The sequence below is a fragment of the Equus caballus genome, chromosome 19 (assembly GCF_041296265.1).
Source record: "Equus caballus isolate H_3958 breed thoroughbred chromosome 19, TB-T2T, whole genome shotgun sequence".
Classification (NCBI taxonomy): domain Eukaryota; kingdom Metazoa; phylum Chordata; class Mammalia; order Perissodactyla; family Equidae; genus Equus; species Equus caballus.
In genome coordinates this window covers 3,579,740-3,651,828 of record NC_091702.1, presented here as the reverse complement: position 1 = coordinate 3,651,828, position 72,089 = coordinate 3,579,740, and the positions used below count along the sequence as shown (strand labels likewise).

At 42.4% G+C, this 72,089-nt stretch overlaps 2 pseudogenes; one reads left to right on the top strand and one right to left on the bottom strand.

Moving 5' to 3' along the window:
• OR4C336P (olfactory receptor family 4 subfamily C member 336, pseudogene) lies at positions 35,679-36,523 on the top strand (annotated as a pseudogene).
• On the bottom strand, positions 44,657-45,555 carry OR4C249P (olfactory receptor family 4 subfamily C member 249, pseudogene; annotated as a pseudogene).

Genomic DNA, 72,089 nt, shown 5'->3' with positions numbered 1-72,089 from the left:
GTCTGGTAGGTAGTTCCAGCATATCCGGCACTTGGTTACGGCGAGTTGAGCAGGTGGTTCAGGCGTGTCCAGCACATGGTCCTGGCTCATTTGAGAGGTGGTTCCGGCATGCCCGTCAGGTGATTCCGGAGTGACCGACAAGTGGTTCTGGTGTAGCCGGCAGCTGAATTTGGTGCATCCGGCAGACGGTTCAGGTGAGTCGAGCAGGAGTTCCGGCGTGCTCGGAGGTGGTTCAGGCATGTTCGGCAGTTCGTTCTGCTCTGTCTGGGTGGTGGTTCCGGCATTTCCGGCACGTGGATCTGGCATGTTTGAAGGTGGTTCCGGCACGCCGCACAGGTGATTCTGGACTGTCTGCCACGTGCTTCTGGCGTAGCCAGCAGGTGATTTTCACATGTCAGCTAGGTGATTCCGGCGAGTCGAGCAGGTGGTGCCGGTGTGCTTGGCAGGTGGTTCAGGCGTTTCCGGCAGGTGGTTCCGGTGTGTCTGGGAGGTCGTTCCGGCATGTCCAGCACGTGGTTACGGCGAGTTGAGCACGTGGTTCCGGCGTTCTCAACAGGTGGTTCAGGCGTGTCGTGCAGGTGGTTCTGGTCTGTCCTGTAGGTGGTTTAGGCGTGTCCGTCACGTGGTTCTGTCACGTCTTAGAGGTGGTTCCGGGATGCCCGGCAGGTGATTCCGGAGTGTTCGCCACGTGCTTCTGGCGTACCTAGCAGGTGATTTTGGCATGTCCGGCAGGTGGTTCCGGCAAGTGGAGCAGGTTGTTCTGGCATGCTCGGATAATGGTTCAGGTCTTTCCAGGGAGTGGTACCGGTGTGTCCAGCACGTGGTTCTGGCACGTATGAGAGTTAGTTCCTGCATGGCCGGCAGGTTATTCTGCAGTGTCCAGCAAGTGGTTCTGGCGTAGCCGGCAGGTTATTTTGGAGTGTCCAGCAGGTGGTTCCGGCAAGTCGAGCCGGTGGTTCCGGCATGCTCGGCAGGTGGTTCAGGCGTGTCCGGCAGGTGGTTCCTGCCTGTCCGGCATGTGGTTCTGGCATGTCTGCGACATGGTTCCGGCATGACCGGCAGGTGATTCTGGTGTGTCCGCCTAGTGGTTCTTGCGTAGCCAGCACGTGATTTTGGTGTGTACTGCCCGTGGTTCCGGCAAGTCGAGCAGGTGGTTCCGGCATGCTCGGCATGTAGTTCTGGTCTGTAGGTGAGGTGGATTCGGTGTGTCTGGCACGTGGTTCTGGCACGTCTGAGAGCTGGTTCCGGCATGCCCGGCTCGTGATTCCGGAGTATCTGCCACATGTTTCTGGCATAACCGAGGGAGGATTTTGGCGTGTCTGGCAGGTCGTTCCGGCGTGCTCGGCAGGTGGTTACGGCATGTCCGGCAGGTTGTTCGGGGATGTCCAGGAGGTGGTTCCGGCGAGTCCGGCACGTGGCTCTGGCACGTCTGAGTGGTGGTTCTGGCATGCACGGAAGGTGATTCTGGAGTGTCTGCAAAGTGGTTCTGGCATAGCTCGCAGGTGATTTTGGCGTGTCAGGCAGGTGATTCCAGCGAGTTGAGCAGGTGGTTCGGGCGTGCTCAGCAGGTGGATCAGGCGTTTCTGGAAGGTGGTTCTGATCTGTCCGGGCGTTGGTTCCGGCATGTCCAGCACGTGGTTCTGGCTTGTCTGAAGGTGTTTCCGAAACAACGGGCAGGTCATTCCGGACTGTCCGCCACATGCTTCTGGCGTAGCTGGCAGGTGGTTTTGGCGTGTCTGGCAGGTGGTTCTGGCGAGTGGATCAGGTGGTTCCGGCGTGCTCAGCAGGTGGTTCAGGCGCGTGTGGCAGGTGGTTCCCATCTATAGGTGAGGTGGATCCGGCGTGTCCGGCCCGTGGTTCTGGCACGTCTGAGAGGTGATTCCGGCATGCCTGGCTGGTGATTCTGGAGTGTCCGTCACGTGTTTCTGGCGTAACCGTGGAGGATTTTGGCGTGTCCGGCAGGTGGTTCTGGCGTGCTCGGCAGGTGGTTCAGGCATGTCCGGATGGTGGTTCTGGTCTGTCCGGGAGGTCATTCCGGTGTGTCCTGCAGGTGGTTCTGGCACGTCTGAGAGGTGGTTTCGGCATGCCTGGCAGCTGATTCTGGAGTGTCTGCCAAGTGGTTTTGGTGTAGATGCCCATTGATTTTTTCGTTTCTGACAGGTGGTTCCGGCGTGCTCAGCAGGTGGTTCCGGCGAGTCGAGCAGGTGGTTACGGCGTTCTCGACAGGTGGTTCAGGCGTGTGGTGCAGGTGTTTCTGGTCTGTCCTGTAGGTGGTTTAGGTGTGTCTGGCATGTGGTTCTGTCACGTCTTAGGGGTGTTCCGGGATGCTCGACAGGTGATTCCGGGATGTCCGCCAAGTGGTTCTGGCATAGCCGGCAGGTGCTTTTGGCATTTCCGGCAGGTGGTTCTGACAATTCGAGCAGGTGGTTCCGGCGTCCTCAGCAGGAGGTTCCGGTCTGTAGGCGAGGTGGATCCGGCGTGTCCGGCACATGGTTCTGGCACGTCTGACAGCTGGTTCCGGCATGCCCAGCAGATGATTCTGGACTGTCCTCCTCGTGGTTTTGGCATGCCCGGCAGGTGATTCTGGCATCTCCAGCAGGTGGTTCCAGTGAGTCGAGCAGGTGCTTCCGCCGTGTTTGGCAGGCGGTTCAGGTGTGTCCCGCAGGTGGTTCCGCCCATGCTCGGCTGGTGGTTCAGGCGTGTACGGCAGGTGGTTCCGGTCTGTCCGTGATGTGGTTCCGGCGTGTCCGGCACGTTTTTCTGGAACATATGAGAGGTGGTTCCGGCACGTCTGAGAGGTGGTTCCGACATGCCTGGCAGGTGATTCCAGAGTGTCTGTCAAGTGATTCTGCCACAGCTGGCAGGTGGTTCAGGCGTGTCCGGCAGGTGATTCCGGTCTTTCCGGGAGGTGGTTCCAGCGTGTGTGGCACGTGTTTCTGGCACGTCTCAGAGGTGGTTCCAGCATGCCCGGCAGGTGATTCCATAGTGTCCGCCAAGTGGGTCTGGCATAGCTGGCCGGTGATTTCGTGGTGTCTGGCATGTGGTTCCGGTGAGTCGATCAGGTGGTTCCAGGCTGCTCAGCAGGTGGTTCCGGTTTGTGCAGGAGGTGGTGCAGGGGTGTCCGGCACGTGTTTCTGTTACGTCTGAGAGGTGGTTCCGGCAAGGCCAGAACGTGATTCTGGAGTGTCCTGAAAGTGGTTCTGGCATAGCTGGCAGGTGATTTTGTCATGCCCGGCAGGTGGTTCCGGCGAGTCGGTCAGGTGGTTCCAGTGTGCTCGGCAGGTGGTTCAGGCATGGTCGGCAGGTGGCTCCGGACTGTGCAGGAGGTGGTTCCGGCGTCTCCGGCACGTGGTTCTGCCATGTCTGAAACGTGGTTCCAGCATGCCTGGCAGGTGATTCTGGCGTCTCCGACAGGTGGTTCCAGTGAATCGAGCAGGTGCTTCCACCGTGCTCGGCAGGCAGTTCAGGCATATCCCGCAGGTGGTTCCGCCATGCTCGGCTGGTGGTTCAGGCGTGTATGGCAGGTGGTTCCAGTCTGTCCATGAAGTGGTTCCGGCGTGTCCGGCACGTTTTTCTGGAACATATGAGAGGTGGTTCTGGCACGTCTGAGAGGTGGTTCCGGCATGCCCGGCAGGTGATCCTGGAGTGTCCGGCAAGTGGTTCTGGCGTAGCCGGTAGGTGATTTTGGCGTGTCCGGAAGGTGGTTCTGGCAAGTGGAGCAGGTTGTTCTGGCATGCTCGGAAAGTTGTATCGGTCTGTCCGGCATGTGGTTCCAGCGAGACGAGCAGGTGGTTGCAGCGTGCTAGGCAGGTTGTTCAGGCGTGTCCGGTACGTGGTTCTGGCACGTCTGAGAGGTGGTGCCGGCATGACCAGCAGGTGATTCCGGAGAGTTCACCACGTGGTTCTTGCTTAGCCAGCAGGTGATTTTGGCATGTTCGGCAGGTGGTTCCGGCGAGTGGAGCAGGGGTTTCCGGTGTGCTCTGCAGGTGGTTCAGGCGTCTCCGGCAGGTGGTTCCGGTCTGTCCGGGAGGTGGTTCCGACGTGTCCGGCAGGTGATACCGGAGTGTCTGGCAAGTGGTTCTGAAGTAGCCGGCAGGTGATTTTGGCGAGTCCGGGAGGTGGTTCCGGCAAGTCGAGCAGGTGGTTCCGGCATTCTCGGCAGGTGGTTCAGGCGTCTCCTGCAGGTGGTTCCGGTCTGTCCGGGATGTGGTTCCGGCATGTCCGGCACGTGGTTACTGCGAGTCAAGCTGGTGGTTCCGGCGTTCTCGACAGGTGGTTCAGGCGTGTCATGCAGGTGGTTCTGCTCTGTCCTTTAGGTGGTTTAGGCGTGTCCGGCATGTGGTTCTGTCACGTCTTAGAGGTGGTTCTGGTATGCCCGGCAGGTGACTCCGGAGTGTTCACCACATGGTTCTGGCGTAGCCAGCAGGTGATTTTGGCGTGTCCAGCAGGTGGTTCCGGCAAGTGGAGCAGGTTGTTCTGGCATGCTTGGAAAGTGGTTCCGGTCTGTCCAGGGGGTGGTACTGGCATGTCCGGCACATGGTTCTGGCACATATGAGAGGTGGTTCCTGCATGCCCGGCAGGTGATTCAGCACTGTCAGCCAAGTGGTTCTGGTGTAGCTGGCAGTGATTTTGGCGTAGCCGGCACGTGGTTCCGGCGAGTCAAGCAGGTGGTTCCAGCGTGCTCAGCAGGTGGTTCAGGGGTTTCCAGAGGGTTGTTCTGGCACGTCTGAGAGCTGGTTCCGGCAAGCCCAGCAGATGATTCTGGATTGTCCTTGTGGTTCTGGCATAACCAGCAGGTGATTTTGGCGTGTCCAGCAGGTGTTTCTGGCGAGTGGAGCAGGGGTTTCCGGTGTGCTCAGCAGGTGGTTCAGGCGTGTCCAGCAGTTGGTTCCCATGAGTCCGGGAGGTGGTTCCGGCGTGTCGGGCAGGTGATACCGGAGTGTCCGGCAAGTGGTTCTGAAGAAGCCGGCAGGTGATTTTGGCGTGTCCAGCAGGTGGTTCTGGCGAGTCGAGCAGGTGGTTCTGGCGTTCTTGGCAGGTGGTTCAGGTGTGTCTGGCAGGTGGTTCTGGTCTGTCCGGGAGGTGGTTCCAGCGTGTTCAGCACATGGTTCTGGCACGTCTGAGACGTGGTTTCTGCATGCCTGGAAGGTGATTCCAGAGTGTCCAGCAAGTGTTTCTGGTGTAGCCGGTAGGTGATTTTGGCATGTCCGGCAGGTGGTTCCGGCGAGTCGAGAGGTGGTTAAGGTGCGCTCAGCAGGTGGTTCAGGCGTGTCCAGCAGGTGGTTCCGGTGTGCTCGGCAGGTGGTTACGGCGTGTCCGGCAGGTGGTTCGGGGATGTCCAGGAGGTGGTTCCGGTGAGTCCGGCACGTGGTCTGGCACGTCTGAGTGGTGGTTCCGGCATGCCCAGCATGTGATTCCGGATGTCCGCCAAGTGGTTTTTGTGGACCCGGCAGGTGATATTGGCGTGTCCGGCAGGTGGTTCAGGCGAGTCGTGCAGGTGGTTCCGGCGTGCTTGGTAGGTTCTTCAGGCGTGTCCGGCATGTGGTTCCACCATGCTCGGCTGGTGGTTCAGGCGTGTACGGCAGGTGGTTCCGGTCTGTCCGTGATGTGGTTCCGTCGTGTCTGGCCCACGTTTTTCTGGAACGTATGAGAGGTGGTTCCGTCACGTCTGAGATGTGGTGCCGGAATGCCCGGCATGTGATTCCGGAGTGTCCGCCAAGTTGTTCTGGCATAGCCAGCAGGTGATTTTGGCGTGTCCGGCAGGTGGTTCCGGTGAATTGAGCAGGTGGTTCCAGGGTGCTCGGCAGGTGGTTCCGGCGTGTCAAGCACGTGGTTCTGGCAGGTCTGAGAGGTGGTTCCGGCATGCCCAGCATATGATTCCAGACTGTCCGCCAAGTGGTTCTTGTGTACCCAGCAGGTGATATTGGCGTGTCTGGCAGGTGGTTCTGGCGTGGTTGGCAGGTGGTTGTGGCTTGCTCGGCAATTGGTTCCGGTCTGTACGGGAGGTGGTTCCGGCGTGTCCGGCCCATGGTAGTGCCATGTCTGAGAAGTGGTTCCGGCATGCCCAGCTGGTGATTCCGGAGTGTCCGCCATGTGTTTCTGGTGTAACCGGGAGAGGATTTTGGCATGTCATTCAGGTGATTCCGGCGAGTCGAGCAAGTGGTTCTGGCGTGCTTGGAAGGTGGTTCAGGCATGTCCGGAAGGTGGTTCCGGTCTGTCCGGGAGGTGGTTCTGGCGAGTCCGGCACGTGGTTCTGGCACGTCTGACTGTTGGTTCTGGCATGCCCGGCAGGTCTTTCTGGACTCTCCACAAAGTGGTCCTGGCATAGCCAGCAGGTGATTCTGGCGTGTCAGGCAGGTGATTTTTTCGAGTGGAGCAGGTGGTTCCGGCGTGGTCGGCAGGTGGTTCTGGCGTGCTCGGCAGTTGGTTCCGGTCTGTCCGGGAGGTGGTTCCAGTGTGTCCAGCACGTGGTAGTGCCATGTCTGAGAAGTGGTTTCGGCATGCCTGGCTGGTGATTCCGGAGTGTCCGCCACGTGTTTCTGGTGTAACCGGGAGAGGATTTTGGCATGTCATTCATGTGATTCCGGCGAGTCAAGCAAGTGGTTCCGGCGTGCTTGGAAGGTGGTTCAGGCATGTCCGGAAGGTGGTTCCGGTCTGTCCAGGAGGTGGTTCTGGCGTGTCTGGCACGTGGTTCTGGCACGTCTGAGAGGTGGTGCCGGCATGACCAGCAGGTGATTCTGGAGAGTTCGCCACGTGGTTCTTGCTTAGCCGGCACGTGATTTTGGCGTGTTTGGCAGGTGGTTCCGGCGAGTGGAGCAGGGGTTTCCGGCGTGCTCTGCAGGTGGTCAGGCGTCTCCGGCAGGTGGTTCTGGTCTGTCCAGAAGGTGGTTCCGACGTGTCTGGCAGGTGATACCGGAGTGTCCTGCAAGTGGCTCTGATTAGCCGGCAGGTGATTTTGGCGAGTCCGGGAGGTGGTTCCGGCAAGTCGAGCAGGTGGTTCCGGCGTTCTCGGCAGGTGGTTCAGGCGTCTCCTGCAGGTGGTTCCAGTCTGTCCGGGATGTGGTTTTGGCGTGTCTGGCACGTGGTTACTGCGAGTCAAGCTGGTGGTTCCGGCGTTCTCGACAGGTGGTTCAGGCGTGTCATGCAGGTGGTTCTGCTCTGTCCTTTAGGTGGTTTAGGCGTGTCCGGCATGTGGTTCTGTCACGTCTTAGAGGTGGTTCTGGAATGCCCGGCAGGTGATTCCAGAGTGTTCGCCACATGGTTCTGGCGTAGCCAGCAGGTGATTTTGGCGTGTCCGGCAGGTGGTTCCGGCAAGTGGAGCAGGTTGTTCTGGCATGCTTGGAAAGTGGTTCCGGTCTGTCCAGGGGGTGGTACTGGCATGTCCGGCACGTGGTTCTGGCACATATGAGAGGTGGTTCCTGCATGCCCGGCAGGTGATTCAGCACTGTCTGCCAAGTGGTTCTGGCGTAGCCGGCAGGTGATTTTGGCGTAGCCAGCAGGTGGTTGTGGCGAGTCAAGCAGGTGGTTCTGGTGTACTCAGCAGGTGGTTCAGGCATTTCCGGAGGGTGGTTCTGGCCTGTCTGAAAGCTGGTTCCGGCATGCCCAGCAGATGATTCTGGATTGTCCTCGTGGTTCTGGCATAGCCGGCAGGTGATTTTGGCGTGTCCAGCAGGTGGTTCCGGCGAGTGAGGCAGGTGGTTCTGGCGTGCTCAGCAGGTGGTTCCAGTCTGTCTGGCAGGTGAATCCGGACTATCCGCCACGTGGTTCTGGCATAGCCGGCAGCTGATTTTGGCTTGTCCTTCAGGTGGTTCCGGCGATTTGACCAGGTGGTTCTGACGTGCTTGGCAGGTGGTTCAGGTGTCTCCGGCAGGTGGTTCCGGTCTGTCTGGGAGGTGCTTCCTGAGTGTCCGGCACGTGGTTGTGGCACGTCTGAGAGGTGGTTCCGGCAAGCCCGGCAGGTGATTCTGGACTGTCTACCACGTGGTTCTGGCATAGCCGGCAGGTGATTTTAGTGTGTCCAGAAGGTGGTTCCAGCGAGTCGAGCAGGTGGTTCCGGCGTGCTCAGCCGGTGGTTCAGGTGTGTCCGGCGGGTGGTTCCGGCGTGTCAGGCAGGTGGTTCTGGTCTGTCCGGGAGGTGGTTCCAGCAAGTCGAGCAGGTGGTTCCGGCGTTCTCGGCAGGTGGTTCAGGCGTCTCCTGCAGGTGGTTCCGGTCTGTCCGGGATGTGGTTTCGGCGTGTCTGGCACATGGTTACTGCGAGTCAAGCTGGTGGTTCCGGCGTTCTCGACAGGTGGTTCAGGCGTGTCATGCAGGTGGTTCTGCTCTGTCCTTTAGGTGGTTTAGGCGTGTCCGGCACGTGGTTCTGTCACGTCTTAGAGGTGGTTCTGGTATGCCCGGCAGGTGATTCCAGAGTGATCGCCACATGGTTCTGGCGTAGCCAGCAGGTGATTTTGGCGTGTCCGGAAGGTGGTTCCGGCGAGTCGACCAGGTGGTTCTGACGTGCTCGGCAGGTGGTTCAGGCGTCTCCGGCAGGTGGTTCCGGTCTGTCCGGGAGGTGCTTCCTGAGTGTCCGGCACGTGGTTCGGCATGTCTGAGAAGTGGTTCCGGCAAGCCTGGCAGGTGATTCCGGTCTATCATGTGGTTCTGACGTAGCCTGCAGGTGATTTTAGCGTGTCCGGAAGGTGGTTCCGGCGAGTGGAGCAGGTGGTTCCGGTGTGCTCTGCAGGTTGTTCAGGTGTGTCTGGCAGGTGGTTCCGCTCTGTCTGAGAGGTGGTTCCCACACTCCCGGCTGTTGATTCCAGAGAGTCCGCCACGTGTTTCTGGCATAACTGGGAGAGGATTTTGGTGTGTCCGGCAGGCGGTCCTGGCGTGTTCGGCAGGTGGTTCCTGGGAGTCTGGCATGTGGTTCTGGCACGTCTGAGTGGTGGTTCTGGCATGCCCGGGAGCTGATTCGGGACTGTCCGCCAAGTGGTTCTGGCATACCTGGCAGGTGATTTTGTCGTGTCAGGCAGGTGATTCCGGTGAGTCGAGCAGGTGGTTCGGGCGTGCTCGGCAGGTGGTTCAGGCGTTTCTGGAAGGTGGTTCCGGTCTGTCCGGGAGGTGGTTCTGGCGTGTCCGGCATGTGGTTCTGGCATGTCTCAAGGTGTTTCCGGAACGACGGGCAGGTCATTCTGGACTGTCCGCCATGTGCTTCTGGCGTAGCTGGCAGGTGATTTTGGTGTGTCCGGCAGGTGGTTCTGGCGAGTGGATCAGGTGGTTCCAGTGTGCTCGGCAGGTGGTTCAGGCGTGCGCGGCAGGTGATTCCGGTCTGTCTGGAGGTGGTTCCAGCGTGTCCGGCACGTGGTTCTGGCACGTCTGTGAGGTGGTTCCTTCATGTCCGGCAGGTGATTCCAGAGTGTCCGAAAAGTGGTTCTGACACAGCCGGTAGGTAAACTTGGCATGTCCATCAGGTGGTTCCGGCGAGTCAAGAAGGTGGTTTCGGCATTTTTGGCAGGTGGTTCTGGTCTCTCCAGGATGTGGTTCCGGCGTGTCTGGCATGTGGTCCTGGGTCATTTGAGACGTGGTTCTGGCATGCCCGGCAGATGATTCCAGAGTGACCGCCAAGTGGTTCTCGCATAGCCGGCAGGTGAGTTTGGCATGTCAGGTAGGTGATTCCGACGAGTCGAGCAGGTGGTTTCGGTGTGCTTGGCAGGAGGTTCAGGCGTGTCCGCATGGTGGTTCCAGTCTGTCCGGGAGGTAGTTCTGGCGTGTTCGGCACGTGGTTCTGTCACGTCTGAGAGGTGGTTCCGGCCTGCCAGGCAGGTGATCCTGGAGTGTGTGACAAGTGACTCTAGTGTAACTGGGAGATGATTTTGGTGTGTCCGGCAGGTGGTTCTTGCATGTTCGGCAGGTGGTTCCGGCGAGTCGAGCTGGTGGTTCCGGCATGCTCGGCAGGTGGTTCCGGTGTGTCCGGCACGTGGTCCTGGCTCATTTGAGAGGTGGTTCTGGCATGCCTGGCAGGTGATTCCGGAGTGACCGCCAAGTGGTTCTGGCGTAGCTGGCAGCTGATTTTGGCGCATCCGGCAGACGGTTCAGGTGAGTCGAGCAGGAGTTCCGGCGTACTTGGCAGGTGGTTCAGGCATGTTCAGCAGTTCGTTCTGCTCTGTCTCGGAGGTGGTTCCGGCATGTCTGGCACGTGGATCTGGCATGTCTGAAGGTGGTTCCGGCATGCCGGGCAGGTGATTCTGGACTGTCCCCCACGTGCTTCTGGTGTAGCCGGCAGGTGACTTTGGCGAGTCCAGCTGGTGGTTCCAGCGAGTGGAGCAGGTGGTTCCGGCATGCTGGACAGATGGTTCAGGCATGAGCTGCAGGTGGTTCTGGTGTGTCTGGAGGTGGTTCCGGCCTGTCCGGCACGTGGTTCTGGCACGTCTGAGAGTTGGTTCCTTCATGCCCGGCAAGTGATACCAGAGTGTCCGAAAAGTGGTTCTGGCATAGCAGGCAGGTGATGTTGGCATGTCTGGCAGGTGGTTCCGGCGATTTGAGCGGGTGGTTTCGGCATTTTCGGCAGGAGTTTCCGGTCTGTCCAGGAGGTGGTTCCAGCGTGTCCGGCACGTGGTTCTGGCACATCTGAGACGTGGCTCCGGCATGACCGGCAGGTGATTCCATTGTGTCCGCCTAGTGGTTCTTGCCTAGCCAGCAGGTGATTTTGGTGTGTCCGGCCCTTGGTTCCGACGAGTCGAGCAGGTGGTTCCGGTGTGCTGGGCATCAGGTTCTGGTCTGTTGGCAAGGTAGTTCCGGCGTGTCTGGCACGTGGTTCTGGCACGTCTGAGAGGTGGTTCCGGCATGCCCGGCTGGTGATTCCAGAGTGTCTGCCACATGTTTCTGGCATAACCGCGAGAGGATTTTGGCGTGTCCGGCAGGTGGTTCGGGCATGCTCAGCAGGTGGTTCAGGCATTTCTGGAAGGTGGTTCCGATCTGTCCGGGAGTTGGTTCCGGCATGTCCAGCACATGGCTCTGGCATGTCTGAAGGTGTTTCTGGAACAATGGGCAGGTCATTCTGGACTGTCCGCCACGTGCTTCTGGCATAGCTGGCAGGTTATTTTGGCGTGTCCGGCAGGTGGTTCTGGCGAGTGGATCAGGTGGTTCTGGCGTGCTCGGCAGGTGGTTCAGGCATGTGCGGCAGGTGATTCCGGTCTGTCTGGAGGTGGTTCCGCCGTGTCCGGCACGTGGTTCTGGCACGTCTGAGAGGTGGTTACAGCATGCCCAGCTGGTGATTTCAGAGTGTCCGCCAAGTGGTTCTGGCGTACTGGCAGGTGATTTTGGTGTGTCTAGAAGGTGGTTCCGGTGTTTCCGGGAGGTGGTTCCGGCGTGTCTGGCACGTGGTTCTCGCACATCTGAGAGGTGGTTCCGGCATGCCCAGCAGGTGGTTCTGGATTTTCAGCCAAGTGTTTCTGGCGTAGTCAGCATGAGATTTTGGTGTGTCCGGCAGGTGGTTGTGGTGAGTGAAGCAGGAGGTTCCAGCGTGTTCGGCAGGTGGTTCCGGATTTTCCGCCAAGTGTTTCTGGCGTAGTCAGCATGAGATTTTGGCGTGTCCGGCATGTGGTTACGGTGAGTTGAGCAGCTGGTTCCGGCGTTCTCGACAGGTGGTTCCGGCGTGTCATGCAGGTGGTTCTGGTCCTTCCTGTAGGTGGTTTAGGCGTGTCCTGCACGTGGTTCTGTCACGGCTTAGATGTGGTCCCGGGATGCCCGACAGGTGATTCCGGACTGTCCGCCACTTGGTTCTGGCGTTGCCGGCAGGTCACTTTGGCGTGTCCGGCAGGTGGTTCCGGCAAGTGGAGCAGGTTGTTCTGGCATGCTCGGAAAGTGGTACCAGTCTGTCCTGGAGGTGGTACCAGTGTGTCCGGCACGTGGTTTTGGCACGTCTGAGAGGTGATTCCTGCATGACCAGCAGGTGATTCCACAGTGTCCGCCAAGTGGTTCTGGCATAGCTGGCAGGTGATTTTGGCATGTCTGGCAGGTTGTTCTGGCGAGTCGAGCAGGTGGTTCCGGCGTGTCCGGCATGTCGTTCCAGCATACCCAGCAGGTGATTCCAGAGTGTCCGGCAAGTGGTTCTTAAGTAGCTGGCAGGTGATTTTGGTGTGTCCGGAAGGTGGTTCCGGCGAGTCATGCAGGTGGCTCCAGCATGCTCGGCAGGTGCTTCAGGTGTGACCGGCAGGTGGTTCCGGTCTGTCCGGGAGGTGGTAACCGCGTGCTCGGCAGGTGGTTACGGCATGCCCGGCACGTGGTTATGGCACGGCTGAGAGGTGGTTCCGGCATACCCAGCAGGTGATTCCGGAGTTTCCGCCAAGTGTTTCTGGTGTAGTCGGCAGGATATTTTGGCTTGTCTGGCAGGTGGTTCCAGCAAGTGAAGCAGGAGATTCCAGCATGCTCAGCAGGTGGTTCAGGTGTGTCTGGCATGTGGTTCCGGTGAGTCGAGAAGGATGTTCCAGTGTGCTCGTCAGATGGTTCAGGAATGTCCTGCAGGTGGTTCCGGACTGTCTGGGAGGTGGTTCCGGCGTGTCCGGCACTGGGTTCTGGCACCTCTGAGAGGTGGTTCTGGCATGCCCGGCAGGTGATTGCGGAGTTTCCGCCAAGTGGTTCTGGCATAGCCGGCAGGTGATTTTGGAGTGTCCTGCAGGTGGTTCCGGCAAGTCAAGCAGGTGGTTCCGGCGTGCTCAGCAGGTGCTTCAGGCGTGTCTGGCAGGTGGTTCTGGACGATCCGGGAGGTGGTAACGGCGTGCTTGGCAGGTGGTTATGGCATGTCGGGCACGTGGTTATGGCATGGCTGAGAGGTGGTTATGGCATGCCCTGCATGTGATTCCGGACTGTGCGCCACGTGGTTCTGGCACAGCCGGCAGGTGATTTTGGTGTGTCCGGCAGGTGTTCTGGCATCTCGAGCAGGTGGTTCCGGCGTTCCCAGCAGGTGGTTCAGGCATGTCCGGCAGATGGCTCCGGTCTGTCCAGGAGGTGGTTCCGGCGCGTCCGGCACGTGGTTCTGGCACATTGAGATGTGGTTCTGGCATCACTGGCAGGTGATTCCGGAGTGTCCACCAAGTGGTTCTGGTGTAGCCGGCAGGTGATTTTGGCGTGTCCGGCAGGTGGTTCCGGTGAGTGAATTAGGCAGTTCTGGCATGCTCGGCAGGTGGTTCAGGCGTGTCGTGCAGGTGGTTCTCGTCTGTCCTGTAGGTGGTTTAGGCATGTCTGGCACATGGTTCTGTCACGCCTTAGATGTCATTATGGGATGCCTGGCAGGTGATTCCGGACTTTCTGCCACGTGGTTCTGGTGTTGGCGGCAGGTCACTTTGGCGTGTCCGGCAGGTGGTTCTGGCAAGTGGAGCAGGTTGTCCTGGCCTGCTTGGAAAGTGGTTCCGGTCTGTCCGGGAGGTGGCTCTGGCGTGTCTGGCATGTGGTTCTCGTACGTCTGAGAGGTGGTTCCAGCATGGCCGGCAGGTGATTCTGGAGTGTCTGGCTAGTGGTTCTGAAGTAGCCGGCCGGTGATTTTGGCGTGTCCTGCATGTGGTTCCGGTCTGTCCGGGAGGTGGTTCTGGCGTGTCCAGCATGTGGTTCTGGCACGTCTCAGAAGTGGTGCAGGCATGCCAAGCAGGTCATTCCAGAGTGTTCGCCACGTGGTTCTGGCGTAGTCGGCAGGTGATTTTGGCATGTCTAGAAGGTGGTTCCGGACTTTCCGGAAGGTGGTTCCGGCGTGTCAGGCACGTGGTCCTGGCACGTCTGAGAGGTGGTTCCGGAATGCCCGGCAGGTGATTACGGAGTTTCCGCCAAGTGGTTTTGGCGTAGCCGGCAGGAGATTTTGGCATGTCTGGCAGGTGGTTCCGGCGAGTCTAGCTGGATGTTCCAGCATGCTCATCAGTTCGTTCAGGCGACCCCGGCAGGTGGTACTGGTCTGTCCGGGTGGTGCTTCCTGAGTGTCCGGCACGTGGGTCTGGCACGTCTGAGAGGTGATTCCAGAAAGCCCGGCATGTGATTCCGGACTGTCTACCATGTGGTTCTGGCGTAGCTGGCAGTTGATTTAAGCATGTCCAGCAGGTGGTTCCGGCGAGTGGAGCAGGTGGTTCCGGCGTGCTTGGCAGGTGGTTCAAGAGTGTCCGGTAGGTGGTTCCGCTCTGTCTGAGAGGTGGCTCCCGCACTCCCGGCTGGTGATTCCAGAGAGTCCGCCACGTGTTTCTGGCATAACCGGGAGAGGATTTTGGCATGTCCGGCAGGTTGTTCTGGCATGCTCGGCATGTGGTTCAGGCGTTTCCGGAAGGTGGTTACGGTCTGGCCGGGAGGTGGTTCTGGCATGTCTGGCATGTGGTTCTGTCATCTCTGAGAGGTGGTTCCGACCTGCCAGGCAGGTGATTCTGGAGTGTCCACCAAGTGGTTCTGGCGTAACTGGGAGATGATTTTGGCATGTCCGGCAGGTGGTTCCGGCGAGTCGAGCAGGTGGATCCAGCATGCTCAGCAGGTGGTTCTGGCGTTTCTGGAAGGTGGTTCCTGGCTGTCTGGGAGGTTGTCCCAGCGTGTCCAGAATGTGGTTCTGTCACTTTTGAGAGGTGGTTCTGGCATGCCCAGCAGGTGATTCATGAGTGTCCGCCTAGTGGTTCCGGTGTAACTGGCAGCTTATTTTGGCGTGTCTGGCAGGTCTTTCCGGCATTTTGGTTTCGTGGCTCTGGCTTGTAAAACAGGTGTTTGTGGCATTTCTGGCCCCTGGTTGTGACGTACTCCACAGGTGGTTTCAGTGTTTCTGGCACCTGTTTGTGGGATATCCAACAGGTGTTTCCAATGTGTCTGGCATGTGGTTGTGCTTTGTTTGGAAGCTGGTTCCGTCGTGTCTGTTGTGTGCAGCTGGCATGTTGAAGAGATGGTTCTGCAGTGTCGGAATCGTTGTTCCACTGTGTCCAGCAGGTGGTTACAGGTGGTTCTGGCATGCAACGTGGGTGCTTCTGGTGTGCCTGTTTGGTTGTTCTGGCACGAATGTGTGGTGGTTTGAGAGTGTGCGGAGGGTGTATTTGGCATGTCTCCTGGGGTTTTCTGGCATCTAAGGGGCATGATTCCTTTTTATACGTCAGGTGAGTTTGTTCTCAGCTTCCTAAAGAGATGGAAGAAAGATGGTTTGTGGCTTGTCGCCCCTTGAGGGGTGGAGCCAGTGCATTGTGCCTTCGACGTCTAGAGCAATGGAGGGAAAGGCTGAGAGGAAAGGGGCCTTTCTGACATAGGTGCTTTCCGACACTCTCTCCACCAGTGCTCAACTGTGGTTGGTGACAAGCGTATTGTCTATCTCCTGCTAAGCACATGGTAGCACAATCATTTGGGACTCAGCCCAGAGGCTTAAGGGGAAGATGTAGGCATTTCATCTGAGCCGGGTTGGTAAGGTGGAATTGCGGCAGAAGCAGAAGTTCTAAAGCTGTGAGTTAAGGGCTGGGAAGAAATGCCATTTGAGCTGCCTTTGTATGAGAAGTTCCTGGTATGCTGTAACAGGACTGTGGAAGCGAGTTGTTTGTCAGCTTCCTAAAGAGCTGTAGGCAAGAGAGTTTATGGCTTGTCTCCCATTGAACAATGGAGGCAGTGCTTTGTGAAGGTTTGTGGTTCCTCTGCCATTGAGGGGTGGAGCCAGAGCCAGTGCATTGTGCCTTCCTCCTCTAGAGAAATTCAGGGCACAGCTGAGATCAAAGGAACATTTCTGACATAGATGTTTTCTGACAGTCTTTCCACAAGTGCACAATGGTGATGTGTAAAAAGCCTATTGTCTGTCTCCTCCTAAGCATGTGGAAGCACAGTCATACAGGCCTCGTCCCCATTGCTGAAGGGGAAGATGTAGGCATTTCGTCTGAGCCAGTTTTTCAAGGTGGAAATCTGGCAGAAGCAGAAGTTCCAAATCGGCGAGTTAAGGGCTGAAAAGAAAAGGTGTTTCAGCTGCCTTTGTATGAGATATTCCCTGGACGCTGTAAGGGAACTGTTGAAAGCGAGTTCTTTCTCAGCTTCCTAAAGAGATGGAAGGAAGATGGTCTGTGGCTTGTCACCCCTTGAGGGGTGGAGGAAGTGCATTGTACATTCCACATCTAGAGCAATGGAGGGCACGGCTGAGAGCAAAGGGGTCTTTCTGATTGGTGCTTTCTGACACTCTCTCCACCAGTGCACAATGGTGGCTGGAAAAAGGCGTACAGTGTATCACCTCCTAATCACATTGACGCTCAATCATTTGGGACTCAGCCCAGTTGCGTAAGGGGAAGATGTAGGCATTTCGTCTGAGCTGGGTAGGCAAGGTGGAATTGCGGCAGAAGCAGAAGTCCAAAAGTGGCGAGTTAAGGGCTGGGAAGAAATGGCGTTTGAGCTGCCTTGGTATGAGAGTTTCCCCGTATGCTGTGACAGGACTGTGGAAAGCAAGTTCTGTCTCAGCTTCCTAAAGAGCTGGAAGCAAGACAATATGTGGTTTGTCTCCCATTGAGGGGTGGATCCAGAGCCAGTGCCTTCTGCCTTCTACCTCTAGAGCAATGGAGGGCACAGATGAGAGCAAAGGGGCCTTTCTGACATAGGTGCGTTCTGACACTCTCTACACCAGTGCACAATGGCGGTTTGTAAAAAGCCTATTTTCTGCTCCTCCTAAACATGTGGAAGCACAATCATCTGGGCCTTGTCCGCGTTGCTGAATGGGAAGATGTAGGCATTTCATCTGAGCCGGGTTGTCAAGGTGGAATTGCGTCATAAGCAGATGTTCTAAAGCTGCAAGTTAAGGGCTGGGAAAAAATACCGTTTGAGCTTCCTTTGTATGAGAGGTTCCTGGTATGCTCTAACTGCACTGTGGAAATCGAGTTCTTTCTCAGCTTCCTAAAGAGATGGAAGCAAGACAGTTCTTGGCTTGTTTCCAATTGAAGGATGGAGGCAGTGCTTTGTGCCTTCCACCTCTAGAGCAATGGAGGGCACGGCTGAGAGTAAAGCGGCCTTTCTGCATTTGGTGCTTTCTGACACTCCACCAACCATTGCTCAAGGGCACTTGGTTAAAAGCCTATTGTCTGTCTCCTCCTCAGCATGTGGAACCACAATCATCCGGGCTTGTCCCTGTTGCTCAGGGGGAAGATGTAGGCATTTCGTCTGACCCGGCTTGGCAAGGTGGAAATGTGGCAGATGCATATGTTGCACATTGGAGAGTTAAGGGCTGAAAAGAAACGGCATTCAGCTGCCTTTGGTTGAGATGTTCCCAGGACGCTGTAAGAGCACTGTGGAATGCGAGTGCTTTCCCAGCTTCCTAAAGAGCTGGAAGCAGGACAGTTTATGGCTTGTCTCCCATTGAAGGATGGAGGCAGTGCTTTGTGCCTTCCACTTCTAGAGCAATGGAGGGCACGGCTGAGAGCAAAGAGCCCTTTCTGACATAGGTGCATTCGGACACTCTCTGCACCAATGCACAACAGCGGTTGGTTAAAAGCCTATTGTCTCTCTCCTCCTCAGCATGTGGAACCACAATCATTCGGGCCTTGTCCCCATTGCTGAAGAGGAAGATGTAGGTATTTCGTCTGAGCCGGGTTGACAAGGTGGAAATGTGGAGGATGCAGATGTTCCAGACCGGAGAGTGAAGTGCTGAAAAGAAATGGCGTTCAGCTGTCTTTGTATGAGATGTTCCCAGGACGCTGTAGGGGCACTGTGGAAAGCAAGTTCTTTCTCAGCTTCCTCAAGAGCTGGAAGCAAGACAATATGTGGTTTGTCTCCCATTGAGGGGTGGATCCAGAGCCAGTGCCTTCTGCCTTCCACCTCTAGAGCAATGGAGGGCACAGATGAGAGTAAAGGGGCCTTTCTGACATAGGTGCATTCTGACACTCTCTGCACCAGTGCACAATGGCGGTTTGTAAAATGCCTATTGTCTGCTCCTCCTAAGAATGTGGAAGCACAATCATTTGGGACTCAGCCCAGTTGATTAAGGGGAAGATGTAGGCATTTCATCTGAGCCGGGTTGGAAATGTGGAGGATGCACCTATGTCAGAAAGACCCCTTTGCTCTCAGCCGTGCCCTCCATTGCTCTAGAGGTGGAAGGCACAAAGCACTGCCTCCATCCTTCAATGGGAGACAAGCCATAAACTGTCCTGCTTCCAGCTCTTTAGGAAGCTGGGAAAGCACTCGCATTCCACAGTGCTCTTATAGTCCTGGGAACATCTCATCCAAAGGCAGCTGAATGCCGTTTCTTTTCAGCCCTTTACTCGCCAACCTGCAACATCTGCATATGCAGCATTTCCACCTTGCCTACGCGGCTCAGACGAAATGCCTACATCTTCGCTTTCAGCAACGGGGACGAGGCCCAGATGATTGTGCTTCCACATGCTGAGGAGGAGACAGACAATAGACTTTTAACCAAGCGCCCTTGAGCAATGGTTGGGAGAGTGTCAGAAAGCACCAATGTCAGAAAGGCCCTTTACTCTCGGCCGTGCCCTCCATTCCTCTACAGGAAGGAGGTAGAAGGCACTGGCACCACCCCTGAAGCGTATCAGAAAGCACCTATGGCAGAAAGCTCCCTTTGCTCTCAGCCGTGCCCTCCATTGCTCTAGAGGTGGAAGGCACAAAGCACTGCCTCCATCCTTCAATGGGAGACAAGCCATAAACTGTCTTACCTCCAGCTCTTTAGGAAGCTGAGAAAGAACTTGCTTTCCACAGTGCTGTTACAGCATACGGGGAAACTCTAATACAAAGGCAGCTCAAACGCCATTTCTTCCCAGCCCTTAACTCGCCGCTTTCGGACTTCTGCTTCTGCCGCAATTCCACCTTGCCAACCCGGCTCCGACGAAATGCCTACATCTTCCCCTTACGCAACTGGGCTGAGTCCCAAATGATTGAGCGTCCACGTGATTAGGAGGCGATAGACTGTACGCCTTTCTCCAACCACCATTGTGCACTGGTGGAGAGAGTGTTGGAAAGCACCTATGTCAGACAGACCCCTTTGCTCTCAGCCGTGCCCTCCATTGCTCTAGACGTGGAATGCACAATGCACTTGCTCCACCCCTCAAGGGGCGACAAGCCACAGACCATCTTCCTTCCATCTCTTTAGGAAGCTGAGAAAGAACTTGCTTTCAACAGTGCTCTTTCTGTGTCCTGGCAACATATAATACAAAGACAGCTGATATACCGTTTCTTTTCAGTGCTTAACTCGCTGATTTTGAACTTCTGCTTCTGCAAGATTTCCACCTTGAAAAATCGGCTCCGACGAAATGCCTACATCTTCCCCTTCAGCAACGGGGACGAGGCCCAGATGATTGTGCTTCCACATGCTTAGGAGAAGCAGACAATAGGCTTTTTTTTCTATTTATTAATAGATTTATTTGGGGAACATTTTTAGATTTACAGAATAATTGAGCAAATAGTACAGAGTTCTCATATACCCTCCTGCACAATTTCTCCTATTATTAATATCTTTCCATAGTATGGTACATTTGCTACAATTAATGAACCAATATTGATACATTATTAGTAACAAAGTACATAGTTAATTCAGATTTCCTTAGATTTTACCTTATATCCTTTTTTCTATTCCAGGATCCCATCCTGGATACCACATTATATATAATTTTACATTTTGTAAAACAAATTACATTTTATCTCCTTTGTTTCTCCTGGTTGTGACAGTTGCTCATATGTTCCATGTTTTTGTATGACATTGACAGTTTTGAGCAGTACTGGTCAGGTATAATATAGGATGCCCCTCAACTGAAATGTGTCTGTTTTTTTTCATGATAAGATTGGAGTTATGGATTTGGGGGCCTAGAAAGGTTTTAATTAACTCTTTCTCAATATAAGATATTAATTACTCCTTCTCTGATATTTTCAGAGATCAATATTTCCAGTATAGTAATACCCCCTCATCCACACTTTCACATTCCATAGTCTCACTTGCCTGTGGTCAACTGTGGTTTGAAAACATTAGATAGAAAATTCCAGAAATAAACAATTTATAAGTCTTAAATTGTATGCTGTTCTGAGTAGCATGATGAAATCTTGCCCTGCCCGGCTCTGACCCACCCACACCATGAATCATCCTTTTGTCGAGGGTGTCCACATGGCATACACTATCCTTCCCTTAGTCACTTAGTAGCCTTTTCCATTATCAGACCAACTATTGTGGAGTCACAGTATTTATGTTCAAGTAACCCTTATTTTACTTGATAATGGCCCCAAAGCACAAGAGCAGTGATGTTGGCAATTTGGATATGCCAAAGAGAAGCCATAAAGGGCTTCCTTTAAGTGAACAGGTGAAAGTTCTTGACTTAATAAGGAAAGAAAAAAATCTTATGCTGAAGTTGCTGAGATCTATGGTAATTTTTATTACAGTATATTGTTATAATTGTTCTATTTTATTATCAGTTATTGTTGTTAACCTCTTACAGTGCCTAATTTATAAATTAAACTTTATCAAAGGTATGTGTGTATAGGAAAAAACATATTATGTATAGGGTTGAGTACTATCTGTGGTTTCAGGCATCCACTGGGGGTCTTGGAATGTATCTCTCGTGGATAAGAGGGTTCTGCTGTAGTTTTCTACTTTTTTAAAAATTAATATTATGATAGATTACAACCTTGTGAGATTTCAGTTGTACATTTTTGTTAGTCATGTTGTGGGTACACCACTTCCCCCTTTGTGCCCTCCCCCCATCCCCCCTTTTCCCTGGTAACCACTGATCAGATCTCCTTGTCAATATACTAACTTCCATCTATGAGTGGAGTCATATAGAGTTCATCTTTCTCTGACTGGCTTATTTCGCTTAACATAATACTCTCAAGGTCCATCCACATTGCTGTGAATGGGCCAATTTTGTCTTTTCTTATGGCTGAGTAGTATTCCATTGTGTATATATACCACATCTTCTTTATCCAATCATCAGTTTCTGGGCATGTAGGTTGGTTCCACGTCTTAGCTATTGTAAATAATGCTGCGATGAACATAGGGGTGCAAGGGACTCGGGATTTCTGATTTCAGGTTCTTAGGATAGATACCTAGTAATGGGATGGCTGGGTCATAGGGTATTTCAATTTTTAACTTTTTGAGAAATCTCCATACTGTTTTCCATATTTGCTGTACCAGTTTGCATTCCTACCAACAGTGTATGAGGGTTCCTTTTTCTCCACAACCTCTCCAACATTTGTCGCTCTTGGTTTTGGATATTTTTGCCAATCTAACGGGTGTAAGGTGATATCTGAGTATAGTTTTGATTTGCATTTCCCTGATGATTAGCGATGATGAACATCTTTTCATGTGTCTATTGGCCATATTCATATCTTGTTTTGAGAAATGTCTGTTCATGTCCTCTGCCCATTTTTTGATCGGGTTGTTTGTTTTTTTGTTGTTGAGCCATGTGAGTTCTTTGCATATTATGGAGATTAACCCTTTGTCGGATAAGTGGCTTGTAAATATTTTTTCCCAATTAGTGGGCTGTTTTCTTGGTTCAATCCTGTTTTCCCTTGACTTGAAGAAGCTCTTTAGTCTGATGAAGTCCCATTTGTTTATTCTTTCTATTGTTTCATCAACTGAGGAGATGTAGTGTCTGAAAAGATTCTTTTGAAACTGATGTCAAAGAGTATACTGCCTATATTCTCTTCCAGAAGACTTATTGTTTCAGGCCTAATCTTTAGGTCTTTGATCCATTTTGAGTTTATTTTGGTGTGTGGTGAAAAAGAATGGTCAATTTTCAATCTTTTACATGTGGCTGTCCAGTTTTCACAACACCATATGTTAAAGAGACTTTATTTTCTCCATTGTAGGCCCTCTGCTCCTTTGTTGAAGATTAGCTGTCCATAGATGTCTGACAATAGGCTGTTTACAAATCGCCATTGTGCACTGCTGCAGAGAGTGTCAGAATGCACCTATGTCAGAAAGGGCTCTTTGCTCTCAGCCGTGCCCTCCATTGCTCTAGAGGTGGAAGGCACAAAACACTGCCTCCATCCTTCAATTGGAGACAAGCCATAAACTGTCCTGCTTCCAGCTCTTTAGGAAGCTGGGAAAGCACTCGCATTCCACAGTGCTCTTACAGCGTCCTGGGAACATCTCATCCAAAGGCAGATGAACGCCTTTTCTTTTCAGCCCTTAACTCGCCAATCTGCAACATCTGCATCAGCCGCATTTCCACCTTGCCAACCCGGCTCAGACGAAATGCCTACATCTACCCCTTGAGCAATGGGGACGAGGCCCGGGTGATTGTGGTTCCACATGCAGAGGAGGAGACAGACAATAGGCTTTTAACCAAGTGCCCTTGAGCAATGGTTGGTGGAGTGTCAGAAAGCACCAATGTCAGAAAGGCCCTTTACTCTCGGCCGTGCCCTCCATTCCTCTAGAGGTAGGAGGCACAAGGCACTTGGTTCAGGCCTGGCTGGCACGTGACTTGGCGTGACTGAGCCTTGACACAGGCGTGGTTCACACGTTGTTCAGTCATGGCTGACACATGACTCAGGTGAGGTGGAAACGTGACACAGGCATGCCTGACACGTCACACATGTGTGGTTCACACATGGGTCATGCATGGCCTTCCTGTGGTTCAGGGATGGCTGGTGCATGGTGCATGCATGGGTGGCAGGTGGTTCAGGCGTGGCTGAAATGTGACTCCAGCATGTGTGAAAAAGGACTCCGGTGAGGCTGACACGTGATTCAGGCATTCATCACCCAGGATCCGTGTGTGATGGAAATGTGATCATGGTGGAGTCGCATGCCGTACATGGGTGTCTCTCACGTGACTACAGATTGCTGAAACGTGGCTCCCACATACTCAGTCATGGCTGCCATGTGGCTCACGCATGGCTCAGCTGTGTCTCATGGGTGGCTCCCCTGTGGTTCATGCGTGGTTCAAGCATGGAACATGTGTGTTCCACAGGTTCTTCAGATGTGGTTCAAGGGTGTCTCCCATGTGGTTCCTGCATGGCTCACACATGGTTCGGGTGTAATTCCTGATTGGATCTCACACAACTCGTCTGGGTCACATATGGTTGAGGACACTCTCACACGTGGTTCACGCATAGCTCAGCCATGGCTCACATGTGATGCAGGCGTGCCACAAAACTGGCTCCCATGTGGCTGATACATGATACAGGCTTTGGTCATGCACGGCTCACACATGGTTCAGGTGTGGCTCATGCATGTCTGTGGTGTTGCTCAAGCATGTCTCACATGTGTTTTTGGCATGGGTACCACGTGTTCACTCATGTCAGGCAAGTTGTGTCAGTGTGGCTGACACGTCCTTCAAGTCAGGCTGACCTTGGTTCAAGTGTCACTGGCACTTGGTTTAGGCCTGACTGGCACGTGACTTTGGCATGGCTGAGACATAACTCAGTCGTGGATCACACGTTTTCAGGTGAGGCGGCCACATGACACAGGCTTGCCTGACACATCACGCAGGTGTGCTTCACACATGGTTCATGCATGGCCTTCCTGTGGTTCAGGGGTTGCTGGTAGAGGGTTCCCGCATGGGTGGCAGGTGGTTCAGGCATGGCTCACATATGACTCAGGTGTGTGTGAAACATGACTCTGGTGTGGCTCACACATGTCTCAGGCATGGCTGACACGTGACTCAGGCATTCATCGCCCAGTATCCATGTGTGACAGAAATGTGATCACGCAGGAGTCACATGCCGTACATGGGTGGCTCCCACGTGACTACAGGTTGCTGAAACGTGGCTCCCACAAACTCAGTCATGGCTGCCACGTGGCTCACGCATGGCTCAGCTGTGTCTCATGGGTGGCTCCACTGTGATTCATGCGTGGTTCAAGCATGGAACATGTGTGTTTCACAGGTTCTTCAGATGTGGTTCTAGGGTGTCTCGCATGTGGTTGCTGCATGGCTAACAAATGGCTCGGGTGTAATTCGGGCGTGGATCTCACATGACTTGTCTGGGTCACATATGGTTGAGGACACTCTCACACGTGGTTCAGGCATAGCTCAGCCATGGCTCACACGTGACACAGGCATGCCACAGAACTGGTTCCCATGTGGCTGACACATGATACAGGCTTTGGTCATGCACGGCTCACACATGGTTCAGGTGTGGCTCATGCATGTCTGTGGTGTTGGTCAGGCATGGCTCACATGTGTTTGTGGCATGGGTGGCACGTGGTTCAGGCATGGCAGGCAAGTTGTGCCAGTGTGGCTGACACGTGCTTCAAGGGAGGCTGACCTGTGTTTCAAGAGTGACTGGCACTTGGTTCAGGCCTGGCTGGCACATGACTTGGCGCGGCTGAGCCTTGACACAGGCGTGGTTCACACGTTGTTCAGGCGTGGCTGACACATGACTCAGGTGAGGTGGAAACGTGACACAGGCGTGCCTGACACATCACGCAGGTGTGCTTCACACATGGTTCATTCATGGCCTTCATGTGGTTCAGGGGTGGCTGGTGCATGGTGCACACATGGGTGGCAGGTGGTTCAGGTGTGGCTGAAATGTGACTCTGGCATGTGTGAAACAGATCTCTGGTGTGGCTGACACATGTGTCAGGCATGGCTGACACGTGACTCAGGTATTCATCTCCCAGTATCCATGTGTGACGGAAATGTGATCACGCAGAAGTCACATGCCGTACATGGGTGGCTCCCACGTGACTACAGGTTGCTGAAACCTGGCTCCCACATACTCAGTCATGGCTGCCACGTGGCTCACGCATGGCTCAGCTGTGTCTCATGGGTGGCTCCCCTGTGGTCCATGCGTGGTTCAAGCATGGAACATGTGTGTTTGACAGTTCTTCAGATGTGGTTCAAGGGTGTCTCCCATGTGGTTCCTGCATGGCTCACACATGGTTCGGGTGTAATTCAGGCGTGGATCTCACACGACTCGTCTGGGTCACATATGGTTGAGGACACTCTCACATGTGGTTCAGGCATAGCTCAGCCATGGCTCACACGTGACGCAGGCGTCTGCATTAAGAATTCTAGGATTGAGCATTTGTAATACTGATGTTTATGAAGTATCAGCCTGATGTTGTGGTATGTATGAAATAATAATTCTTACAATGAAACCTCACATTTGTATCTCATTCCAAGTGTTATTATTAATTTAAAAATTACTTTATTGTTGACATATTGGCTTAAAATATTGTATAAATTTCAGGTGCATATTATTACTGATCAGTTTCTGTTTAGCGTGCCTCGTTTTCACACCAATAGTCTAGTTTTTATCTGTCACCATATGTATGTGTCCATTTACTCCTTATGCCCACTTCTCAATCCTCTTTACCTCTGGTAATCACTAATTTGTTCTCCTTATCCATGGGTTTATCTTCCACATATGAGTGAAATCATATGGGATTTGTCTTTTTCTGTCTGGCTTATTTTACTTAGCATATTACCCTCAAGTTCCATCCATGTTGTTGCAAACAACGCATTTTTTTCTTTTTTATGGCTGAGTAGTATTTCATGGTATAGATATACATGTCTTCTTTATCCATTCATGAGTTGGTGGACATTTGCTTTGCTTCCACATCTTGGCTATTGTGAATAATGCTGCAATGAACAAAGGGGTGCATAACCTCTTTGAATTGTTCATTTCATGTTCTTTGGACAAATATCCAGCAGTGATATGATACGTCATATGATATTTCTAATTTTATGAGGAATCTCCAAATTGTTTTCCATAGTGGCTGTACCAGTTTGCATTCCCACCAGCAGTGTATGAGGGTTCCCTTTTATCTACATCCTCTCCAACATTTGTTATTTTTGTCTTGTTAATTATAGCCATTTTGATGGGTGTAAGGTGATATCTCATTGTAGTTTTGATTTGGATTTCCCTAGTAATTAATGACGTTGAACATCTTGTCATGTGCCTGTTGGCCATCTGTATATCTGTATATCTAAATATCTGGAAAAATGTCTATTGATATCCTCTGTCCAGGTTTTAATTGGATTGGCTGTTTTTCTGCTGTTGAGTTGTATGAATTATTTATACTTGTCGGATATATGATTTGCAAATATTTTCTCCCACTTGCTGGGTTATCTTTTTGTTTTCTTCATGGTTTCATTTGCCTTGCAGAAGCTTTTTAGTGTGATGTAGGCCCTTTTGTCTGCTTTTGTTTCCCTTGCCTGAGTAGACATTGTATTTGTAAAGATGCTGCTAAGATCAACGTCAAAGAGCATACTGCCCATATTTTATTCTAGGAGTTTTATGGTTTCAGCTCTTACATCCAAGTCTTTAATCAATTTTGAGTTAATTTTTGTGTGTGGTGTAAGATAATGGTCTATTTTCATTCTTTTGTATGTGGCTATCCTGTTGTGTAGTTAGCTGTCCATTGATGTGTGATTTTACTTCTGGGCTTTCAATTGTATTCCTTTGATCTGCATGTGTGGTTTTTTGTGAGTGCCATGCTGTTTGGATTACTATAGCTTTGAGGTATATTTTGAAGTGAGGGATTGTCATAACTCCAGCATTATTCTTTTTTCTCAGGACATCTTTTGTTATTCAGGGTCTTTTGTCATTCCATACAGATTTTAGGATTCTTTGTTGTATGTCCATGAAGAATGTCATTGTAAATCTGATTGGGATTGCATTGAATCTGTAGATTGTTTTAGTTAATAAGAATATTTTAACTATGTTTATTCTTCTAATCTGTGAGTGTAGAATATCATTCCATTTCTTTGCATCTTCTTTGATTTTTTTCAGTAATGCCTTATAGTTTTCAGTGTGTAGGTATTTCACCTTCTTGGTTAAATTTATTCCTAGGTGTTCTATTTTTGTGTGTGTGTGATTACAAATGACATTGCATTCTTGACGTCTCTTCCTGCTAGTTCATTATTTGTGTATGGAAATACAACTGATTTTTGTATGTTGATTTTGTACCCTGCAACTTTGCTGTACTTGTTGATGATTTCTCATAGTTTTCTGGTGGCTTTAACAGAATTTTCTATGTATAGAATCATGTCACCTGCAACAGTGTTAATTTTACTTCTTTCTTTCCAGTTTGGATCCCTTTTATTTCATTTCTTGCCTAAGAGCTCTGGCCAAACTTCCAGTGCTATTTTGAATAAGAGTGGCAAGAGAGGACACACTTGTCTTATTCCCGTGCTCAGAGGAATGGCTTTCGGTTTTTCACAGTTAACTATGATGTTGTCTGTGGGTTTGTCATATATGGGCTTTATTGTGTTGAGATAATTTCCTTCTATACCCATTTTGTTTAGAGTTTTGTCAAAAATTCACGTTGGATCTTGTCAAATGCATCTATTTCTGCATCTGCATCTATTAAGACAGTCATGTGATTTTTGTTACACATTTTGTTAATGTGGTCCATCACATTGATTGGTTTGTGAATGTAAACCCATCCCTGCATCCCTGGAATATTCCCTCCTTGATCATGCTGTAGGATCCTTTTAATGTATTGTTGTATTCAGTTTGCTAACATTTTGTTGAGAATTTTGGAACCTATGTTCAACAGTGATATTGTCCTGCAATTTTTTCTTTTTTGTGTTGTCCTTCTCTGGCTTTGGTATCAGGGTAATTTTGGCTTCATGGTATGAGTTACAAAGCAGCTCGTCTTCTTCAACATTTCAGAATATTCCAAGAAGGATAGGTATTAAATCATCTTTGAATCTTTGGTAGAATTCACCAGAAAAGCCATCTGGTCCTGGACTTCTGTTTTTTGGGAGGTTTTTTAAATTACTGTTTCAATTTCTTGTGATTCATTTATTCAGATTCTCTACTTTTTGTTTATTCAGTTTGGGGAGGTTGTATGATTCTAAGAATTTATCCATTTCCTCTAGGTTATCTAATTTGTTGGCATATAGCTTCTCATTGTATTCTCCTATAATCCCATGCCTTTCTCTGGTATTCAGTGTAATTTCCCATCTTTCACTTCTAATTTTATTTGAGTCTTCTCTCTTTTTTCTTAGTGCATCTGGCTGACAGTTGGTCAATTTGTTTATCTTCTCAAAGAAGCAGCTCTTAGTTTCATTGATCATTTCTGCTGTTTTTTTAGTCTTTATTTCTTTTATATCTGCTCTGATTTTTACTATTTTCCTCTTTCTACTGACTTTTGGCTTTGTCCTTTTCGTAGTTCTCTTAAGTCTAGTTTAAGATTACTTATTTGGGATTTTTAATTTGGTTGAAGTAAGTATTGTTATACATTTCCCTCTTAGTACTACTATTGCTACATGCCATAATACTTGGTATGTTTCCAGGTAGTTTTTCATTTCTCCTTTGATTTCTTCATTGATCCAATTGTTGTTCAGTAGCATGTTGTTTGATCTCCACATGTTTGTGAATTTCTTAGCTTTTTTCTTGTGGTGGATTTCCAGTTTCAAAGCATGTGGTCAGTCTGAAAACATGCTTGAAATGATTTGTCTTCTTAAATTTACTGGAGCTTGCCTTGTTTCCAAACATATGATATATCTTTGAGAATGTTCTATGTGCACTTGAGAAGAATGTTTGTTCTGCTGGTCTGAGATAGAATATTGTGTATATACCTATTAAGTCCACCTGGTCCACTGTTTCACTTAAGGTCACTGTTTCCTTGTCTCAAAGAGATATTCTGTCTCAAAGACTTATCCATTGATGTAAGTGAGATGTTGAAGTCCACTACTATTATTGTGTTGCTGCCAATTTCTCCCTTTATTTCTTTACTAGTTAATAGTTGCTTTATATAATTTTGTGCTCCTGTGTTAGGTGCACATATATTCATAAGCATTATGTCATTTTAGGTGAATGTCCCTTTTATCATTATATAATGTCCATTCTTATCTCTCATTAACTTTTTTATCTCAAAGACTACTCTGTCTGATATAAGCATGGGTACATCTGCTTTTTAGCTTGCCTATTTCTTGGAGTATTCTCTTTCATCCCTTCACTCTGAGCCTATGTTTGTCTTTAGAGCGGAGATAAGTTTCCTGGAGGCAGCATATTGTTGAATATTAGTTCTAAGCCATCCAGCCATTCATGTATTTTGATTGGTGAATTCGGTTCATTTATATTTACATTGATTAGTGATATATGAAGGCTTATACTGCCATTTTTCCTCTTGTTTTCTTTTTTTTCTATAATTACATTCTATCTTTTCCCTTGTATTTCTGACTGCCATTTCAGTTTAGTGGTTTTCTGTGATGGTTTTCTCAATTTTCTCTTTATTTATGATTTGTGACTCTGCTCTCATATTTTGTTTTATGTTTACCATGAAGTAACCACATGAGATCATTTGTACAAATGATCTCATAGATGAGATAGTACTTTTTACTGATAGCCTCTTACCTCCTTTAGCCTAAGTGGGTTACATCCCTCTCCTCTTTCCTTTCTATGATTTTGTTGTCACATGTTATCCTTTGTTGTGTTGTGAGTTTGTAACTAAATTAAAGCATCTGTAGTTATTTTTGGTGCTTTCATTACCTTTATCTTTTTTGCTATAATTCAATGTTCACTAGCCTATTCTGATAGAGAGCTTCCATTTTCTGATTTTGTCTATTTATTTCCTTGCTGAAAGTTTTGTAAACCTTTGATTTTTTCTCTCAGGTAGAAGGACTTTCTTTGTCATTTCTTTTATAAGGCCAGTCTAGGGGTGATGAAATCCCTGAGCTTTTGTTTACCTAGTAAAGCTTTTATTTCTCAATCATATCTGAAGGATGATTTCGCTGGATAGAGTATTCTTGCCTGATGGGTTTCATCTTTCAATATTTCAAATATTTCATTCCATTATTTCCCAGCCTGTAATGTTTTTGTTGAGAAAGTCTGAAAGTCTGATGGTGATTCCTTTGTAGATTTTCTTCTTCTCTCTTGCTGCCTTTAATATTTTTTTATTTGCCATTGACTTCTGATGGTTTTAATATTATATGGCTTGGAGATCTTTTTGCCTTGAGGTAAATTGGAGTTTTATTACCTTTATGCTGTTGTACGTCCAATTGTTTCCCTAGGTTTTGGAATTTCTCAGCTATTATTTCTTTGAACAAGCTCTCTGTGCCTCTCCCCCCCTTCTCACTCTGTGATACCTATAATCCTTATATTGCTTTTCCTAATAGAGTTGGATATTTCTCAAAGAATTTCTTCATTTTAAAAAAATCTTAGCTCTCCCTGGGGCTGGCCCCATGGCCGAATGGTTAAGTTCTTGCGCTCCGCTGCAGGAAGCCCAGTGTTTCATTGGTTCAAATCCTGGGTGCGGACATGACATTGCTCATCAAACCACACTGAGGCAGCGTCCCACATGCCACAACTAGAAGGACCCACAAAGAAGAATATGCAACTATGTACTGGGGGGCTTTGGGGAGAAAAAGGAAAAAAATAAAATCTTAAAAAAAAATCTTAGCTCTCTCTCCTCCACCTGAAGCATTTCTAGGTTTCTCTCTTTGGGACCACTAATTCTCTGCTCCATAAGATCTACTATATGTTTTATTCCTTTAACATTATTTTTTATCTCATTAATTGTATTCTTCATATCCAGAATTTCTGTTTGGATTGTTTTAAGGAGCTTCAACCTCTGGTGAAATATTCCTTCTGGTCATTAATTTTATTCTTGAGCTCATTGAACTGTCTTTCTATGTTTTCTTTATAGCTCATTGAGTTTCTTTATGACAGCTATTTTGAGTTCTCTGTCAGCTAGATTGTACTCCTCTGTGACATCAGGTTTGGTTTATGGAGAGTTTTCGTTACCCTTCTGTTCCACAGTGTTACTGTAATTCTTCATGGTGTTTGATGAATTGATCCTCTGCTGGTGCATTTTGGTAGTAATCACATTTTCTTACTTGGGTACAGCTTTTGTTACTTTGGTTCTGGTCGCCTGGGTCTCATGTTACTCCACTGGCTCTCCATGGGCTCAGATGCTGCTGTAACGTGCAGCACCTGCACTACTGTTCTTGGGTTGTCTTGGGGTGCTGGTTGCACTGATACCAGTAATGCCAGCTTCATGGGTGTCACTGTCACTAGTGGGGGGTTTGGAGCCTGGGGACTTGTATAAAGTCCTGCTGCTGGTGGAGCTGGTATCAGAGGTGCCACTACTGGGTGCTGAGTCACTGGTTCTTCTGTAGTTCCTGTTTCTTCTGGTCACAAATTCCTCCTGCCACTGTTGGGAGGTGCAGGAGTTGTTTTTCTGTTCCCACACAACTCCTCATAGTTTTTCTGGTCATCACTCTGTGTTCATGTGGGCTGGGCCACCATGCTCAGCAAGTGAGCTGCACTTGGATGAGCAGGGCTTCTGCCCCGGCAGGGCGCCTTCATGTGAGCTGAGCTGCCACCACTTGATATGGAGCTATGCACAGGTGGGGCCACTGTTGCATGTTGGGTGCTCCTGCAGGCCTAGCTACCTTCACTCTTCAAGCATTCATATGGGCCAGGCTGTCCCTGCCTCCACTAACAGTCATGCTGGCCACACTGTGAGGATCCATGGCCTGGACTGCTGCCTCTGGAGAGAGGGAGGATGTCACTCCCCTAGTTCCACAGCTTGCCCAGAGTCCAGTCCACTCTTTCAGATGTATAGATTCATAGATCTCTCAGGTGTCCTGTTGTGATGTGTAGGGAATCCTCTGCTGGTTAATGGATGTCCGTTTAGCTGTAACTTAGATGGGAGAGACAAAGGAAATAACTCACTCTGCCATTATGCTGATGTCACTCCAAAGTCTTATTTTTCTTCCACTAAATTGTGTGAGACATTCTATTTACAATTTAATGAGCATTAAATACTGTGTAAACGAAATTATTACATTGTATATTTTGGTTATATAAAAATGATCCCGTTCTTAGGACAGTGAAAATACTCTGATATTATAATGATAGATATGTGTCATTACACATTTATCCCAACCAATAGAATCTACATCACCAAGAGTGAACCCTCAGGTAAGCTGAGGACTTTGGGTGATTCTGATGTGTCAATATAGGTTAATCAGTTATAACAAATGCAGCACATTGGGGTGGGGTTAATGTTGATAATGGGAGTGTTTATGCATGTGTAAGCGTAGGAATATATGGGAAATCTCTGCACCTGTCTCTTAATTTTGCTACAAATCTAAAACTGCCCTAAAAAAAAAGTTTTAAAAACAACCGCAATAACAAATGATCCTGTTAAAGCTGAGGAGAGTTACTTAATTTTGCTATTTTTCACAGAGTCTAATTGAGAGTGAACAATTACAATCTTCTCTAATAAAGGAAATAACAACTCTGAAGTCATCAATGAGTCATATCTGGGATGCCTGCCAGCCCAGTCTTCATTTGATTGGGGCCACAGTGAATCCACTTGTATGCTTCCCACTGTGTTTCTATGTGTAGAGAATAGAAGGACAGTGTCTTTAGTGGAATTCTGACACTTTGAAGGTGGTAGGTAGGCTCTTCATTACAGACATCCTCAAAGTTCAATTAAAATAAACTTAGTAAAAAAAAAAGACTACATTTTGTTAAACTGTTTTGAGTGATTTTTGTTCTAAGGTACTGAAGAAATATTCATAAAAGTTATTCTCATGGTTTTTATGCCTCCAAATTTTATATTTCACCAATAACATTATATTAAAACTTCATAACCTAGCTATCATGGTCGTCAGCCAGGAGGACAATGTACTTGTACAAGCTTTTCTATTATGAGTTTCAGTCTGTCTGAATTAGAAGTTTCCTATTGATCTTCTTTTTATTAGCCTGATAAAGCATTTGCCCCATCTTCTCCATTAAATCTTTGATTTTATTTCTCACATCCAAAATGTCCTCACTCCTCTGGTTTTAATATATCTGGGTACTACACTTTTTCACAGCCATGGACCTATTTTATTTCTACTTTCCTCTCATCATGAGCTCCATATTTTGAAGCTGTTATACACTTTTTATTTACTTTTAAATATTATTAAAGATATTTGGAATTGTCATTCCTAGCTTCTGATCACCATGAGAAAACTAATATGATCCACAGTGCTCGTAAAATTTCAGCCACTCAGCAGAGGAACCTAAGGTGTTAAAACAGCTGTGCCACCTTATTACAGATAAACGAACAATTTAAATTAATATTTTTCAAAAATAAAAAATACTTCTGGAAAAGCCAATGCTAATAATCGTAATGAAAGTAACCACTCCAAGTGCAGGTGCTGCACATCTGCATCTTCTAGATGCTTTGTACGTAATGAATTCTATAACATTCAAAGCAACTCTAAAAGGTACATTCTTTTACTATTTGTGTTTACAAGTGAAGAAAATGACACACAAAGATGTCAAACGACTTGTTGAATATCACACCCTGATGGGCAGTTGGGTGTGTGTGAATCTATTCAGTGTGGCTTCGAATTTTATGCACTAATCTCTGTGCCAACCCACCTCTCAGCTCTGCTGTGAATATTTGCATCTCAAAGAACCTTGTTTAAAACCTGCCTCTTCAGTTACCTTTATATTTCATCTGTTAATATAATTCTGAATTTTTCACCACTACTTATCTTTTAGGAATTTTTATTCCTCTCTGCAGACAGTTTCTACTCTTCTACTACCAATCACATCGTGACATATAATTAATGATCTTATCTGCATTCATCTAAAAACTCACATTAAATTGTTAACAACAGGAAGTGTTTCCCTCATTCCTCACAATAACTCCAGATAACTTTGATTCGATATTTAAAATGAAAGGTAATTATGGAATTATGGAGGAGAGATAAATAAATACCATGACTTTAAAATATTTTCAGACTAAAGTAAAATGGGGAAATTCATAATTTGGAATATGTAAAATTGAAAAAGTTTTTGGAAATAACAAAGGCTGAAGCTTATATAGTTCTTACTTATTATGAGCCAAATCTTTGCTAATTTTATCTGAGTAGTAACCATGATTATGTCTAAAGTGGTTTTCCCAAGACATTGCAGCTAGTAACTACTGGAACTGGGACTTGAGCTCAGGCCATCTGACTCCCAGAACTGTATTCTTTTTTTTGTGAGGAAGATTGGCCCTGAGCTAACATCTGCTGCCAATCTTCCTCCTCTTGCTTGAGGAAGATTGGTCCTCAGCTAACATCTGTGCCAACCTATTTTGTATTTGGGACGCCACCACAGCATGGTTTAATGAGCAGGGTGTAGGACCATGCCTGGGATCCAAAGCTGTGAAATCCAGGCCTCTGAAGCAGGGCACACAAATTTAACCACTATGACACCAGGCTGGCCCCGACAACTTTATTCTTAGCCAAGAGATGTAATTATCTTGCTAGATTAAAATCCATCTTGGATAAAATACCAACATTCCAAAATATGAGCTGATAAAAGATAAAAGATTCTCAGAAGGGAAATATTTTAATGAAAAATGTAGTAAAAATGTGAAACTTGCTTGGTAATAAAAACTTATATGCATATAATAAAAATACAATTTTTCCTATTAACAAAATGAGATAATAAGATAATGTCTTAAGATAATCGTTGCTTGTTTGTTTGAATGTTTATCGGGCTTTTCTACAAAATCATCAACCATGATATAGTGGCCAAAAAATAGATACAGAGATAGATACATATGCAAACATACTTAAGGAACATTTCTGGAAGGACATGCAAGAAACTAAAAGTAGGGGGCCAGCTCCATGACCAAGTGGTTATGTTCGTGTGCTCTGCTTCGGCAGCCCAAGTTTTCACCAGTTCAGCAGTTCGGATCCTGGGTGCAACCATGGCACCACTCATCAAGGCACACTGAGGTGGCATACCACATACCACAACTAGAAGGACCCACAAGTAAAAATATACAACTATGTACTGGGGAGCTTTGGGGAGAAAAATAAAAAATAAAATCTTAAAAAAAGAAACTAAAAGTAGTTATTTCTAGAGAGTAGAATTATAGATTCAAAGAATTGGGACAGATATTTTAATTTTACTTGTCACAACCTTCTGTTTACTTTGAATATTGGATGATGATCATGATGCATTCTATAATAAAAATATAGTTAATAAAAGGGTACAAATATTGAAAAAACTTTTAATACCTATCACTTACAATGGTAATTTGGCATTACATTACAATGGCATTTGGCTCAGCAATATTGCACTTTAGAAATTATTCCAAAGTTATATGTAGAATTATTATTTATGAGAATGAAAATTGGAAGAGTATATCTCAATGGTCAAATGGCTAAATAAATACCTTTTATAAAAATGTATACATTATTAGACCATTAAATTGATAATTAAACTATTGAAAGCATAACAGGAGAACTATTACAAAAATTCTAAGTCAAAATCAGAACACAAAATGATATCACATGATGATTTCAGTCGCATAAACTATGTATGCTATGAACAAGGATGTGAAATAGAAAATTGATAAAAGTATACATTGGAATTATTGGATGTTTTAGAAGAAGTATCTTGGGGAATTTAGGGTAAAGAAGGATATATATGAGAAAAGACACTACTTACATTATAGACATGGAAATTTTATACCAGGTCCAATCATAGGTGAGAGGTTCAATCTTCTAATGGGATAAGCTCAAGAGTACAGTAGAGACATAAAAAGTAGTTTCTCAAATTATGACAAACTCTAAATATTGTCCAGATATTTATTATATCATGACCATCAGTGAAGCTGGCATCTCAAACACAAGAGGCATAGGTAAAGCATTGTCAAATCAAACCATTTTTCATCCAAGGGATAATGGACACAAAAATAAATCAACTGAACTGAGAATATTTTCTTCAGGTCAGATTCTCCAACAATATTAGTGCTTAATTATATTGCAATAGTGTAGTTCAGATCTCAAAGCACACAGATAAGATGCATAATACATGAAATATCTGTGTGTTTGTGCGTGTGACTCTGTTGGGGAACTTTCTCATTGTAGTGACTATTAGAACAAGCAGGGCCCTTCGGAGTCTCATGTGCTTCTTCCTATCTCTCTGTCCTTTGGTGACGCCTCCTTCTCTACAACCACAGCTCCCAGATTGATTGTGGATGCCCTTTCCCAGAATACCATTTCCTACAAGGAATGCATGACTCAGTTCTTTGGAGCCCATTTCTTTGGTTACATGGGAATCTTTGTGCTCAGCCTCATGGCCTTAGGTCTCATGGCAATTTGTAAGCCCTTGTCAGATGGAACCATCACCAGCTGGCGAGTCTATGGTGTGCTGGTGATCTGGCCTGCGCAGGATCTTGTATCCACTGTTCAGCACAGATTTTACTGGCTTTGAGATTGCCCTTCTGTGACCCTAATGTGATGGACCACTATTTCTGTGTCTTGCAGCCCTTTTTGAAACTTGCCTGCATGGACACTTATGTGATAAGTTTACTAGTTTCTAATAGCAGAACCATATGCATGACCAGTTTCACAATTCTGCTTATCTCTTATGTTGTCATCTTATACTTTCTGAGAAATCATAGTGCAGAGGGAAAGTGAAAGCCCTTTCCACATGCACCTCCCATTTTTTTGTTGTTGTTCTCATATTTTTGCTCCATGTATGTTCAGATACATATGACCACCAACCACATTTCCAATAGACAAGATGGTGGCTGTGTTTTATAAAATTGGGACACCCTTGCTCAACCCTCGGATCCATTCACTGAGGACTGCAGAAGTAAATGCCATGAAAAAGTTATGATGTAGCACAGTACTTCTTCAGCTCATAAATAGGGATTCTAATGTACACTTTCTTAACACCTTAATTTTGTTTCATGGGCAGAAAAGATAAAATATTCTTGTTGGGAGTCAAATAATTAATAAATCTGGGTGTATAGAAATACATATTATAAATATATGTATAATATATAATATATATTATCCTTATTCTGAGGTGATTGCATTCGAATGTGATTACTTAAAGTCCATGATCATTTTGAACAACCTATGAAGATCATTACTTGATTTCTATCATTTGGCCATATTCACATGGTAATATACCTTGCTGTACATATTTTTCTTCAGAAAGAAATGCAATAACAAATGACAGAATGTGAGTGTGTCTGCACCCACACCAATTATTTTCTTAGATTTTATTCTAGTCCTTATGAATGTAGTCATAAGAGCTAACCCATATGGCTCTGGACACTTACAGAATCAAGGTTGCTGTCTTCACAACCTGAGCAAGAGAGAAGGTGCTCTGAGAAAATGCTGCTCTGTTATTGTGTGCCCAAGCCTGCCTCACTGGGGGATCTAGATTGATGGACACTCAAACTCCAATAAAAGCTGGAAATATTAGTGAAAACCCAGACTTTCCCTGGAAAACCTGTCCAAAATTCTCTGAATAGTGAGGGAGGAAAGAGTCTCATGTTTGGTTGTAATCGGCAATGTCACCAAACAGTTGGGATCTTTCACAGCGCTCTTCACAAAGGAGAGGGTAGAGGCTGTAAGAGATTTTGGCAGCAGATGTACACAGCAGAAGGGATAAAGGGAAGAAAGGAGAATATATAGCAATGCATGATGAAGAGAGAGAAAAGATGGAAGAAAAGTGGTAATTTTACTCAGTTGGGATGGAAGGAGCTTTATCTTCATTATATTTTGAGATTCACTTTTGGGTATATGAATATTTTCAGAAAAAAATGAAGTTTCAATGATATTCCTATACCATTGAAATAGTATGGCTTAGCTTCCTTGGCTGTTATGTTTATTTGGGTATTAGGAAAGAAGCATACATTTTTTTTGTTGCTCCTAATAGTATCTCAAAGCTCAAAATTCATTTATCTTGGGAGAAAAGTCAGCTCTAGTGCTTCTCAAGTTTGGTCTTTTAGTTTTATATGGTAATATTTTAAAATGTAGATTTCCATTTTGAAGATAATTTAATCTATACGTGTAATGCACACCCACTGCTACCACCACCACTTCAAAATATCACAATCAAGTACTATAATGCTGTTTCAGTATCTAAGCTTATAATTCCCATCAAACTGGCAGCAAGAAGCATTACTTTAAGTCTTGTAGGCTACTGAGAAAAGAACACAACAAGCTTCATAAATATGTGAAGCATTTCCATTAACTGAAGACAAAATGTTATTATGTCACATCAAAGATTCCCAATAGTTCCAATGTAATCAAGTGGTGGCAGAATAAATGTTTAAATCCCAAAGAAGACATTTTCCAGAGCTCTCAGTACCCTATTCACAAGTGGTAGTTTTGTTTTACACTCCCTCCAAATAAACACTCCTAATTTTATACCTTACAGTTCTATTTTTAAAGCATTTGAATCTAGTCCCATGAAGATTACAAAATAAAGTATAATTGGCTCTTAAGTTCCCAAAACATAATCAAAATAAAACTTTAATTCTTATCTCTTGTTTCTCCAAATTTAATACAGTGGGAGAAAAATCTGTTTTGTACTGAATGAAAACTCCGAAAGTTTCATGAATTTTCTTTTGATTTTTAGATAGTACAGAGCCCACATTCCCTTAGATTTTAGATAAGAGCTCAATTAGAGAAGATCAGAGAAGCTGTCAGGGAACAGAAAGGTCTTAGTTGACCTGATGTCTTAACAAGCTGGTTTAGTGTCTCACAGCTTGGCAGGGTTTTTATTTCGCTTCCTTTAGAGGGTCTTTGTAGGCCCTCTAATTCTAGCATCTTTGACATAGGAGGAAATGTCTATGCCTTGTGCTCAGTTGTAACTGCTTACAGAGACCTCAGAAAGCCGGTGGTTACCTTAAAAATTGTGTACCCTTCCGACTGACCTTATTGGAATGACCCCTAGAAAATCATCTTACATCTCTTCTTTGGCTGTCCATGGAGAAACATGAATCTCTGCCCCTCAGAAATGTTGTTAATGTAGAAACACTGTTAATGTGGGCTGATCTTGACCAGGCACCCTTGCCTGACTCCACCAGTAAGTCAGCTAGTCTCTCTTCTTGCCTAGACTTTCTGATCTCAGTCCCTTGAGCCCACCCATATAGATGGTCTCATTCCAAGTTCTCAGAATAATGCTCTGAAGTCCCCCTCCATTATGGACACACACACATGCACACACATGCACACACACACACAGACACATTAAGTTTGGGGTGAGGGTCAGGCATATCTCTACGGTAATTTCCACAAAACTGTTCTCACAAAACACTCTCCCACTTTATACTCTGACCAGGTTTATATCTTTTATCTAGTTGTGGGAGACTTACCTTTATCTTTTCCTTTGGTTTAGAGTTAGGTATAGGTGATTCAGACACACTTTGTCATCTCACATCTATTGTGCCAGGTCAAAATTCAGTTTTAACAACTTGTTACATAAGAAATGTTAATTCATAATTAATGTGTATTAACACTGGAGTTCAACAGAATCCATTTTCATTTAGAAAGTGATGGTACATTATTCCAATTGAGAAACATTTTCCTGTACTCACATAAGAGAGAAATTTTATGGAGAAAAGTTTATACCATTAAACTCAATCTGTAAACAGAGCAAATTTCAAAGGGAATTGGGCAGAGACTGACTTTAGGAAGGAGTGGTGACAAAAAGGGAAAGGAAGAGGAAGGAAAGGAAGTGTGAAAATTAATCTTTGGTTCAGGTAATAAAAATTGAAAAGTAACTTCATAAAAGATCTAAGAAAGCCTTCTAAAATAGTTTTGTGATTTCTGCAGTGAAGGGAGTCATTTTCAGTTCTTCTATCTTTGTATTGAGGTGTGAGGCTTCTTATACAGGAGAACCTCTAGGATCCTAAAGAAAATCATCACTAGGGTGTCAACAGACAATGGGGTTATTGTTGAAGTAATTTTGGCACCAGTCACTTCAAATAGCTGGCTGACTAAGAGGCTGTGTAGGACCCTAGCAGATGAAGCCAATAATAGATTCTGTGGGATCCTGCAGAGATCTCTCTCCCTCCTCCTTTCTGCATGCCACCCTAATCACAGAAACTAGAATGATGGTGTTCATGTAAGTACAGCCTAGCTAAGGAATAATAGTAGTGTCTTGTGTCCTAAGTGTACCCTGGTCCTCTAGCCTGACATGCAGTATTAAAACGGCATTTCCTTGTCTTTGCATTCATTATTATTGAGGTTGATTTTTAAATGTATAAACATGATTTTTAAAATGTTTATTGACCATTTATATATCTCTCAATTGATTTTGTGTCCTTTGCCCATTTTTCTATTGGAGTGTTCTTTTTATTGATTTGTAAAAACTCTTTATATATTATCACTGTCACATTATAAATAACTCTTTAATTTAAAAAGATAAAAAATAAAAACGCCTACTTAATAACTCCATCAGGAAAGAAAGGACGTTTTACCCAGCAATTCCAACAAAAGTACATATGGGATTCCATTCTATTTGGATAAAGTTCCCCTCTCTGAAACCATTGCTGTTGTCAAATAATGAATTCTTTGATTTCCGTACTCTTTCTTGTGGAGTTGCACTCCCTCCACCACATCTTAGTATTCTTAGTATTGAACTACTGGCAAAGATTGCACAGGGCTCTTTGAAGACTGCTGGATTTTTTTCTCTGCATAGCTCCTTCTGCTCCAGTGCTCTCCTTCACAGATAACAGCCTTTTAAGTCACCCTGAACTCTGATCTTCATCTTCATCTCAGTGAGAACTGTGGGTGCCTTGCTGGGAGTCTCCTTTCCTGCTCCTTGGTCCAGAATGATATCTAGCAGAAGACTGTGTTTACCCTAGAGCCCACTGGATTTGTTTCCTTTCCCTAAGGGATCCCAGTACTATATTGCCTGTTGGCCAATATTGAAAAGCATTGTTTCACATATTTTGTCAAGATTTTAGTTACTTACAGCAATAGGAAAATCCAGTTACTCCATTATGTCCAGAAATGTTAAGCACTATGTTTTCTTCAAATACATATATATCCTCTATTTTATATTACTTAGAAATGTTAGTTAATTACAGGAATGAAAATTAATGCACTTTCCTTACTTAAAAAGTGAAAACATTACAAGTGAGTACATAATCAACTTTAAACGTCACTTCTACTTGCATCACCATCTCCTGTGTCCCCACTCTCATTGTAATCGGATTTTAGAGATATTTTTAGCTTATTCTGCATCCTTTCTCTCTTTGTTTTTCATGTATCCCAGACGCATAAAATTCTGTCACAAAATGTTTCTCTATCAACTTTGTGATATAGCTTCCAAGATTTTTTTCAAATTGATTGTCATATATCATAATAAATTTTATTTGCATATTGATAAAATTTCCAGCTTCACCATATATTAAATTGCCAAATATACGTGGCTGAATTTCTATGCTCAATACTCTGTTGGATTAACATATTTGCCTATTCTGTGGGTATATCCTGTTTTAAAATTACTATGGCTTTATGATGTATTTGTTCTTGCTTCTTCTTCCTCTTCCTCCACAAATGAAAAAAGATGCTTTGATTATTCACATATACTTATTCAACTATGTGGAGTTTAGAATCATTTTCTCAGTTTCCATGAAAAAAAATCTTGTTGAAATTTTCATTGTGATTTCACTCAATTTGTTTATTAACTGGGAAAGTTAACGACTTTAAAATATGGTATCTTTCCATGATGAATTCTATAGTATTAAGTTGTCTTTTGTGAAGTTGTTTAGTATTCCTCATAAAGACTGTACACATTTTTCTTCTGTTCTTTATACTTATATTGTTAATTTGGAGCAGATATTTTATTTCATAATTATTTATTGTAATTATATTTGAAAGTGTTATTATGCCAATTTTTGATTAAACTTTTTAAATAAACATTAAAATTCATCAATTGATTGTCTTGGTTTTTCTAAGTATATGAACATGTCAGCCAATACTGCATTGTTATTTCATTTTCAGTTTTGATTATTATTTCTTTTTACCATTATTTCATTGGATGACAAAGAATTTCCAAAGAGACAACCCCTTGACCAAACTGAGCTGGAAACTTGTAAGTTTGTTTGATCCAAAACTTGTACTTAACACAGTGTTTTAAAAACATAATTAGATATCAATGTATTAAAATCATTAAATTTCATATAAAATATGGGTGCTGATTTCTCTTCAAATCTGAGTTAAATTTGGACACACTCCCAACAAAGCAAGAAGAGACTAGGCCTACGTCATGGCACAGCCTTTTGGGAGCAGGGTTTGCTTCTTTTCCCGAGTTTGAAAATCTCTTAAATCTTTTGCACAATTTGGCTTTTATCATTTGTTTTGTATTTCTTGCCACAGTAGTTACATGAGATTGAGAACTCTGCATTACGACCTTCAGTGAAATATATAATAATAGCAGTATAAAAAGTGGCCTTGTCTTATTGCTGAATTTAATGGAAATTAATACAGAAATTTCCAAGTCAGTTAATTTAATTCAGTTAATTTACAAGTAGGTTTCTGGAACATATCCTTTGAACAAGTTAAAAAATTAAATAATTTCATTTTACTTTGCTGCATTTTAATCATAGTTAAAACTAAATTTTATCAAATCCCATTTTAGTGTCTTAGGATATATCTTTTTAAAAAAACAATGTAATTTTATTAAGAGAAAGTCCTAGTAACATAAATCAGTGGACCAAAGGTTGTTTTAGAGAACAGTATGTAAAAAATTGCCAGGCCTTTCTTGACAAAATTCATTTAATGAGAAATAAAGGCACCCTATTTTATGAGAACTAATTTTAGTCATCTATGAAAGAAAAGATGCAAAGAAACTAACAAGTGACTCTAAATTACAGGATGATATACTCACAAAATAATCTCATCAATATGATACAAAACATAAAACTAAAGATAGAATTATGCTCTTTCTTTGATCGACATTCATCAAATTATTAAACCTCGTATATCACGTAAATACAAAATGAAGAACCTTGCTTCAAGGTCCTTCCCAGTATTTGCTCTACATGATATAAAGATCATCCGGGGCCGGGTCCATGTCTGAGTGGTTCATTTTGGGCCCTCCACTTATGTGGCCCAGGATTTTGCCAGTTCAGATCCTTGGCACAGACCTACCACTGCAAGCCATGCTGAAGCAGCTCCCCACATAGCAGGACCAGAAGTACCTACAACTACAATATACACGGCTATTTACAGGGGGACTTTGGGGAGAAGAAGGAAAAAAGAAAAGATTGGTAACAGATGTTAGCTCAGGGCCAAACTTTAAATAAAAATTGTTTAAAAAGTCATCCAAAAGTTTTTCCAAAGACATGACTAATCACAGTTTTATGGATTTTTTCTTATATGTTGATATGTGCAAGAAATAGAGAAATATAGAGTTAAAAGGAGTATTTTACTGTAGAATATTTAAAAAGAGTATTGTGAAGTTTCTCCTCAATTTAAAATTAAAGGACTAATAGAAGCTAGTTAGAAAAGCATTCCCCACCATGTTTCCCAAGTCCTCTATAGCAGAGAAGTTAGAGTCCATCTGTATTCTGAAAAAATTGTGACTTTGGCTCATTTTTAAGATATAAAAACAAACTTCGTTCTCTTTGGGGATTTAGGAGTACTAGCTACATCAGCACTATGGGATCTAATACTGTGTACATTTCTGAATCTGCTTCTTACCACTTTCTACATGGACCACTGTGTTCCGATCACTCTGATGTTTTATGGTTCCTTAAAAATACCATGGTACTTCCTGCATTCGTTTTCTTTCTGTAGAATCTTCATCCCTCTAATCCTGATATGGCTCTTTCCTTCTGATCATTCTTGTCAATAATTGGTGCTTATCATTATTAAACATATTGATTAATATATTACATCACTTTTCCTGAGGACATCTCAACAGAATTCAAAATCAGCTGAAATTTTACCTGCTAATAGAATCCTTCTCTGACCACCCAATATGATGGAGCCTCCATGAAATAATCATAGTCTTCTGTTTCCATTAACTCTGTTGTAATGATCACTCTCTGACTTTTGTTTTGTTTTGTTTATTTTTAGTTAGTATTTATTGTCTCTTTTTCTTCCCTAACCATCTGAATTTGGCTATTTGGAAAACAAGACTCTTAAGTTCTATAGTCACTCAACAAATACTTTTTGAAAACTTAATAGGTGCCAAGCATATACAACACAAAAACCCTTCCCACACAAATGTCAAGTCTAGAGACAGATGGAAAGTAACAAAAATCATATTATAATTATACAAAATAATTACACTTTTTATCATTGTTGCTAATAAAATTTATACACTGACATGCAGAATAATGGCAGGAGTGGAAGAGTCATTGAATAGGGTCATGATGGAAACTCTCTGAGGAAATGACAATCTCCCAATATAAGGCCAGAAGTTAGAGAGAAACAGCCACATGCACAGGAGGAGGGCTTGTTTTCAGAGAGAGACAAGCCAAAGCACTGATGTGAGAAAAGGCTTGCATAGCTATAAGGGTAAGTGAAAAAGCCCAGCATGGCTAATGCATAGTGAGGGAAGAGGTAAGGCCCTCAAGATGTGGTTGGAGAGTTAGAGGTGTTAGAAAGATTTATTAGGGAATTTTAGGGCAAGACAATGAGTTTGTAAAGGCAATGGGAAGCCAAGGAAAGATATAAAGCCTTAGAGTATCACAATCTCTAAATTTTAAATACCCTAAATCACAAATCAGATTTACATTTTTAAGAGGTGCCTCTAGTGACTAGTAGAGAATGGACAGTTTTATTTCTTACATATTTCTTTCTTAATTTTTTAAAAATTTCATTTATTTTATGTTATTTTTAATTGAGGTAGTTTTAAAAATTATTTTTATAACCATATATGGTGACAGATGTTAACCAGATTATTGTGGTGATCATTTCACAATGTATACAAATATGAAATCATTATGTTTTATACCTGAAACGAATGCAATTTTATATGATGATTGTATCTCACACATTTATGAAAGGATGACTTACCCTTATGGAAAACATGATATTCTCAGCATGACAGTCACTTGCCAACCAAAGTCCCTTGTTTCACCCACAGTTTCCTCATGGCATTTTTTACCTCTGCCTTCCTCAGGCTGTAGATCATGGATTTAACATGGGCTTGATCATGGAATCAGACACAGTCATTGCCTTTTCTATGAGGTAAGTGGCCACATCCCTCATGTACAAGAAAATGTGTGACACAAAGAACAAGATGACCACTGTGCGGTGGGAGCCACAGGTGGAGAGAGCTTTATGCTACCCTTTCAAGCCACAAGAGCTCAGGGAGCAGAAGATGATCACATGGGAGGTGATGAGGACATGGAAGATGGTCACACATATCACGCTACTGTGGAGGATAACTAAGAGACCCAGGATGTCAGTGTCCATCCAGGTCAGTTTCAGCAAAGTAAATAAATCACATTTAAAGTGATCAATGACATTGTGGCCACAGAAAGTTACTTAATTTATGACTAGAAGCTATATTACTGCATGGATAAATGATACCAGCCAGGACCCTCACCGGCAGCAGGCAGCACATCTGAGGGCTACAAGTAGTGCAGGGGCCTACAGATGGCTACATAGTGGCCACAGGCCATCACAATAAGTAAAATGAGCCCCGCACCACCAAAGCAATGATCCTTTGAAGGAGATGGTAGTGCTGTCAGAGAAGGAATCCACAATAATCTTGGGAGTGATGGCAGAAGATAGGTGGCATCCAAAATTGACAAAGAAGTAAGGGAAAAAATACATAGGTGATCTCAAACTCTCACTTTTGATCATAGTGATCATAATGAGTAGGTTTCTGAAAACTGTGGACACATACATGATTAGAAACACAACAGAGAGTATTTTATGCAGCTCTGGGTTCTCTGAAAGACCCAAAAGAATGAATTTTATCATGTTGTTTCGATTTCCCATTTATCAGGTGCTGAGATCAGCTTCAGCTGAAAGTTGGAAAATCTAAAAAAGCAACATAAGATTTATAATTACTGATTATTTGGCTTCATGTATTTTCTGGAGTTGAGGAAGATTATTGTTTGTTTTTATTTTATATTCACCATTCAAACATTTGGCTTTTAAGAACACGTTAAACAAAGAACTTAAGGGGTGTCAAGATGGCAGTATAGGAGACTCTGCACTCACTTCCTTCCACAGACACAACCGATCTACAACTACTGTTGGGATAACTACCCTTGAGTAAGAACTGAAAATTAGATACAAAGAACCCCTGCAACAAGGGACACTCCTGACTTGCCCTTGATGGAAGTGATGGAAGAGCGGGAAATTCCTTTCTTGAGAAAAATGCCACTTCACTAGCTTCAGAGCTTCACAGCCAGCCAGAAGAAATTCTAAGTTATTCAGCCTTCCCTGTAGGGCTTGGGGAATCTGAGCAGGGGGTGTTACCACTACAAGTCTCCTTTGGACTCAGCACAACTGAGAAGAATCTCATAATATCCAGCTTTTCTGGCTTATAACAACAATGTGGAATATGATCAGAAAAGCTATTGGATATAGTGGAGAAAAGTTGGCTCTTAAAAGGCCCATGCACAAATTCACACGTTTCAGAAAGCAACTTAAAATCACCAGAAATAAAGGTGCACAGTCCTTTGGTGAAAAGAGACTCATGTGATAGGCTCTGGGTGCATTTTGGTGAGAGATGAGACCACTCCAGGGACTGAGATATTGGCAGCACCCATTATGATGAGCTAGTATAGATGTGTGGACACAGACACCGGCAGAAACCATTGGAGTTCTTTTCCTTGCCTGTTAGACCAGGATCTGCCCCACCCACTGCAATGACAATTTAAATAGCTCAGGGCCAGGAGCCTTCCTAAGGACTGGCCCCAAACAACATCAAGCCCTCAGGCAACATGTATTACTGCATAGATGGGGTGCCTGGATCCTCTGCAGTCAGCAATTGGGCCCACCTCTATAGGACAAGGCATGGGCAAAGGAGCAAGTGGAGAATGTGGGGCATTGAAGGATGTGTGGAGTGGCTGGGTCTGTTTCATGGTGTCAGGGTTTGTGCATGGGCCAGGACTGTGTTGACAGTGTGTGGCACTTAGGGCAGTGGGACTTGTCAGCTGCAGCAGACTTGTGCTTCTCAAACAACAACATAGGCGATTGGCCCTATGTTCCAAAGCCTGAAAATATTGGATGATCCCATGCCTGGGGCCAGCTCTACTCAACTGCAATCCTGGGGGAGCTAACAACAGCCTTACAGACTGGAGGTCTACAATAATTGGAGGCCCCTGACCTAGCAAGCTGCCACACTGTGGGCCTACTCAACAGAAAAACTGTGACAGTAATGTGCTATTATACTTTACAGCCAAATGTGCTGGGGCTCCCATCCCTAGTAAAGTGACTGAAGTGTCCACAGTAGCTAGATGCAGATGAGCATTTCAAGTAGCAGGCAAAGAGGACAGCCTAGCCTCCTTGGGCACCTGCAACAAAAGGAACTCTGCCACAACATAAGGGCACACATATCAAACACAGAGGTAACTCCTGGAACATTTGGAACTGGTGATGATAGGGAAGCACATTGCCTAGTCTCATAAGGCATCGCTTATATAAGGCTACCTCTCCAAGATCAGGAGACATACCTGAACTACCTAATACATAGATATCAGTAAAAAGAAAGAGACAAACTGAGGAGGGAAAGGAAAACATTCTGAGTAAGGGAACAGGACAAAACTCCAGATAAAAACCTAAAGGAAACAGAAATGAACAAACTACCTGACAAATAGTTCAAAGAAAATGTCATAAGGATGCTCACTGATATTGGGATAAAAATAGATGAACACAGTTAGAACTTCAACAAAGAGTTGGAAAATGTAAAAAAGAACCAATCAGAAATAAGGAATACAATACTGGAAGTGAAAAATTCACTGAAGGGACTCAATAGTAGAGTAGATGATCCAGAAGAACAGATCAGCCAGCTGGAGGTAAGACTAGAGAAAATCAACCAAGCTGAACAGATAATAGAAAAAAGAATTAAAAAGAATGAGGGTAGTCTAAGGGAACTCTGGGACAATATCTAGCACACTAACATTTGTATTGTAGGTGTCTCAGAGAATAGAGACTCAAATGGTCAGTCAATCTATTTGAAGAAATAATACTTGGAAATTTTCCTCACCTGAGGAAGGAAACAGACATCCAAGAACAGGAAGCACAGAGAGCACCAAATGAGATAAACCCAAAGAGGTTCACACCAAGACAAGTTATAATTTAAACGTCAAGAATTAAAAAGAGACAGAATCCTAAAAGTGGCAAGAGACAGGCAACAATTTACATAAAAGCAAACCCCAGAAGGCTATAACATGACTTCTCATCAGAAACCTTACAGGTTAGAAGGGAATGGGGCAAAATATTTAAAGTGATAAAAGGAAAAAACCCTACAGAAAGGAATATACCTGGCAATGTTGTCATTCAGAATGGAAGCAGAGATAAAGATTTTCCCAGAAAAACAAAAATTAAAGGAGATTTTCTCCAAGAAACCAGTATTACAAAAAATTGTAAAGGGACTTGCTTAAGTGGGAAAGAGAAGATCACAAATAGGAATAAGAAAATTATCAAAAAATGGCAATAAGATCACGGTAAAGGCAAAAATACAGTAAAGGTAGCAGATATACCACTTATGATGATAATATGCAAGTCAAAAGACAAAAATACTAAAATTACCTATTTCCGTGATAACAGGGTAATGGATACACACACACACAAAACGAGGTTAGATATGGTAACAAAAACATAAAATGTGGGAGGAGAGGAGTAAAAGAGTAGAGCTTTCAGGAAGAGGTCAAACCAAAGAAATCATCAACTTAATATAGACTGCTATACAGGGAGGTTGTTATATATGAACCTCATGGTAATCACAAACCAGAAACCTAACATTAATACACAAAATATTAAGAGAAGAAATGCAAACATAATACCAAAGATAGCCATCAAACCACAAGTGAAGAGAGCAAGAGAAGGAGAAAAGGACAGAAAGGAACTACTGAAGCACAGAGAAAAAAAGTAACAAAATAGCATACGTACATTTATGAATAGCTACTTTAAAGGTCAATGGACTAAGCGCTTCAATCAAAAGGCATAGAGTGACCGATTGGATAAAAACACAAGACCCATGTATATGCTGCATGCAAGAGATGCCCTTCGTACGTAAAGACACTCATAAACTGAAAGTGAAGCAATGGAAAAAGATGCTCCATGCAAATGGTAATGAAAAGAAAGCTGTGGTAGCAATAGTTATATCAGACAAAATAGACTTTAAAACAAAAACTGTAACAAGAGATAAAGAAGGGCACTACATAATAATAAAGAGAACAACCCAACAAGAAGATATAATACTTGTAAATATGTATGCACTCAACATAGAAGCACATATGTGCAGAAATTAGTAAGAGATATAAAAGGAGAAATACTACTAAAATAACATTAGGGGACTTTAACATTCCACTTATACCAGTGGATACATCATCCAAACAGAAGATCAATAAGGTAACATTGGCCTTAAATGACACATTAGATCAGATGTACTTAGTAGAAATATACAGAAGATTGGAACCAAAACCACACAATATACATTCCTTTCAATCTCCAAGACTGATCACATATTAGACCACAAAACAAGTCTCAATAAATTTGAGAAGACTGAAATACCAACCATCTTTTCTGACAACAAAGGCAGAAAACTAGAAATCAACAGGAAGAAAATAGGAAAAACAACAAATATGTTGACATTAAACAAAATGCTGCTCAATAATAATTGGGTCAATGAAGAAATTAAAGGGAAAATCAAAAAGTATCTGGAGACAAATGAAAATGATAATACAACATGCCAAAATTCTGGAAACACAGCAACAGCAGTTCTAAGGGGTGAGTTTATAGCAAAACAGGCCTACTCCAACAAATAAGATAAATCTCACATAAACAATCTAACAGTGTACCTAAAACAAGTGGAAAATGAAGAACAAGTAAAGCCCAAAATCATGAGAAGGAAGGAAATAATAAAAATCAGAGAAGAAATAAATGAAATAGAGACTAAAAAATAAACCATAGAAAAAATCAATGAAACCAAGAGGTGGTTATTTGAAATGATAAAAAAAAAAAAAATTGACAAACCTTTAGCGAGCCTCACCAGGAAAAAGAGAGAGAAGTCTCAAATAAATAAAGTCAGAAATGAAAGAGGAGAAATTACAATGGACATCTCAGAAACACAAAAGATTATAAGAGAATACTATGAAAAACTATATGCCAACAATTGGGATAATTTAGAGAGAATGGATAAATTCTTACAATCATATAACTTTCCCAAAACTGACTCAAGAAGAAATAGAGAATTTTAATAGACCAATCACCAGTAATAAAATTGAAACAATAACCAAATAACTCCAAAAATATAAAACTCCAGGACCCGATGACTTCCCTGGTGAATTCTACCAAAGATTCAAAGAAAAGTTAATACCTATTTTTCTCAAACTCTTCCAAAAAATTGAAGAGGAGGGAAAGCTTCCTGAGTCATTCTACAAAGCTAACATTATCCTGATACGAAAACCAGACAAGGACAGCACAAACCCAGAAAATTATCAGCCAACATCACTGATCAGCATTGATGCAAAAATCGTCAACAAAATACTAGAAAATCTAATACAACAATACATTAAAAAGATCATACACCCCGATCAAGTGAGATTTATTCCAGGGATGCAGGGATACTTCAACATCCACAAATCAAACGATGTGATAAACCACACCAACCAAATGAAGAATGAAAATCATGTGATCACATCAGTAGTTGCAGAGAAAGCATTCAAGAAACAGCATCTATTTATAATGAAAACTCTGAATGAAATGGGTATAGACGTAAAGAATCTCAACATAATAAAGGCCATATATGACAAACCCACACGTAATATAATCCCCAATGGAGCAAAACGGAAAGCTATCTAAGAACAGGAACCACACAAGGAAGCCCACTTTCACCCGTCTTATTTAACATAGTATTGGAAGTCTTAGCCAGAGCAGTCAGGCAAGAAAAAGAAATAACAGGGGTCCAAATTGCAAAGGAAGAACTTCCACTGTCACTATTCGCAGATAATATTTTATGTCTAGAAAACCCTAAAGAATCCACTAAAAAAGTTTTAGGAATAAGAAATGAATATGATCAACTTGCAGGATACAAGATCAACATAGAAAAATCAGTTGCATTTCATTTTTATACACTAACAACAAAGTAGCAGAAAGAGAATTTAAGAGTATAATACCATTTAAAATTGCAGCAAAAAGGATAAAATACCTAGGAATAAACTTAACTAAAAAGCTGAAGGATCTGTACACTGAAAACTACAAAACATTGTTGAAAGAAATTAAGAAGACACAAAGAAATTGAAAGATACTCTGTGCTCTTGGGTTCGAAGAAGTAACATAGTTAAAATGTCCATACTTCCTAAAGCCATCTAAAAATTCAGTGCAATCCCTCTCAAAATTCTAAAGATATTTTTCACAGAAATAGAATAAATAATCCTAAAATTTATATGGAACATCAAAAGACCCCAAATGACCAAAAGAATCCTGAAGAAAAAAAACAAAGCTGTAGGTATCACTCTCCCTGATTTCTAAATATGTTCCAAACCTATTGTAACCAAAAGAACATGGTACTGGCATAAAAACAGACACAGATCAATGGAACAAAATTGAGAGTCAAGATATAAACCTACACATCTATGGACAACGAACTGTTGAGAAGAGGGCCAAGAGCATACAATGGAGAAAGGAGAGTGTCTTCAATAAATGGTGTTGGGAAAACTGGACAGCCACATGCAAAAGAACGACGGTAGAACATCATCTTAAACCATACACAAAGATTAACTAAAAATGGATTAAAGACTTGAATGTAAGATCTGAAACTGTTATCGGCCACAAATACAGGTTCATCTTGCACCTCTCAAGATGGGCAAAATAGAAACTGGAATGCTGGGCTGATGGAATGGAAAGGGGTTTTATTTCAGATGACATCAGCTGGGAGATGAGAGTGAGGCCTCAAATTTGTGTCATCTCCCTAAATGATGGAAGGCAACAGATTTTAAATCTTTCAAGGAATGTGGCTGCTTTTAGTTAGGTGGAGCCTGTGGCCTTGCTATTTGCACTTTCCCACCAGCCCACATTTGGCCTTATGAGGCTGCCTGAAGGTAGGAGGATGGTGACATAAGGGAATCCACAGCTGGATGCCCTTGGTTGCCTGCCCCTGTGGTTTATGGTAGATTGTGGTGCCAGGAAGACAAGGAGTAGGCAGGGAAAGGCAATGAATGCTTTTGGTTTTAACTCCATAAATGCTGGGCTTAATATAGGAGAACTGATATCAAGGCTGGTGTCAATTCTCCCCTATTTTATGTTCACTCCTCAATCTTGAGTGATTTGGGGCAATGACTGATTTATATCTCCTTCCCACTGAAATGCGGCATAGATCTGGGTTAGAGGAATGAAATGTTTAATATTCATTTGGAATTTTTTTGTTGTTGTTACCAGGTTCAGGTTGACATTTTGTATTATTAGCATTTTTTTTACCTTGTTCAACAGTTTGGAAAAACATCTAAAGGTACATAAGTATATGACCAGGGATAAGAAGTATAGATAGCTCAAATTTTAACAGTCCCTGAAAAATAGACTTAATCCCTTGGGGAATCCAAGAAAACAGTCCTGAAAATTAGTCTGGACCTGGTACCTCTGGATACGTGCTCATAAGGGGCATAGCTTGTTCCATCTCATTGAACCAGTCTCTTAATAAAGCAGTGATGTAGGTGGGCTCCCAATGCTAAGCCTATATCATTTAAGTAAGTAACCAGGTATTTAATAAGAAGAATTTTTATAGAAAGAAAAAGAAAAAACAAGGTTAATGGTTGGAGCAAATTATAAACCAGTTCCTGAGCCCAGGGGATAGGTAATCAAGAAGCTTTCTGGAATTCAGGATCATAACATCTTTTGCAGTTTGAAATGTCTCTGATGGTGTCATTGGGCACTGATGTATCTTTCTGAGAGGGTTGCACAGTAGCAGACATGAACCTTTCTTAATTTTATATCATGATGCCTAGCTTCAGTTTGCAAGGGTTCAGGAAAAAGGGCAATTTCAGTTCTCAAAGATTCCAAATGAAAATGATGGAAAAAATGGAAAATATTAGTTTGGAAATTTGTGATTTCAGATATTTCAGGATACTAGAACAATTCAAGATTTAGTTCAGTTTACTAGTAGGAAAAAACCCTCACAGGCAATTGAAAGAACCAAAATCCAACGTCCACAAATCTGTATTATAGTTTTATTGAAACATAATTTTTTCTCTCTAGAATCATCCCCATTTTTTACCACAGATTGCCAAGTTAAGATTGACTTATTTACAAAATAAGTCTAGTTTCAATAAACGTGGCCCATTTACTTACATAACTATAGCAAGAATAGCAACTTATCATATAAGCTCTTTTAAATCTGCTTTGCTGGAACTTTTATAAGGAATCTCGGATTTAACTTTAAAAGTCTCGTGGGGCCAGGAAAACCAGCCCAAGAACTTGTCATCAGACTCCGCCTGCAATACCAACAGATTTGGGGGAATTTCTCTTTTCTGAGGTCCCTAAAATATTGAGGTTCTTTGCACCTGCCTTATAAGTGACCTTCATTGCTTGTCCAGTATGTGTGCTTGGAACCATGTAAGCAAGGTACCAGGCCAATATTTCCAAGTGTCTTTATTTTATAAATTCAATCTTCATTCTTCAAAATCTATCTGGTCATATCTGAGTCTGTATATTTTTCTCAAATATGCTATTCCGGTCAAAGCCTTGGTACTGTAACCAATGTTTGCAATTATGTCCTGTTATAAGAAGAACAGATTTTTATTGAACTTATGCATACAACTATATTGCCATGAAAACAATACATATTAAGAGTTTCCAAATTCTGGAGGGATCGAGTAAGGAGGTAAATGAATGTTTCAATTTTCTTTACAAATTACTATCAGTCATAGTTCCTTAAGAGAAAACGGTAGTTATTAATCTCAAAAAAAAATTAAAATATCAGCAATATTTTAAACAAAGAGTCATAAAAAGTATAATCATCCCTATGAGTTCATTTAGTTTTATGTAACCAGCTCTTGACCTTCTATCAGCAGTTTCATGAGGTTTTCAGTTTTTCAGTTACAGTTCTGTAATTTCCTACCCACCTCTGTTAAACAATCTGAAAGTTTATCAGAAACCTGTATTCTAAAGGAGTGTCAGAGTCCTTTCCATGAATCTGTCCAAAGATGAAATATATTTGCAAAAACATCTGAGTAAAACTGTCTATAAACAACAAAAGAGTTAAAAATGGCAACTGAGAAAAAAACTTGGCTATTTCTGTGACATACAACAGTTTGAGATAACAACCAGAATTATAGCAGACAATCCAGAGAGATTAGATTTTCAGGAATGTTATACAATTTTTTAAATATTTATATTAATTACATTTATCCATAGGTCCCTATGAAATAATCTTCAGTTATACATCCAATATTTTAAATATTTATATTAATTACATTTATCCATAGGTCCCTATGAAATAATCTTCAGTTATACATCCAATAAAAGTAGCAATAGGAACAGTCAAAGGCTAAAACAGCCAAAAAACCCTTTCATAGCTTTTTTACCAAGAGCAAAACAAAGTTAAAAAAATTATTTTAAGACAGAGAAGACTAAATTTTAATTTTGTACCTACTTGCTCTTGACATTTAAATAATTTACTTAACTAGATTTACTTTAATTTTAGCCAACTTGACCATGTAGAAAACTCTTTTCTCAGGGTTTTACTTCCATAAACCTTTTGTCACTTTTTTCATTCAGAATTTCTCCCATGTCTTATTCCTATTTTTCCTAGTAGTTTAGGATAAATTTGTCTTTCTAAACAAAACAAACAAAAATATCTCTACTTTTTATTCCTCCTTACTGAAAACATACATTTCTCTTTCTTTGTATACAGGTTATCTAGAAATATGTTCTTTCCCATAGAAGATTTCTCAGCGTTTGCAAAACACATTTACCAATAAACTTAAGCAACTTTTGGTTTATCTGAGATAAGAAAAGAAAGGCAAGTAAATCTATTTTTAGTAATTAATTCTTAATATTTTATCTTGTTTGGAAAATGACCGAGATACTCAACAAATTTTATCATTTTAACTTAATTTAGCAAAGCTCTAAAATTTTAAGTTACCAAAAATATTTTGGAAGCTATTTTTTCAAGAAACTATTCCATAAAACATAATTTTTGCACCCCAAAACTCTTACTCTTGTTTCTTTATCTAAATTATTTGCTTCCAGCAATTATGTTTAGATTTCTCTCAAAAAACGCGTGTGACATTAGAGCCCCTAGCCATCATCTTACTTTGTTTTAAGTACATACATCATAATGTTCTAAATACATCCATACATAATTACTGTTGAAAAATTTCTCCAAAAACTTTTATCTTTTTAAATTTCTGTTTAGTTTACCTGTCTTTCATAATTATATTTAGATTGTCTGCAAATACCTCATGAAACATCAAACAAAATCAGCTATTATTCTAAGTTATTACTTTTGATGACAAATTTTGTAACAGAGATAACCTGTCTGCGTGACATCCAATGTTGATAACTCTGAAAACGTATTTATTTTAATCAAAGAAGCAAACTTAAACAGCCTTCCTTTTACCAAAGATCATTTTATGTTGTGTTAAATAACTGTCTTTTAGATGTTTTTGCACATTAATCAAAGACTGAATTCCATATGGAGGTTTTCAATCTTCTTTTTTTAAAGTTGACACTTAAAGTGGAGTCATCTAAAGAAGAGATTACCCAGAATGGGCATTACAATTCTAAATTATCTCAAAAGTTTACTTGTTTTCACTTGCTTAATTTTACATCAGGAATTTCAGGGGAGTTAAAGTGGGGAAGCTAAGCAATATAGAATAGAGGAGCAGCAGATTTGTTTTCAGCTGCTTGCATGTTTAATTCTTTAATTATTTTCTTTTAAAGAGGCACTAGAGTATTCCTGATTTTATTTAGAATCCTCAAAAGACTAAAATAGGCTTCCTGTTGGTTATTTAACTTTGTAGCTGGCTTTCCCCAAATGCATATGTAAATACACTAGTTTGAGTAAACTGAAATTGCCCCATTTTGGTCATTTTAAAGTGAGATCCCCTTTAGCATGTTTAATGAGCATTGCCAGAAGGGTGGATTTGTATGCTCTTACTATATCAGGCAGGGGTATTGTTCTCCATTCTGATACACAGAGATAGACAGGCACACAGATGCAGATACAGAAATACCAGACACCAATGAACCAGTTCCCAGATGTAGGGTAGAAAATCTTACAACTGTTCCAACTCCATATGCTCACCCAGAAGTTCCCTCTGTGAACAGAAAGGACCCCAGATGGAGGGGAAAGGAGTTCAAGGGCATGCCTAAGGTGACTTACCCTATTGCAGATTGACTCCATCAAGGGACCATAAGCAAAAACAAATAAACAAATCTAGAACCTGTTTTCCTGTGATAAGAAAGTGTGCCTAGGGCCAATGTTGCCAGGACAGATGGAAAGTACTGAGGACTATCCCTAAGGCATATGACCTAGGCAGCTGCTGGACTGCTTCCAAGGAAATTCCAATCATCCTGGGGCCGCAGAGCCATGGGTAAAAGCCTCCTGGCTGGCTCACCAGCTTGTTACTGGCCACAAACATTGGTTTTTTTACCTGCCACACAAGAGGTGACAAATAAAAACTGGAACACCAGGCTTATGGCAAGGAAAGTGTTGTGATTCTGAGTGACATCAGCCAAGAGATGAGAGGGAGTCCTCAAATTCATCTCATTTCCCTGGAAGGTGGGAGGCAAGGAGTTTCATAGGTTGCAAAGAATGCAGCTTCTTGTAGGGAGAGGGAGCCTGTGGTCTTACTGGTCAGAGCTTTCCTATCAGCCTGCATTTAGCCTTGTGAGGCTGCTTACAGGAAGGAGGTTGGTGAAATAAGGGAATCCACAGGTGGGTGTCCTTGGTTGTCTGCCTCCATGAAGGATGGTGGATTCTGGTGCCAGGAAGCCGAGGAGTAAGCAGGGAAAGGGGTGGGTGATTTTGGTTTTAACCCCACATGTGCTCAGTTTATTGTAGGGGAACTGGTACCAGGGCCAGTATCAAAAGCATTAAACTTCTAGAAGAAAACATAGGTAGTACACTCTTAAAAATAAATCTTAACAGAATATTTTCAAGAACCATGTCTGACTGGGCAAGGGAAACAATAGAAAATAAACAAATGGGATTACATCAAACCAAAAATCTTCTGCACTGCAAAGGAAACCATCAAGAAAATGAAATGACAACCTAATAATTGGGAGAAGATATTTGCAAACCATATATCTGATAAGGGGTTAATATTCAAAATATACAACGAACTCGTATATCTCAACAACAAAAGAATTAACAACCCAATCAAAAAATGGCAAAAGATGTGAATAGACAGTTCTACAAAGAAGATATACAGATGGCCAAAAGGCTCATGAAAAGATGTTCAACACCATTAACTATCAGGGAAATGCAAATCAAAACTATAATGAGATATCACCTCAGGCCTGTCAGAATGGCTATAATTATCAAGACAGGAAACAAGTGTTGGAGAGGATCTGGAGAGAAGGGAACTCTCATATACTACTGTTCAGAGTGCAAACTGGTGCAGCCACTATGGAAAACAGTGTAGAGAATCCTCAAAAAATTAAGAATAGATCTACCATATGATCCAGGTATTACACTACTGAATATTTATCCAAAGAACATGAAAATGTGAAGGCATAAAGATACATGCACCCCTATGTTCATTGCAGCATTATTCACAATAGCTAAGACTTGGAAGCAACCCAGGTGCCCAAAAAGAGATGAATGGATAAAGAAGATGTGGTATATATACATAGTGGAATACTACTCAGCCATAAGAAATGGTGAAACCTGATCTTTTGTGATAACATGGATGGACCTTGAGGATATTATGCTAAGTGAAATTAGTCAGAGGGGAAAGTCAACTACCATATGATCTCATTCATAAGTATAAAATAAAAACAATGACAAACAAACACATAGAAACAGAGATTGGATTGTTTACTGGAGGGGAATGGAGAAGGGGGAGGGCAAAAGGGGTGATTGGGCACATGTGTGTGGTGATGGATTATAATTAGTCTTTGGGTGGTGAACATCATGCAATCTACAGAGAAAATGAAATACATAACCATGTACACCTCACCTGAAATTTGTGTAATGTTAGAAACCAATGTTACCACAATAAAAATAAATAGATCATAAAAATAGTGTTAGGAAATAAATACTGCATTAATGCAAGGTTTCCTCCAATCCTTTTCTCCTGCCTTTTCAATGGCTCTGCCATGTGAAATGTTTTTCCTCCTCCTCCTTTGTAAGTGTTATTAATAGCCAACTTTTATGAGCACCTAACTTACTCCAAGCACAGAATAACGCATGATTCACTCTGTTTTACAGATGAAGTAACTGGCTCTCAGAGTTTAGGAAACTTAACCAAAGCTGCACAGCCAGTGAGTGGTGAAGACAGAATGTGGACCATATTTTCTGTATCCAGTCAGTGCCCTCAAGCATCAACATTGCTTCTCAGGTAATTATGATGTGAGTTTGTTACTCACCAATCACTGAGCTAAGTCACATTACAATCATTATCCTGTTGCATCCTCCAAACAATCTGAAGTGGGTTTTTCTTCCTGTACTCTTTCGCAAACAATATGGCAATTGTCTTGTAATTTTATGCCTTACTTCTAAATATTAAGTGATCAAAATACATCTAAAGGTATTAATTCCATAGTCACTGACTAATACATTGTTCAGTGATGAAGATTACAAACTGTGATGCTCTGCCAATGGCACAGATCCTCAATATCACAAACTCAAATCTGAATCAGCCCAAGTCATTTCTTTCAGTTTCCTCTGTTTCTCAAATGAAGCAAAGCATCTCAGAACACAATAATAATCCTTAAACAATTAGAATTTAGATTCACTGTGTTGCTGGGCACTGTGCCAAGTATGATGGCATTTCAACCTGACGATGCTGCATGAAGTAGTTATCATTACTGTTCCCATTGTAAAGAAGATAAACTGAGGTCTTGAGGAATTAAATCTCTTGTATAAGATTATATAACTAGTGTGCTGTGGAGCTGGCATTTTGATCATACACTACATTCCACCACTGCCTAAGAGAAGAACAGGTTATGTGGTATTTCAGGAGAGTTACTATTTCAACCCAGAAGAAAAGCTACAATGAAAACCTAACTTATATTACTGGGTATTTTTAAGCAGAGGCTGGCTGTCACATCTTAGAAATTTTGCAAGTAGCGTAGTATCTAATTGATATTTGGCCTATTAAACTCTGTGGATGCTGAGAGGTAACTCTTGCTTTTCAACAACCCACCTCCACCCTTACTCCCTACACACATGCAGAACATCCCCTGGAGACTATGGATGTGCCATTGTATTCACATTACTGAACCTCATCCTCTTCCTCCTAGCCCAAGAACTGAGGTCTTTCTTGTAAGAACTCTTGTGGATTATCAGGAGCACTGGCTCAGGAGTCAGGAAATGAGAAGTGGATTTTATTCTAGGTTGTGTCAGTAACTTAGTCTGTTATTTGGATCTATTGCTGGCATCTCTGAGCCTCAGTTTCCTCATTTGCAGTATAAAGATGGCTCACTAGATGAACACAACAGAAAGAACTCTGTTCTATTCACACACACTCAGCTCTTAATTGAATTAATTGTATATGCCTCTGGATAAGATTTCCTTAAATAGATGATTCATTTCATGTTAAAAAAGAATTGAAAGCCACTGCTCTAATGCCCCATCTGTCTGTATGGCTTGGGACTTAGAGTGATTCCCTATCAATATGGCACAGCATTGAATTTTCCTAACATGTAACTCCTGTCACAAAACACCCTTACTTATTCAAATTCATTTCTATGTTCTCCTCACTTTAACTACTCCACTGTGATCCTACCCACTGCTGCCACACTCACACCATTTCTTTCCACATCTGCCTTTCTGTTTGCAGAGAATGTAACTGGATTCACACACAACAAACCTACCTCTAAGTCACAGCCAGGACACTTTCTGGCTTTGTAATCTTAGCCTCCTGAAGCATCAATTTCTGCAGCAGCATAATTAGTAAAAGAGAAACCACAGATACCACGTAGATATTCTGACTGTCTGAGTGCAATGTGCAGAGGGCTTTTTCTCATTTAATCATGTTGAACAGTCATATGATGTAAGTAGTATGATTGTGCGGATTTTCTGAAACAGCAACTAACACTTAGAGAAGTTGTGTTACTTCCTCACAGTTTCTTGGCAGGTCCATGATTAACTCCAAAGTTCAGGCTATTAACTACTGTGCTTTACAGCCACACTGCTTTTACCTCCTGCCTCACAGATCTGCTGTGATGGCCAAAGGAGGTAATGCACATGAGAAAGCTGTGAAAGTAATATACACACTTCTTTTTTATTGATCATGTCGTGATTTCTATATATTCTAGGTTTGCCTACTGCCTTTTCCCACCTCCTCTATCAGTGAGTCCACCACCAGCCTCCTTCATGGTGTCCTTCCTCCTACACCCAATGCTCACCTCCACTTTCACCAGGCTGAATATTCACTCTGCTTAACCATAAAACACCTTTTCTGTATATCATTATTTCATGGTTCTCCTATTTCCATAGGGAAACACTCAAGGATTCCTCCTTCTTTCACATTTCTCAAAGTTCCTAACAAATTATTGAGGACACAGTGGGAATCAATACATTCCAAGACATTTCATCAACTGGAAGGAAACTGTAATGTGTTGTAGGGCATGGGTAATACTGGTGCCAACTCATCCTCCAGGGTTGAGAGCAGATCCGTTATCAGAGTCTAGTTGCTATTTCTGTGTCAATCAGGCACAATGATGCCATTTACTAGCTGTAGTCTTCAGTTAAGGAGATCTATCTCAGTTCAATTTTCTGCTATTTCAGCAATGCTGCAGTGAAAATCTTTGTGTGTTTGTGTGTATAAATATGCATATATATTTCTGTAAGAAATTTTTACAAAAGAATTGCATAATCAAAGAGTATGAGTATTTTAAATTGGAATAGGTATTGGTAAATTTTTTCAAGATGTTTATTACTCTGTGAGTATTCAACTAGACAACTCGGTTTATCACTGAAACACTTCAGAAGAACACCTTCATACAAATATGTTCCCAGTCCTTTCTCTTTTCATAAAACTAAGGACTAGTTAGTGGGAGTGCTACAAAATCCAGTGGAATTTTGCAGGCAGTGACAATAATGTAGCAATTTAAAAATTAAGTTCTACAATAACTTATTTGTGTTTTCTCAGGATGTTCCCACATTTATTTTATAGTCAACACACTAAACCACTGCCACTGTCACCATAATTTTCAGTGTTAGTATGGTCTCCTATGGCTAGATCTACTTGCAAGTACATTTAATAATTATGTTTTGACATATACAAAAATATAAAAGTTCAACTCACTGTTAAACTAAACCGTCAATCTAAATTATTATTGACTATTAAATTTTTAAGAAAAATAATACTTCAGGTTCTTTTTTTCCTTAATCAGAGATCAGATGCCAATAATAGGAAAGGAAAGAGAGAAAGAGCTTTGGAGTCTAGGAAAGAGGAGAGAGAAAGAGAGGAATGAAATGGAAATAAAGTGGGGTACACAGAAACATACTCACAGGCAGATAGAGGGAGAGAGAGAAATGAAATTGGGAAAAAAAAGCATCAGAGAATCTCCTAGTAACTATTTCCAGATACGTTTTCCATTCTCTTCTTGCTGGCTATGAGCACATTTTGAAAACATACACATGTTATGTTATTTACCAATTTTCTAAGATAGAGATGCATTCATTTAATTTTAAATATTTGCTCAAAAGGGCTCACAAATAGATAAAGCAAAATAACTTGACCTAACTCAGGTTAAAACTCAACTATACACTCAAATTCATAACTCGAGTTTCCTTATCCAGAGAATATATATTGCTCACAGATAAAGAAAATAGGTATGGAGTATGAATTATTGACATTTTTAAGAGAAATATTTATCTATGCACTTATTCAATATAATTAATTAAATTAATAATTGTCATATTTTGGAAAGAATTTCTATGCTGTAATTCTACACAATAACTAAAATCTACATATCAAGTATTTAACCAAAGAATAAAGATAGTTCTTAGAGCTTAACTTTTACAATTGGCCAAAGACTGAATATTGTATAGATAACATTTCTAAGGTCATCTCAAGACAAACTTAAGATCTTACCAAACTCAAGAATCATTCACACGAAGTAACTTCAGAGAGTCCAAGAACCAGGTGGAATTATTCCAGCTTGTTTTTTCTAACTGTGGAGGCAAGACACCTGGAATACAAATGAGAGAAAAGTCATCAATTATTATGTCCTGTTCACATTTGTAGAACTGGGACTTTTATTGCTTTCAAAGAGAGATTTAAAAGAGATGTCTTAAGTATTGAAGATGATCCTAGTGAAGAAATAACCTTTCAAGTTTACAAAGTGATTTATATTGTCTCCAGATAAGGATGATTGTTAAAAGGTGTCCAAGTACAGTGTTTACCAAATCCCTTAGGTCCCTTTTTGAATCCAAGTTGACTATATTCTTCGGTGAAAGTAGAAAAAATTTTTGTTCAGCTTCATAGAACATACATTATGAATATAATGCTCTCCTTTGTGTGCTGGACCTAGAAGATAGACCTTAAGATGTCAGTGTCTGTTTAAGCAATTGTGATGGCACAGACTCGCACCATTCTAGTTGCATTCCCTGAGGCTGAATCTCCACTGATGGAGGTATTAGTCCCTAATGCAGTGAATTTCCACCCACTTGCCTGAATAATAAGTTTTTTGCATTGGCAAGAACATCATCAAGCCAAACAAACATGCAGCCGCACAAGCAGAAATCTAGATCACAGTATTAGCCGTTTAGTCATTTGTTCCTGCACTGTGATCTGTACCTCCCTTACAGAATGGCCACTCCTGTTATCATTCAGCAGAGCCATATGCTTCTTGACATGCACTAATTTGCTTTTTCTCCCTATGGAATAATTTCTTTTTAAAGATCAAGAAGTTATTTGATGACAATTAGTATCCTTGATCAGTTCTGCAATATTGTGGAAAGCAAGACTTGTTTCCTAGAAGAATTCCTAACCTATCCAGATTCTCTACCCTGAGACAGTCAAGCTGACTATACTACCTCCTGGAGTCCTGTTATTTCCCATTGTCAATTTTTAACTTTTGTGTCTCATAAATAATTATTGTAGCACCTCCCCCAATGAGGTCCTGGTGTCTTTCAATCAGATTCTCATTCACTATCTTTATATTATTTAAACACTTGCTTGTGCCCTGGAATAAATGGCATCTTTTCAATACTTCTCCAGTACTGACCCTTGACTTGCCCTTCGTTGTATTCCAGCCTCCCACTCAGGACATGAGTATCAGATTGTGAAGAAAGAAGCCACGAATGGTTTATTCTTATTCTAATTTCTGCTACTTCAAATTTTCAGCAATGATTGCAACTTTTATCACTTTTAATAGTTGAAGTAGAAGTTGCAATATTCTTCAGGAATTAGAACTTCTTGAAGAAAGTGTAATTGCTAGTGCTGTAGTCACCCAGCAGTGGGAATGTCATGCTCAAGCATTAACACCTTCGACAGACTCAAGAGTAGTTGAGAGACACACAGAGATTTTGGGAAAGGGAAGGTATTGTTAGAACTTACATAAAATATCACATTCAGAGACCCATGTTTCTCTGTCAACTATATAATTTTGTATTTTCATGGGGGAACTTTATTGCTAAAAGTTACAGTTGAGGAAATGTCATTTTCCAACTTGTTAGTCAAATTGTTTTTTAATGACAAAGTGTAATTTAAGTCAGATTAACAAAAATTATCTACAGGAACTTATACACCAAATACAGCCATATTCTAGTGCACAGAACACTGAATTGGAGTTTAGAGATGCAAATTGGAATACTTTATCTGCTACTTATAGCTGTGGAACTCTTGAGTATAAGGAATTTACTAATCTTCTCTTAGTCTTATTTGCTCATCTGTTGCCAAGAGCTGGAAGAAGATTGCCTCTGCAGTATCACCTTCCAAGTACCTCAGGAATTCAAATAATGGAGGATCCTAATATACATCCAAAGTGCAAGATGTAGAGAGTGTGGGAAACATGGCTTTTAGCATTCCAGCACCTTCCAAAGTGAAGGTAGGTGGAATGGAGATCAAAGGAGCCAACTTGTATTAAGTTTAAAATATGAACTATAGCTGCTCACAAGAAAGAATCAAATATTTCATACAAGGAGATTTTTAAAGGCTTTATTAAGGTAGTAAAGGTAAAAAAGGAACAGAATATAAATTCCTTGGAAACTGGAATAGTTTCTCTCCTTAGTTCCTAGCACTGACTTATAAGCCATTTTGCTAAAGATGTGGTAATAAAGTGAGCATTTTATCTGATGGCCAATTTTCCAAATATACTAAGAAACCAATATTTTAAAATACATAAAAATATTCATATGGTTTATAGTAATTTATACACAATATGGTATTTTGAAAAAATTTCAAAGAGTTCTGAAAGTGCTTTGGTGACTCAAAGACTAGTGCAGCTTGTTTAATTTTAGTTTAATTTTTTCACAATATATTAACAAAAATCTGGGTCTAACAAGGTTTTTCATACTTTGGATCTACACATTTTATAAGTTTATTTATTCTTTCCACAAATAATTATTGAATAACTATTATATGCCAGGCATATTTTAAGTGTTTGAGATAAATCAGTGAACAGAATACAGAAAGATCCTTGACCTCCTGAGCTTAGACTCTAGTGAGGGAGAGAGAAAATAATAAACTAACACAGAGTAGATTGCATATTTAATTAGTAGTTTACATGTACTGTGGAAAAATAAAACACAGAGGAAAGTAATAAGGATGACCAGGGCCGGGGGAAGTTCTGTACTTTTAAATAGATGGTCAGGGTAGTCTTCATGAAGGGCATCACATTTGCATAAATATTTGAAGAAGGTGAGGGAGTCAGCCATGTGAATATCTGCTCGAACAAGTGTGTCTGGTGGGTTTGAGGAACAGTAAGCTGGCCAGTGAAGTGGAAACTTAGAGAGTAGGAAGAGATGATGTCAGAGACAGGGTGGTGGGTCAAGATGACATACAGCTTTGTAGATTACATTAGTATTCATTTTTATGATAGTGAAATTCTTTTCTGATTGTTTCAAGATTTCTCTGTAAAGTAGAAAGTAAAGTCATTGTGGAGACTGAGGAAAGAGATGAAGGTATGGGGAATTTAAAGAGAGAGAGCAGAAGAGATAGCCCTTTAGGCTGTATAGTCCTTTATCATTAAAATTCTAATAGCCCTTTAGTCACCTTAGGACACTGAGAGAATACATGGACTGTGCACGAGAAGAGTGCTGGTCTAGCAGCACCAAGGGCTCACTTGAGATCCAGGTCGTGTATTTAACATGAAACCAGCTAGTGTGGTCGCTAAATACAATGCAGAGGATGAGGTACAACCTAGTTAAAAATTCACATAATCCTTTACCATTTTCTGAAGACAGGAGAATCTACAACATCCTCTAGTACCAGATTAAATTGAAGGAGCGACGATGTGAGTGCCACCTCGGAAGATCGCATAAGGGCCAAATTAATCAAAGTGTTGTAGAGCTACAGAAATGGCCATTAAGCAGGCTGCCTAACCTGAGTAAAGGTTGTGAGGCTTGTTCCTCTATCTGCTTAGGAAATCACCAGGGGAATTTGTCTTTATCTGAGCATTTATCATAGCATTGGCTGAGCTTATTTGTCCACAGCCGTGAACAATTTTCCACTTTTAAAAACATGTATTGTTAGCTCTCTTCAGTAATAAGCTTTCCCTATTCCCTCCAGATTGAGTCTTTGTACTTTTAGTTCTCTCTGAAAGGTCTGAAGAGTGTTGTGCTTCAGCTAAAAGTTCTGTAAAATGTGTATTTGGCACCCTCTGCAAACAAATCTCAAAACATCTCAAATCTGGCAGCCAGCCACCCAGGTGTGAAAGCTGCTAATGGTGCCCCAAGAGCCATCCCCAGAGTACCATTTATTCCTGATTTTATCCCAAAGATTTGCTGCCAACATTTCCTATAATTAGCAGGATTCTTCCACTTTATTGTGCCTATGAATGTAAATGTGGTTCAAATCCGTTTTCATGGGACGGATTGTTAAAGTCACTTTCTTACAGAGTTTCATTTTCTGCACAGAGCATGTTACAATCCTAGGACCCCAGGGCTAGCTCACTTTGCCTCTGCTCTTTGGATGACCATGTCCAGTCTAGAGGGCAGGACAGTTACCTAAGTTGACAGACATCTGACAAAGCAGAATTATTACATCATAGATCTAGTCCTTAAAATCTACTGGGTCTTTCCCTAAGAGGAGGACGTGTTTTGATACATTTTGATATTTCTTATAGTCCACAAAGTTTTAAAAATTACAATACACTCAGCTTTTAGTCTGGTTCTGGCTGTTTTATAGAGGCAGCATGCACAACTTTCATGGGATTTAAGAGGGAGGTTGTAGCTATATCAAGTGTATATTTAAATTTGGGTTTTGACTATTTGGTACACAGAAGAGAAAGCATTAAGATGGAAATTCTCTTGTGACAAAAGTCTCATTTTACAATAAGCAAAAATGAGCTAGTGTTGATTTTTGCTGACATAGAAATCATATTATTTGTACTTGCAAGTACATTTACCACTTCTGATGGCCTTCCTTCCTTTCAGTGGATCCAAACTTCCGTTTAGCATTCTTTGTCTCTCACTGATCAGTTTCATTAAGCTTCGTTATTGTGAAGTCTAGTGTTGATTAAATCCTTGAGTTTGCATATCTGAAAGTCTTTACTTCATCTTAGTTTTTGAAAGATGTTTTTGATGCATTGAATTCTAGATGGGAAATCTTTGTTTGAGTACTTTAAAGATGTTGCTCCAGTGTATTATGGTTTACATTGTTTCTGGTGAGAATTTTTATCACTATTTCTCTGTACATAAAGTGTCTTTTCTCATTGGCTGCTTTTAAAGTTTTCTATTTATCACTGCTTTTGACCAATTTATTATGATGCAGTTTTAGTGTATTTTTCTTCCCTGATTTTTTGTGCTTGTGGTTTGTTGTATTATTGGATCCATGGATTTATAGTTTTCATTAAATTTGGAAAAAATTTGGCCATTAGTTTTGTAAATATTTTTTCCTGTGTTTTCTGTTAATTGATTATTTGAGGATTCCAGTTACTCATGTTAGGCTGTCTAAAGTTTTTCCATAGCCCACTGGTACTCTTTGTATTTGTTTTTCAGTTCCTTTGTGATTTGTTTTTCATTTTAGATAGTTTCTATTGCTGTTTCTTAGAGTTACTAACCTTTTCTGCTGCAGTGTCCAATCTTCTGCAGTGTCCAATTTTCTGTTAATCTGCCATTAATTTTCTGTTAATCTGCCATTAATTTTCTGTTAATCTGCCATAACTGAAACCTTCTGCATTTCAGTTATTGTATTTTCATCACTAGAATTTCAACTGAATCTTATTTATATTTCCCATGTCTCCACTTACCAATCTTGTCTCCACTTTCTTGAAAATACTTAATATAATTATAGCAATTGTTTTCATATACCAACTTACTAATTTTATAGTCACTGTAATTTTTTGGTTTGTTTGCATTGGTTGTTTTTCTCCCATATGGTAGATTATGTATCCCTTTATCTTTGCATACTTGTTAATTTCTTTTTATTAAGATTATGATAGTTAACAACCTTGTGAAATTACAATTGTACATTATTGTTAGTCATGTTGTAGGTACACCACTTCACACTTTGTGCCCTCCCCACAACCCCCCTTTCCTCTGGTAACCACAAATCAGTTCCCTTTGTCTATATGTTAACTTCCACCTATGAGTGGAGTCATACAGGGGTTGTCTTTCTCTATCTGGTTTATTTCACTCAACATCATACCCTCAAGGTCCATCCATGTTTTGTGAATGGGACAATTTTGTCCTTTTTATGCCTAAGTAGTATTCCATTGTATATATATATATATATACCATGTCTTCTTTATCCAATCATCAGTTACTGGGCACTTAGGTTGGTTCCATGTCTTGGCTATTGTGAAAAATGCTGCAATGAACATAGGGGTGCATGGGACTTTTGGAATTGCTGATTTCAGGTTCTTAGGATACCCAGTAGTGAGATGACTGGGTCACAAGGTATTTCTATTTTTAACTTTTTGAGAAATCTCCATACTATTTTCCATAGTGGCTGCACCAGTTTGCCTTCCCACCAACAGTGTATGAGGGTTCCTCTTTCTCCACAGCCTGTCCAACATTTGTCACTCTTGGTGTTGGATATTTTTGCCATTCTAACAGGTGTAAGGTGATATCTTAGTGCAGTTTTGATTTGCATTTCACTGGTGAGTAGTGATGATGAGCAACTTTTCATGTGTCTATTGGCCATCCCTATTTCTTCTTTGGAGAAATGTCTGTTCATGTCTCTTGACCATTTTTAGATCGGGTTTTTTGATTTTTTGTTGTTGAGCTGTGTGAGTTCTTTATATGTTATGGAGATTAACCCTTTGTTAGATAAGTAACTTGTGAATATTTTTTTCCCAATTAGTGGGCTGTTTTTTTTGTTTCAATCTTGTTTTCCTTGCCTTGAAGAAGCTCTTTAGTCTGATGAAGTCCAATTTGTTTTTTCTTTCTATTGTTTCCCTCGTCTGAGGGGTTATGGTGTCCAAAAAGATTCTTTTGAAACTGATGTCAAAGAGTGTACTGCCTATATTCTCTCCTAGAAGACTTATTGTTTCAGGCCTAATCTTTAGGTCTTTGATCCATTTTGAGTTTATTTTGGTGAATGGTGAAAAAGAATGGTCAATTTTCATTCTTTCACACTTGGCTGTCCAGTTTTCCCAGCACCATTTGTTAAGGAGACTTTCTTTTCTCCATTGTATGCCCTAAGCTCTTTTGTCAAAGATTAGCTGTCCATAGATGTGTGGTTTTATTTCTGGGCTTTCAATTCTGTTCCATTGATGTGTGCATCTGTTTTTGTACCAGTACCATGCTGTTTTGATTACTGTAGCTTTGTAGTATGTTTTGAAGTCAGGGATTGTGATTCCGCCGGCTTTGTTCTTCTTTCTCAGGATTGCTTTAGCAATTCGGGGTCTTTCGTTGTCCCATATGAATTTTAGGATTCTTTGTTCAATTTCTGTAAAGAATGTCATTGGGATTCTGATTTGGATAGCGGTGAATCTGTAGATTGCTTTAGGTAGTATGGACAATTTAACTATGTTTATTCTTCCAGTCCGTGTCCATGGAATGTCTTTCCATCTCTTTATGTCATCATCGATTTCTTTTAAGAAAGTCTTGTTGTTTTCATTGTATAGATCTTTCACTTCCTTGGTTAAATTTATCCCAAAGAATTTTATTCTTCTTGTTGCGATTGTGAATGGGATTGCATTCTTGAGTTCTTTTTCTGTTACTTCATTGCTAGCATATAGAAATGCTACTGATTTATGTAGTTTGATTTTATACCCTGTAACTTTTCTGTAGCTGTAGATTGTTTCTAACAGTTTTCCTATGGATTCTTTGGTGTTTTCTATATATAAGATCATGTCTTATGCAAAGAACGAGAATTTTAATTCTTCCTTGCCTATTTGGACTCCTTCCATTCCCTTTTACTGCCTAATTGCTCTGGCCAACACCTCCAGTACTATGTTGAATACGAGTGGTGAAAGTGGGCAGCCTTGTCTTGTTCCTGTTCTCAGAGGGATGTGTTTCAATTTTTTCTGTTGGGTATGATATTGGCTGTGGGTTTGTCATATATGGCCTTTATTATGTTGAGGTACTTTCCTTCTATACCTATTTTGTTGAGGGTTATTATCATAAATGCATGTTGGATCTTGTCGAATGCTTTCTCTGAATCTATTGAGATGATCATATGGTTGTTGTTTCTCATTTTGTTAATGTAGGGAAGGATGTTGAGTGATTTGCGGATGTTGAACCATCCCTGTGTCCCTGGTATAAATCCCACTTGATTACGGTGTATAATCTTTTTGATGTATTGCTGTATTCGGTTTGCCAAAATTTTGTTGAGGACTTTTGCATCTATGTTCATCAGTGATATTGGCCTGTAGTTTTCCTTCTTTGTGTTGTCCTTGTCAGGTTTGAGGATCAGGGTGATATTGGCTTCATCAAATGTCTTAGGGAGTGCTCCATCTTCCTCTATTTTCTGGAAAAGTTTGAGAAGGGTAGGTATTAAATCTTCTTTGAATATTTGGTAGAATTCTCCAGAGAAGCCGTCTGGTCCTGGGCTCTTACTTTTGGGAAGGTTTTGTATTACTGTTTCTATTTCTTCACTTGTGATTGGTCTATTCAGATACTCTATTTCTTCCTGATTAAGTTTGGGTAGGTTTTAAGAGCCTAGGAATTTATCCATTTCTTCTAGGTTGTACAATTTGTTGGCATATACTTTTTCATAGTATTTTCTTATGATCCTTTGTATTTCTTTGGTATCTGTTGTGATTTCTACTCTCTCATTTCTAATTTAATTTATGTGAGACTTCTGTCTTTTTTTCTTAATGAGTCTGGCTAAGGGTTTATTGATTTTGTTAATTTTTTAGAAAAACAAACTCTGCTTCATTGATCCTTTCTACTGTCTTTTTTGTTTCAATATTGTTTATTTCTGCTCTAATATTTATGATTTCCCTCCTTCTACTGACTTTGGGCTTTGTTTGTTCTTCTTTTTCTAATTCCGTTCGTTATTGTTGAGGTTATTTATATAAGATTTTTCTTGCTTATTGAGGTGAGCCTGTACTGCAATGAATTTCCCTCTTAGGACTGCTTTTTCTGCGTCCCAAATAAGTTGGTATGGCGTGTGTTCATTTTCATTTGTCTCCAGATAATATTTGATTTCTTCTTTAATTTCGTCAATAATGCATTGTTTGTTCAGCAGCATGTTGTTTTGTCTCCACAATTTTGCCCCTTTCCCAGTTTTCTTCTTGTAGTTGATTTCTAGTTTCATAGCATTATGATCCAAAAAGATGTTCAATATTATTTCAACCCTCTTGAATTTACTGATGCTTGCTTTGTTTCCTAAGATATGGTCTATCGTTGAGAATGTTCCATGTGCACTTGAGAAGAATGTGTAACATGCTGTTTTTGGATGAAGTGTTCTATATATATCTATTGTCCATCTGGTCTAATTTTAAATTTAATTCTACAATTTCCTTGTTGATTTTCTGTCTGGATGATCTATCCATTGGTGTTAATGGGGTGTTGAGGTCCCCTACTATTATTGTATTGTTTTTGTTGTGTCTTTTTAGTTTTGTTAATAGTTGCTTTACAAATTTTGGTGCTCCTGTGTTGGGTGCATATATATTTATGTGTTATGTCATCTTGGTGGAGTGTCCCTTTTATCATTATATGCTGCCCCTCTTTGTCTTTCTTTATATGTTTTGCTTAGAAGTCTATTTTGTCTGATATAAGAATGGCAACACCTGCTTTCTTTTGTTCATTATTATCTTAGAGTATTGTCTTCCATCCCTTCACTCTGAGTCTGTGTTTGTATTTGCGGCTGAGGTGTGTTTCCTGGAGTCAGCATATTGTTGGATCTCATTCTTTGATCCATCCTCCCACTCTGTGTCTCTTGCTTGGAGAGTTCAATACATTTATGTTTAGAATGATTATTGAAACATGGGGGCCTATCGCTGCCACTTTATCTCTTGTTTTCCAATTATTTTGCATTTATTTTGTTTCTCATCATATGATTTTTGGATATCTAATTCAGGTAAGTAAATTTCTGTATTGGCTTTCTTCTTATTTGTAATTTGTGTCTTTATTCTTGTTATTTGTTTAGGGGTTACCAGGTGGTTTATATAACACGTCTCATAGATGAGATAGTCCTTTTTCTGATAGCCTCTTAGTTCCTTAAATTAAAACATTTCATCCCTTCTCTCTTCCCCTTCTAAGCTTTTATTGTCAGATTTTTTTTCCTCTTCCTTCTTGTGTTGTGAGTTTGTGGTTAAAATGACAAGGTTATATTTTTTCTTTGTGTTTCCCTTCCTTTTATCTTTAATGTTTTATTTAACTTTTGCTAACCTGTTCTGATGGAGAGCTGCTACTTTCTGTTATTGTCCTTCTACTTATCTCCTTTGTTCTGGATTTTGTAACCCCTTTCCTTTTTTTGATTTTTCAGGTATGAGGTTCTTCCTGAGCTTTTCTTGAAGAGGAGGTATTGTGGCATTGAGCTCCCTTAACTTTTGTTTATCTGGCAAAGTTTTTATTTCTCCATTGTATTTGAAGGATATTTTCACTGGGTAGAGTATTCTTGGCTGCA